The sequence below is a fragment of the Xiphophorus hellerii genome, chromosome 14 (assembly GCF_003331165.1).
Source record: "Xiphophorus hellerii strain 12219 chromosome 14, Xiphophorus_hellerii-4.1, whole genome shotgun sequence".
In the NCBI taxonomy this organism is placed as follows: domain Eukaryota; kingdom Metazoa; phylum Chordata; class Actinopteri; order Cyprinodontiformes; family Poeciliidae; genus Xiphophorus; species Xiphophorus hellerii.
In genome coordinates this window covers 10,622,362-10,675,576 of record NC_045685.1, presented here as the reverse complement: position 1 = coordinate 10,675,576, position 53,215 = coordinate 10,622,362, and the positions used below count along the sequence as shown (strand labels likewise).

Here is a 53,215-nt window from a genome sequence, read left to right as displayed (position 1 = left end):
GCAAGGTTTTTTTCTTGCAGGAAGCAATACATTTCTTTGTTGTCAGAAAATCAAGACTCACTGAGCTGGGAATGCATTCAAGGTGAATTGATAGAAGCTAATTAGATACTCAGGGACTCTGGTGTTGAGCCTGTTATTCAGGATTCGAGGACATTAATGTGTTTTTGAAAATAACTCGGGTAATGTACAATCTGCGGTGAAAATGCCACAGTTATTTTCAAGGAAAGCGCGGCACGACGACAAGAAACCAGAATCTACTCGAGACAAACTTGTTAGAGAGTGTTTTTTTTTATGTTTGCGTCTTGCTGTCAGGCAGCGTCTCATTGAAAGCTTGAGGATACTGATTTAACGTTAATGCAGCTTAATGACCGTATTAGTGCTCCATTACAATCTCTCGATGTTTTCTTCTCTTTTTGTAACATTTCAGTAAGATTTCTAGTGCTCTGAAAAAATAAAACTCCTTTATGATTTTTGGGAGTTTTCTTCTTTTTTTTCAATTTAAATGTTTCAGATTGAATAGATTTTAAAACTATTACAAAATCAGCCTGAGCAGATATGTTTAGATGTACAAGGGGAAAAAATAGCAATATTTTGGCATGTTTTGTGATGCGTTTTTATAAAAGGTCTAATGTTTTTTTCCTCATTTTGTATCCTTTTTGGCTTGTTGTACTAATTTGGCTGACACGTCAAGCTAGCTTTAGGCTAAACTGGTAGAAAGCAGAATTTGTCATTTTGTCAATAACAATGCAACTATTAAATAAAACGAAATAACCACCACCATGCTTGACATCAACCAAATCAAGGCAGTTGTCTTCTGTAAACTGCCAAATTACATAAATGTGAAAAGATGTTTCATAATATTTAATCTTGAGAAATCAGTTATTTATTCATATTTTAACATTCAGTTTTGTCTGTACATTTTGCCACAAACGACCCTTTGAAGATACTCATGAACTTTCTGTGACCCAAAATGAAAATGAGTTTGATCTAAAACAATCAGGTGTGACAGAAAATCAGAATTAGACAAAATCTAAAATCAATCTGAAAGATTTAACAGCGCTGCAGCCACATTATTATGAGGTCATATGTTTCTGTATACTGTAATATTAAATAAAATGATTTTTTTTTACGTTAGCTCATGAAAATGAATGAGTTCATGTTCTTTAGGATTTGAGTCGGTCAATATGGTTTCTGTTGTGCGTTGGTTGAATTTTTATGTTTTGCCATCGTAATCCTGGTGTTTCTCTAGTGTTTGGTTTACAGTCACGTTAAATATTATAGTAATAACATAATCTACTCTGACTTTGTTCCCTATGTTTCACTGTGCTTTTATTTTGTCATTTCTATTTCCTCTCAGTACTTATGACCTTGCTCTCCTTTGTTGCTCCTCATTGTTCCTTGTAACCTGTTCCCTGTGTATTTATAGTTCTTCAGTCTTTTTCCAGATCCTCCATCATCAATGTGTCACCAGTTTGCTCCTTGTCATTTATCCTCGTGCCACCTGCTGTGTCATGCACGTCCTCTTTAATAAATATTGCACAGCGCCCCGATGGGTGGGATACTGCCTACCTCCTGCCTGCTTGTGGATCCAACAGCACAAAAAAAGTAGAATATAATCACTATTTCTTATATGCTGCCTGTGAAACGGTTAAAAACCAAGCCGGTTATTTACCACTTACGATTGTCGGATGAAGTTTGAAAGATCAACCTGATAACTTCGGGTCCTTCTCTGGTAATTGCTGAAACATCATCTGAGTTTGATCTCAGTCAGAATTAGAGATAAACACAAACTCAGCGGATTACCAGAAAACATTTGTATATATTTTGTTCTGAATGAAATGAGCAAACCTGCCAGATTTCCTCAGATTTTAAATGTGTAAATTGAAGGGCTTAAATTCACCTGAAAAGTCTAACTTTACAAAATCTGAATTAATTTCTAGCTTGGATAATCAATATTGGTGCATTTGAAAAGTCTTTTAATGCCATTTTAAATGAATTAGTTTTGACCTACTACTTTCTCTTGTTAATGGTCATTAATTAAGCTCTTCCTAACCTCAACTATTCTGATTATTCACTTTTAAGATTAAGAGAAGTGACACCACACGACAATCGAGAAGTTTGCTACTTTAGTGACATAAAATCAGAAACATCCGATGGTAACATCTTTAAAGTTGTTTTTGATAACTTTAGCCCAGCTAGCGCAGTTAGCATGGCCCATTGTAACAGCTGTCTTTCTCTAAATGTATCAAACTTCATTGTAAATGTTCCTGCTTCATGTTAAAGTTCTCCAGCAGGCCGGTCTCATTTCCAAATCCTTTGTTTTTCCCAGCAAGCTCTAGAACGCCATAAGACAAAAAATAAAGCAACTTTCTCTAATCTGGTTGTCCTTCCAGTTGCTGCAGATACCCCCTTGTCACTCCTCTGCTAAAGCACCAAATGCTCCTGCATATAGTTTTTCCTCCAGTTGCTAATATTGTGATAACACAACACAACCTCCAGTGATTTACGGGCTGGCTCTTGTTCACCACAAATATAAAAATCTAGTGCGGAGCAGACAATACGTCTCGTATCTTGTTATAAAAATGTCTAACTTTTTCACGAAAGTAAATATTTCCAAATACATATTTTTGTATAAAGGGAACATTTTGAGGAAAGCTCCTCACTTGGCTGACACATGCATCTGACCAGCTGCATGCAGGATGGGGATGAGATGAACTGCTGTCTGTACTCTGAAAAACACCAACCGGAGCAAACCCTGTATTTTCTCTGCCTATCCTTATAAAAACAACTTTGATTGCAGGAATTGAAAGACTGTCAATTTTAGTCACGTTGAACTCATAACTTTATGAAACTGTATTACAGTTTTTAACTTGGCGAAGCCTCATCCAGGGTAATGTAGTCAGCCAAGACAGGTGGAAACCAGCAGTTTATATGACAAGGTAGGAAATTTTCAGGTAACCATTTATTGCAAAACCCATTTTAGTGTTGTTTTTTGTTTTTGTTGTTGTTTCGCGACGAGTTAACCTAACCTGTACTGTCTTCTTGCAGCTTTCCTGTTTGTCTGAAACATTAACGGAAGCCGTAAGCAGTAGAAACAAACACTGCATGGAGAAATCAATCCTATTACCTCGTGCCTCCTACTATTTGAGAATTGTGGAGTTTAAAGGATTTTAGACTTTATACATATGCCACTTTTTCCAAATGTCAACTTGTGTTTCCCTTTCCTCTCCGTGACTTAATTTGAACCCTGAGATTTATGCATTCAGCGCCGCAAAGGTGCCGATCGATTTTCCATCAGCCTTGTTGCGCCGAAGCGGCCGGATAATTTCAGGCGCCTCCAGATAATGAGGTGCGAAGAGCTCGCAGGTATTTCACACATTCCTGAATGACCGGGTCGAATATGCCAATTTGACCTCATTGGATTTCCTTTATTTTCACTTATTCTATTAAGTAGACTTGCTTGCTTTTGCCATTGTGTGGCTGAGTCCCAACTTCTCTTTGGCTGCTGTTCACAGACAGACGCTGCTCTGGTAAAATTACATTCTTCAAATTTCACATAAGAAGCCACTGTTGAATTAGGGACATGTTTGGGTTGTCTGATCCAAGAAACGTCTTACCCTCATTAACATGGAGTAGAAAGCAAAACAAGCAGGTGGAAGCCGTTCAGATAACTGGAGAAAACGCACATTCTTGGAAAAAAGAAACATTTGTTAACACAAAGTCTGCTCTCTTCTTCCTCAGAAGGAAGCAAGATGATGAAAATGAAAAGCAGTAGAAGAGTAATAAAAAATGACAAATTGTACTAAAGAACACTAGTTAACTCTTGGAGTGACAATCCCAGTAAATTTCCACCACTGTTTACAGTTAAGAAAAGAGATTAAGCGTCATATTTAATCATGAAATTATTTTTGAACTCACTTCTCTGTAGAAGAAGTAATAAAAGCTTTTCATGAAAACAACTTGAAGTTTGCAGTTTATTTCTGTCTTTATTGATATTGATAAATCAATCCTACAAAAGATCTTAAAGACTAAATAAATTACAATTTAAAATCTTATGACGCAATTTACAACCAGGACAAAAAAAAAAAACTTTATTAGAAATGAAATGACCCCATTACAGAACTTTATCTTTTTATTTTTGTCTTTCTGTGGGTAAAGAACGTGACTCATGTTTATCAGCTAACTTGTTGAATGGACTTTTATTAAAATATATGCGTACTGGTGACTCAGTTGAGTAACTCAGCAATAATATTGATTATTTCCTTGACAAATGTCAGTGATGTTGTGAAGATTTGTGTTTTTCTTAGGAGTCTTCCCTTTTTGTTTCCAGTTCTCATACAGCATTTACTGATGAAGATGTAAAAAAAAGCCAAAGGACAAACATGGTCTCTTTCTCAATATTTAAAATTTTCCATAAAAAATGTAGAAAACTGCAGACTTTAAGCACTTTGTATAAACAGGAGAAAAAGAAATTCCCAAACAAACCTAGCCCACGCTCACTGATTGGTACTCCTTCTAATTAACGTGAAACAAACATAAACTTTTCAGAAATGATTAAAAATCTACACTTTTCATGCTGTCAGGGATATCTAATTGGGAATTTCTATAAATACGAGAGGACAAAATGCCCTGAGAACAGACCGGGTGATACAGACTTAATCAGTTCCATGAATTAATTATAGGGGCGAAAATTAAAATGGCCGCAGTCACATCTGATCTGAACAAAGACTGAAAAGTTGAAAACAACCAGGACTGTAAGAGACAAGGTTACTTCACACAGTGAGCATGATGGATGGGAAGGTGAAAAAAAAAACCCCGTCCTTGAGCAAAAAGTGTAATCTTGACGTCCTCATAGCAACCATTTGCTCTGCATTAGCAGCACCGCCAGTAATCATGGAGGACATTGTGTTGCAGAATCAGAAATCCTGGGCTGACATGCTGAGCTGATGACTGTCTTGGCTAGCAAGCTAAGCTTGGTTTTTATTGGTCGTTGCTCAGTATTTCATGCTGAACATCCAGCACTGAACATGAAATAAGTTTCATCTGAATGTCTCCTGAGCCATAAAACAGGATTATAAGACGTGACTCTGTCAGATACGCAAATTAGGAGTATTAGGAGTCTGAAAAAGTCAGCGTTTCCATTGACAATATATTTGCACAAACTGGAATTATAAAAATACATTTGTGTAGTGAAATCATGCCATTTGTTTTTAAGTCATGCTTTTCACTAAAAAGTTTTTGCACCAGGAAGAGGTGATTTTTCAGTTGTATTAAAATTAGCCTACACTTTTCCTCCAGGTCATGTGATCAACAACCGGATGTCACTAGAAGACGACAGAAAGTGGTAGGACTGTTTTTTAATAGCTTATCTGGAGAACAAACATTCATTTCTTGCGTCATCATTTCTTATTTAACAGAAACAAAAAAATATATATATTTTTTTTACATTGGCCTAACATCAACAAAATATGTTGCCCCATAAACCGCCATGTTGGCGAACCAGGAGCGTCCCATTTAGCTGCTTTGTGTGCACTGGCGGTGTGGACCTCAATAATCCCTTAAACTAAGTTCTCATTTGATTTTATTTAGAGCAGGTGGTTTCACCCTTCAAGTGGCCCCTGCATCGTTCTTAAACTAATTCCAGCCCTTCAATTGGATCATCCGAACGGGCCTTTCTTCGTCCTCTGGCTCTCCAGGGTCACGGCGGCTTGCCCTCATTAGGAACAGAGGGTCTCGACCCAGTCCATCACCTTATTTGTGTTCTCCCTATTAAAGCCAACGCGACCACACATGAGTCAAAGTTCCTACCCGGATCGTAACCTATAACCTCGGGAACTTCATTTCGCTCTTTGTCTGCGTTCACGCCTCATTCACACAAGCCACAGAAATCCGTTTAGTTTGGGAAAAGGTGGGGGGGGAAAGGACCGGAGGGGAGACACGAGACATCACTTCCTCATCCTGTCTCTGCGACAAAAAAAAACTCTCGCGAGCACGCGCAGGGGAGGATCTGAGGCGCGACACGATCACGCGCCGCTTTTTGAAAACAGAGGGGAAGAGCTGGAAAGAGGCCAGGTTTATTTGGAAAGGAGGAAGAGGGGAGGAGGAGGAGGGAGCTGCTTTTCAACGGACGTGTGAACAAAAGCTTGGTCAAACTGTCGGGTCTGCAGCCCAGGGTGTTTACTGCTCTCGTATCTATGACCAACAAATCAAGGATGCCCCCCACCCGCTTCCCCTCACCTCCACTAACGCTGCAGCTCTCCACCACCCCTTTCCCCCCCGCCCCGCCCTGCTGCCCCTTTTCCCTTGAGCTGCCCGCCCGGCATTATTGGGAACAGCAAATTAAGGAACCATCCATCTGGGTGTGATCACCAATTACGGAGGGAAACTGTCAGCACGCATTAGGGCCTGCAGGGAAGGCGGGCATGCTGGGGCGGCTTTAAAAAAAGAAAAGAAAAACCCGAAAGGGAGTTACTGAGTGATAAATTGATTTAATTTGATCAAGGAATGATTCAATCAATCTCGTGTTATATAATATTTCCCTGCTTTTCCTCTTCAGTTGTTTACAGAAGAGAAAGTCGATGCATGCATTCAAAATGGCTGAAATGTTCCTGAAGTCCTTCGGAATGAAATAAATATCGCCTTTGAATAATTTTTAAAGAGAAAACTTGACGCGGCTCAGGGTCGGCCCCCTTTTGTTGCTGCTCACTGGTACAGGCGGTGATTCCCTGTAACACTTCTCCTCCGGCCAGCTTTCCCCAACACAATGGAGCCGTCATTAACTTTTTGCTCCATCGGAATGCTGAAAGACCTTGACGACCGAACACCCATTTTTCCTCCCCTCCCGCCTCCGTGCATCCCGATTTCTCCCCTCGCTTGCTGTGTTTGCAGGGCCCTCATTTGTGAAGGCCAAGTGTGTGCAAACTCACAGCGCCGGGGAAGAGGTGGGAGAGGGGGGGGCTGGCAGCATACAAAGGGAATACACAGCAAACTAAGGCCTTGGGATGATGCTGGGAATTTTTGTGTTGTAGCCTGAATTCATATATCCAGGCTACGGTTCCCAAACCGGGGGTCGAGACCTTCAGATGGGCCCGAAGGCAACATGATAGACGGTGACAAGAGCATTGTCGTCTAATCTAAGAGTTTAGTGCTTTCCTCTTTTATTTTGTCGTTGGTTATCTGCTACAAATTTCCAAAAGCATTTTATGATGCTCTGTGAAAAAGCAAAAAGTATAAACAACCATCCTTCTCTGCGAAGAGAGAAGTGCTGGACAGCGCGGACTGAACTTCTTCGTTCACTTCCTCTGCTGCCATTGCTAAAACTACAGGCAGACTACATTTCTAAAACGGTGCAGCAGATACTCGCTCACAACTTCTTGTTCTGTTCGCTGATTGGCCCAGTTGAAAATATAAAGGAGGAATCCATGTCAATGGGAGAAACCCCAGTGAAGGGAGATGAGAATCAAGTGGAGCTACTTAGGAAGCCAATGACCAGGCTAGAGTTTTGCAGACTTCACAAACATCTACAAGATCTTTGCAGACTGTGTGAAATTTTTTTGTTGTTGCCCTGACTGACTCTTATATGCTTTTAAGAACTTCCTGCTTTACATTTAACATTTCACGTTTTGTAAGCACTGCAGCGCAGAGCAAATGAAAACCTCCCTGCGAGTGTCAGAACAGGACTTGTGGGAGTTTGTGTGCAGAAAACCAGACGGTTTCTGTGCGATGTGTCACTTTGAATATGTGCTCTGGTGGTGCATCTGAGTATGAATGTGTGAATGAGTCATTGTGTGCATGTGTGGGTGTGTGTGAGAGGATAATTGGAGGACGAGGGGCAGGGGGCTGCGGGGACGAAGGCGTCTGAAGGGGAAGACTGCAATGTGACCCAAAGTTGCTCACCAGCCAGAGTGCCAGGTTGTTTCTTGAAGGCTCAGAGTTTCATTTTTTTTTTTTTTTGGAGCATCACAGCAGGGTAAAGGGTTAGGTGGCAAAGAAGGGAAGAGGAGGAGGTGTGGCTTGTAGCCGTGGAGAATAGGGGGGACCAGGACTAATTGCCACTAATTGAATGGGATGTGCTGATCAGATGGGAGGCTGTGGAAGTAATCGGAGTTGTCACAGTAGATAACGCTGCGCGGTCCAAGAGTGTCCGCCTCATGTGACAGCCTGTAACCTAGCCTGTGAGAGGGCACCGGACCCCTTTGTCCCGACCACAAAAGGGGGGAAAGAAGACAAAGTCGCCGGTTACAGTGGGGACCGACGGACCCAGAGCGGCGGGGAGGATGGAAACGGAGGGAGGAGAGGAGGAGTACACCAGGGTTTTGAAAGTGAAAACGTTAAAACGGTTTGAAAACGGCATGCTGGTGCTTCGAATGAATGTTTCTGTGAGTTGTGTGCCGGTTTACGTTTCATTTCAGAGCGCATTATTTGCCTGTTTCAATTGTTCGAAGTTGCAGGAAAGTGAAATTACTCTTAGAAACAAACACAAAGTCCTATTTAGCTCTTTCAACGTTACAGAAAAGGTTCAGATCACGCACCGAAAGAAACTCACCTAGAGAAACCACTCATTACCTTAGATCAACATTTAAGACCCTCTACTTTATAGAATCAAACATGGAGAACCAACATTTAGTTTTATCAAGTCATGCTTCCAGAGAAACCCCTACTAGTTAATAAACTCTTATTCTTATTTAACAGGGGGAACCAATATATAGTTCTATACTTTTACCTTTTTGTAAACTTTATATACTTTTATTTTTCTCTTGCTTTCCTTTTATCTTCTTTGCATTTCCTCTAAGTCACGTAAAGCACTTTGAATTGCCTTGTTGGTGAAAATGTGCTACATAAATAAAATTACCGTGCCTTACCGAGGGGAAGAAGAAGCCAAACATGAGCAAACACAAATCACATCCGAAGAAATTCAGACCAAATCTGTGCAATCTGGGGTGCAAACACCTCAACTGAATTCCAACTTCACAGCCCCATTCCCACAGCATGCTGCTGCCAGCACTATGCTTCTCTAAGGAGGTGATGTGCTCAGAGGCATGTAGGACCAGTTTGTCTCCAGGCACAGGATTTCCTTTAAAGGCCAAACAAATCAGTTCTGGTTTCATCTGACTCAAGGAAAACTTTAAACGAGACTTCATAGGATTTCATTTTGTTGTTGCTCTTTCTAAAGCTGACCTGTAAACAGGTCCTCCCACCTGAGCTGTGGATCTCTGCAGCTCCTCCACTGGACTCAGTCGAGTCATACTTTCCATTTCCATTTGCAACCCGTTTGAATTTGAAAAGATGAACTCCGTCACATCACGTTGCTGAGAAGCTGCATCTTAGCTCTGGTGCTTTCAGAGTCAAAACTCTGATCAACATGAGAAAAGCAAACAAAACAAAACAAAAAACAAGTTGAGCCAATTAAACAGATGAAATAAAGCATTTCAGGTTGCAGGACGCGACAATAAGTCAGCAAAAATCAAATGCCAAGCCGGTTCTATGGATGGTGGCACAATTTAAAGCAACTGGTGTTATTTATGGAAAAGAATCAGAAAGAATAAGAAATGTGTAGTTTTCTTTACATTTGTTAAAAACCAGATTCAGAGAAAACAGCTGAACGTTGAAGCGGTGCTTTAAAACGCGATTCAGTTACACGTAAAGGAGCATTCAGCTGACATTCGAAGTCAGATCCAAATATATTGAAATGTTAAAAATGTGGCTTTAATGTCATCAAAAACTTCCAGAACAAAAAAGTTAGGATGTATCTCTAGCTGTGTTTGTACAAATAAAACTTATTGTTGTTACTGCAATGCTGTTGCACTCAAACGGAGTTTATGCTCGTTTTTTAAAAACACATTTAAAGAACCAATTATGTTCCCACCACATCCAACTGATGCTGTGGTCCTGAAAGTCCAAACACCTTCACACCCGTTGACTGTGTCCGACCCATCATGGCCGCCGACGCAGGAAAACAGGTAAGGAAGACGACGACTGGAGCCGATGAAGAAGAGAAACAGGGAACGAGGTAAAGAGGCGGCTGTAGGTCTTTCCCAAGACCACAGCAGCCCAATTAATCAGGGTTTCTCCTTCTGCACATCTGACTTTCTTTCACACACACACACACACCCACGCACCCACACACACACCACACAGAGCTGCTGTGAACTCAGTTGGTGCTACCGAAGGAGGGGTTAAGTCTTGTCAGTATTGATGAGAGTGGGGCAGCGTTGTGTGTGTTCATCTAACGGTGTGTGTGTGTGTGGGTTTGTTTCTTTGCAGTTTTGTGGTCATGTGTGTGTGGGCGTGTGTGGGTGTGTGTGTGTGTGTTGTGGAAAGGGCATGTAATAGGCAACCCAGGGCACGCAGATGTGCAAGAGTGTCGCGCTAAGCCCTGGCGCAGCCTACTGCGAGAGGTCACGACCTTTACAGAATCAGTGCCTCTGCATGTCAGGACTAAAGGAAGGGCCCCACCAGCTGCACCGAAGAGGAAGAGGAGGAAGAGGAGAGGTGGGCGAAGTAAGGAGAAGTGAACAAACACTGCGATGGGGCGGCGGGGAGGGGAAGAAGAAACGGGACGGGAAGTTTTGGGAGGGATGGTGGGAGGAGAAATGGCACTGAAGAAGAGAAGAAGAAGTTTGAGGTGTGAGAGGGTGGGAGGGAGGTGGAAACGGGGGGGAGGAAGAGTTTTAAGAGGGAAGTTTGAGGGGAGAACTGAGTGTTTAAAGAAAAATGTTGGAGAAAGGGGAAGGAGGAGAAGAAGAAGAGGGGAAGCATTGCAAACATGGATACTGAGTGGAAAAAGAACATTTCTAAAAGAAAATTCAAGGTAAGGAATAAAAAAACCAACAGCATGATGTAGATGAAAATGTGTTTGGGTAATCGTAAAGGAGGGAGGAGAGATAGAGGGATGAAGAGATGGAAGGAAACAGAGACATGGGTGTGGTCTTAGAGATACTTTGGTTCTGGTTCTGGACCGTCCCGTCCTTTAATCTCCTGTCAGCAGCTCTACTGGAACCATCGCTGCCATGTAGAAAAAAAAACTGAGGCTTCTGCACACACAATCTGACGCCAACGTTTAATTAAACAAACATTCTAGTTGAAACGTGCAGTTTAAAAATAAAACAAAGATATTTCAGATTACTGAAGTCTGACGTTTGTTCAATACAATATTAATTAATGTGTCAATGAAGAGTTGACATCAAACTTTTTCTGTCTCACCACAGATGTAAATATACTATAAATTTACTGGTTGTAGTTCATAAGTTTTATTTTAATTTATGCCATAAACTCCCAACAAAAAAAAAAATAAAATAATTTTCTTCAAATGAAAAATTCTATATACCAAATGATGAAAATTTGTCACTTTTTAATTTCAAATACTTAAAAAAAAATGCATTTACCTTCAGATAATTAAATGCTGTAAGGTATCTTTGCGTTGCTCTACATTCTCTCGTTTACTTTTTTAGATGTCGTTATTAAATAAAGTTTAGTGTAATACCACTGTAAAACAAAACGTGTTCATTCTTTGAACATTAAGAAACTCAATTTGTATAAAATTTGTAGGAACATTTCTGTTTAGGAGAAACTATTTATTCCCATTACATTTACGGCTTCCAGTTAATATTTGGAACAACACAGCATACAATCTAAAGAAAAAGAAAAAGAGTTTAAAGTTTGTTTTCAGTCATTTTTAGCAGCTTGTGCAGTTTTTATTTCATTTGAACATATGGATGTGGCGTAAAAACCAAAACATTAGAAAAAGAAAAAAGTTGAGCAAGCAACATAGATTTGTTTTTGCATTTCTTATGTAAACAAATCTAATAATTTTTAGATGTTTTGGTATATTTTTAATGCACATAAATAAAGTGCTAATAAAGTGGATAAATATTTAAATTCTTGTCACTTAAGAAAAGAAACAAAAACACTTTCACTCATCGGCCTATTTATTTAGAGTTGCTCATCTTTACTGATGTTGCAGATTCAAAGGTTTTTCTACCTGTTTAATAAACCCTGCAATCAAGTAATTAGAAATCTGTAAATTAAGAAAAAAAAAAGATTTCATAATTTATAGTTAGAATATAGTCTCTCTAGCGTTTTAGCAAAAAACAAAAAAAAAAAACTTATCTTTATTCAGGGGAAAATAGGAATATATCAACTCCTTTTCCGGGTGTTTTTTTATGTTACAGAGGATGCAAATATCATCTCCTTTATATTTGATTATTCTGTCTCTATTTTCAGACCTGATTTTGTACTTATTCCAGTCCATTTCGTGCTACTCGGCAATCAATCCGACACATTTTCTCCGTTTGAAAAGAAACAATAACAGCAAACGAAGAACACGATCCGGCGTTAAAGACGCAGAAATGATTTGGATGCCAAACGCTGCGCCAGCTCTCAGCGTTTGTTCACTGTTTGAGCTGCAGACGGTGTATCACCATCAGACACCGGGCTTCCTCCTCTGCAACAACCCAGAGATGGTGCCACTTTGTGCCGGGTCCAGCAGACGGTTCCACCCCCCCCCCATCTGAACTCATCCCTGTGAGGCGGTGATGGTTTTATAAAAACCCAGTGAGGGACGGCTCTGACGGCACGTCTGGGCCGCTGACAGGCGCCATTGTTTCCGGAGTCACGCGTGACGTGGAGCTGTGAAGATACATGCAGAGGTGTGGAAGTCATATGGAGTAATAAAAACAAAATGCGGCGCGGAAGGAGTGAAGAGGATGCTGGAAGGCAGCACCTTCCTCTTTGTTTTACAGGAAGAAAATGTGAATTTGTGAAGCGATTCGGCTCTGCAGCTCAGAGGAACCTGTTGAAGAAAGAGCAGAGCAACAAGTGGCAGACGGCAGAGCCAGAGCGCCACCTAGAGGGCAGGAAGGGAACAGACACACACAGAGAGAAACCTTCAGAAAGACGGTTCGGTTGTGACTATTAAAGCCAAATACTATTAAACATACAGCATGCACATATTATTTTATGATTTAATAAAATAGCATTTATTACAAGGCTTCCAAGAAAAATTAAGTGAAAAAAAAAATGTTCTGGATATGCAAGAAATAAAACATCTTCAATATTTTTTTCTAATATTTAGACTACCTCTTATTGGATGGTTTATGTTTCAAATTTGTTTTTACGTTTTGCCTGATTTGATTTCTTGAATTGATTTTTATTTTACACAAATTAACTAAAAAGATAATAATAAGTAAAAGGAAAAAAAAAAAGAGAACGTATTGAGATATTCACGTATTTGGTTTGCTCTTCAGTGATAAAGCAAGCAAACAAAAAAAAAAAAAAACATTTTAAAAGCATAAAAAAATTACAAACAAAAATGATCCAAAATTTAAAAATTACCTGCAAAATCAGCCATTTATTTCATATTCTTTTACAGTGACGTTCATAAACATGGCAGAAACAGAGAAACAATAACAAAAGGTTTGAGAAAATCCTTTATTCATTCATAGCAAGTCCCTGGGAAATCTATTAGATTCTAAATTATGTTCTTTCCACCAATATTGTTTGTTTCTGATAGAATTATGAGAAAACATAGTCGGGTTATCCTGCTGCTGCATAAGTCAGAAATCTTCCAGGAGCCATTGTAATTTGGATACATTTGTGGTAAAAATCTGCATCCAAGATACGGTGAGGAAGAAGCTACCTCTCTGTTTAAGGCAGACGGACTATTTCACCATTGATTATTGATTAGACGTCATACGGAATACCCAGCCAGACGAGAGTCTTTCAGCGTGAACGATGCCGGTTTGCACGTTTCGTCCTTGAGAAGCCCGAAATCCCGCTTTTTTTGGACGCTCTCCTCTGGGCTTTACCAATCACAGAGCTGTGTGCTGCTATGCTGAGACCAATCCCAGAGGGGGAATATCGTCACTTACTCTCTCCAATAGACTCGGACATCATCCCCTGGTCTAAACCAGATGCATGCGGAGACAAATCCGCTGCCCCACCTCCAACCCCCCACGGGAGGAGTGAATAATCAGGCTGCTATTCTCAGTGACAACAGCCCGGACTCGTTCATTTACACCTGCAGTCTCGGATGTTTGCGTGAGGATTATGGAATAGCTGCCATTGGAAGCTGTGACTTCATGATATGATGTCAAATGGGAACCGTATTCAAAATCCCATTAGGAGGATGCATAAATAGAGACTGGCTCTAAAAAACACAACAACTAAATTATTACTACAAAGAAATAGGAGATGGTTCATGTTTGGACCAAACGAAATAGCTTTTGTGAAAGGAGGGATGTGTGAGGGAGTAGATATTTGGTGGAGGCTGTAGTAGCAGCAGCAGCAGAGGTTGGCTTGTTTGTTTGTGTTTCCAGCGTACAGTGGAGTCACCAGGAGGCCAGCAGTATCTGCGAGGCTCTTCTGTCACAACACATCCCGTCTCCCTCCTCGAGCACTCTCCATCTTTCCCGCTCCCCCTGTTAAATTCAAACATCCTCCTCCGTGAATTTCCAGAAATCAAACCTGTCACCACCGAGCTAGGATGAAAAAAGCAAAAGAAACCAACAAAGAAAAACCTCTCCCTCCCCTCCTCTTGTGATTTGTCTCTTAAAATCTTTCATTCCCCTTCCTGTTGCGCAGCGCCGCCGAAGGCTCCGTCTTCCGCAGAAAGAAAGGAAGAAAGAAAGAGAGAAAGAAAGAAAGTTAAAAAAAAAGGTCACGGCCCCCACTGGCCTCTCGTTGACCCCGGCCCCGACCTGAGAACGGAGAGCCCGCTCCGTCAGCTGCAGCTGTGGTGCTGCTAAAAGCCGGCATAATCCAATCACACAGTTATTAGAGCTGAGTAGGTCGCGGCCCCGAAACAGGTGAGTGTGACTTTTTTTTAATTTTATTTTTTTTCCCCCCTTCTGCCTCCTAATCTCGCTGCCTGACTCAGATTTGGCTAATTTCACACGCTGGATGCAAAACCCCAGGCCGTAATCACGTCCTTCAGCCCTCCCCTCTGCTCTCCCTCAAAAATCATATCAGTGGTGATGAAATCCAACGATCTGTCACCTCGGCCCATTGTGCTGCGAGTATTAAACGAACTGATGCCGCAGCCGCGTCACTTTCCCTCAGCTTCATTAGGCAGCTGTTTGTTTTTTTTAAGCAGAGTAAGCTGAGTTCATGCAGATGACGACGGGCGTAAAGGGTTGCCAGGGTTTAGTTTTTTAACTTGAGAGGCACGATTGGTATCTCCTAATACCAATCATGATATTAGGAAGTGAGGAAACAGGGAGGTAGGAAAAGCTATAAACAACAATTAAGATGCTTTAGTAAGATTATGTCCTTTAATTGACTCCCTTCTTTTTGTTGCTTGGCGACCCTTGAAGCAACTAATAAAATATTAAGAGACCCGTTTTGAAACCTGGAGCTTATTTATGCTTTGCTCACCTTTAATCCTCCTCTAGGACATCTTTTTCTGGGGTTTTGATTAGATTTTAAAATTTTTTGACATAACTTTGGCTGTGGGAATACAGATGCAATAAAATGTCATCTTTTATTATTAGTTTTTTCCCTTCATTTCTTTAAATAAATTAATCTGTGCTTCTCTGGCAGTGTTTTGTCTCCCATTCAAAATTCAAGATAACATGTTGAAATTAGATTTTTTGATTCCCCAGTATTCACATTTTTTCAACATTTCATGTTTTATTCTTCACAGATGTACGTGAAAATTGTATTGTATGTGCTGCAAGTCAACTTATTGCATACCTTAAAGTAAAAAAATATATTAAAAAATGCAGTAAAATAAAAACAAATATTAAATAAAACAAATGATATATATTTTTTACAAACTCAGATAATGAGTTTATGGTCACCAAAAACTAAATGGGTAAATATTAAACATTATTGTATTCTTTTAAAAAAAAGAGAGAGATTTTTAATCAATAATACTGAGATTTAAAGGGTTGAATATTTTCAGAAAAATCATTTATCTTTGCCAGATGATGAGGACTGTAATTAATGATAGCATTCTTTAATTTAAAATTGAAACACATGTTGAGACATTTCTATAGCATTTTTTTTTGTGTGTCTCCAAGGGACCCTGATGGAGCACTTTATTGTCAAATAACTTTCCACGAAATATAAAAATTGATCAAAATCAATCAATGTGGCAGTCAGTCGTTGATTCAGGCAATAGATAAAAACCTCCTCTCTGTAATTTACAAGTTAAGTAAACGGGACAAATAAAAACTTTTGTTTTCTGAAGAAAAAAGACAAGAGAGAGGAACTTTATACACTTAAATCAGAAATTAAGGGATTAAAATGTCAGAAAATGCATTGTTTTTAGATTGCAAACCATAAATTAAAGTCATATTTTTACGGCAAAGTTAGAAAAACCTTTTAAAAAATGTTTAAGGCTTAGGTTTTAGAGTATAGCTTCTCTGAAAAGTGGAAAGTTATCCTCATTAAGGAAGTTATTCTGTCCTAATACTAACCCCAAGATATATGTATGATTGGCTCGGCTTGTTTAAAGGCAGTGATGAGAGGTAACAATCAGTGAAACGCTGAGGGCAGCCCAGGATTTAACAGAACTCATTCTGTAAATGTTCCTCCTACAAATCACAAAAGATGCAACCTCCACATCAAAACGCAGGATGGATCCTTTTTTTCTTCTTCTATTTTTTTCTGGGGTCAGATTACTTCATTTTGTGTAAACATCACATGGCGTCAAATAAAAGTTGAGCGCACATACACTATTTATGTCCCTCAATAGGAAACGGCAGAGCGAACGTCAGGGCCACAGTTCAGAGGCAGATTAGTGGGTTGCACGTGTTTCGTGTCCTCAGATGACCGCGAACTTGAACTTTTAACATCGGCTTTTTTCTTTCTTTTATGAAGCGCAGCGATGTCAGATTAAGAAAAATGTAGCCGGGCTGAAATTTATCTATGGTGATGTCCAAATCTGAAATGAAATGAAATGCCTGTTGTGACTGATGTCAAACACGGACAGGTCAGGTCGCCGCTCTTCGGGGGGGCAGCCGGTTCATTTTTTGAACTGCGTTGTTTCATCGGCTCGTCTGCGTTGTTGGTGTGCCATCGACTTATAGTCCGAGGACAACACTCGCTCAGCCCCTCTCTGCCCTCGCCTGCCAGCCTGTACTGAGCTCGGTCGTCAATGTGCAGCAGCACATGCAGGCTGCGGCTCACAGCTGAAAACACATTAGCTACTTCACGCTGCGTGACTTCATGGAGTCTCGGATCGTCCGAGGAAAGAACTGAAGACGGGGCTGATCTCAGCACAAACGTGTGAAGAAATCCTCAACTTGCAAAATGCCTTCAAAAAGTATTCACATCCTTAGGAGTTTTAAGGAGGCTGTCACTTTGCAACAACCTTCGATTGGGTTGTTTATTGGGGATAAATGTGACGTAAGCACGGCGTAAATGTAACGTGGGAAGAAAATGAAATTGTTTTTAAAATCTGAATAGTGTGCTCTTTATTTGCATTCTTAAACCTGGATTTTCGGTCATTGCTCAACCCAATATACTTTGGACTTCATCCCACTGTATACCCAGATGTTGGTCGGATTTGTCCAACTAGCATGCCTGAAGATTCTGTTCCCTCTAACTGCTTGCTGCTCTGGATTTAGATTTATTACATCTGACCAGTTTTTCTGTCAGCAAATAATTTTTCATGAAGCCAATAAAAAGTTACATTTTGGTCTCAGCTGACCAGAACTACTTCTTCTATGTGTTTCTGCGTCCTCCTTACGACCTGTGGCAAACTGCACACACTTGATTTTCTTATTTCAGGTCAAAATATTGGTTTCCCGTTGAGCTACTGCTTGTCCAAATTGCCACGGGACTCCTGGTTGGTTCTCTGGTTACTGCTCCCATGTGCGTTTGTTGTTACGCCCCATTGGCTTTTGATCTATAACCTTAACTTTACTTTAAACTTCTCCACAACCTTCCCTCTGCTGTGTCCCTTATCCTCCATGATGTTGTTTGTTCCCTAATGTTCACTTGAGGCCTTCACAGAACTGCTGCATTCATTCTCAAACTATGCACAGGTTTAGGGAAGGTAACCCTCTTTTGACCAATCAGGTAAATTCACAAGATAATTGGTTGAAATTAATTTTATTAAGGGTTTTTCAAAGGCAGGCTACACTTTTTTTTATTGCATTGCATTTTTAATTGTTAAAACGTTTGATCACATTATATTATTTACATTTAAGTGCTACTTTCTGTTCATGCCTCCCAAGGAACAATAAAGTACAATGAAATTTGTGGCTGTAACCTGAATCTGAAAGATTTATTAAAGGCGTGTTTACTTTTTCAAGGCTTTCTAGGTGAACATAAGATGATCATAAAAGAAGGGTCTGTACTTCTAATATTTAATGACACTGTTTTCTGTAAAAGGTAATTATATAAATTTTATACATTTCATACATTTTTATTGTTTCATGTGTTTTGGACCGTGGAGCCAAGTTTTCAACATCTCTGATATTTTTGTCCAAAATTTGATTGAGGTCTTTAAGAAAAATGTCTTTTCGTCTGCAATTTATCTCAAATGTTAATATTATTTTCTATCTTGACTATCCATAGAAGTGTAATTTAATTTTGAAAATCCATTAAAACACTTAAATTTGTAATTAAATCTCTTATTGGACGTTCCCGTTGTGCTAAATAAGTTCTGGTGTCAGTATAATTTGCAGAGATTTTTTGAATTCTCACTAACTTGATTATTATTATTTTTTTTTAATGATCAGATCGTAATTACTGTAATCATTGTATCAGATTATTAAAAAGTTGATGGGACATTATGTTACTGTCTTCATTAGTAATAACTTTATCATTTCACATTAAAAGAAATCAGACTTACGAGTGAAATAAATATGAATTAACCTAATTAGACAAAAAAAAGTGCAGAAGGCTGAATGGACGGAAACTTATGCTTTCATTGATCCATCTAATTCACAAAGAAACGTTTTCCATCGAACCAGAATGAATAAAAACGCACAGAAAAAAAATAAAATAAAAAGAATCAACTTCCTAAATGATGTCCAGCTGTTCCAGACAGCCGCTGATGCTAATGCGACCCGTTATGGTGAGGCTTTCTGAAGACGCTAAAGGGTCACGAGTGAAGGTCACGGTGCTGGGCTGCAGGAGGCTCTGGTGCTCAGGTGGAACCCAAAACGGCCACATGCAGCACAGGAGGGAAGAAAAGAGCCATTAAATCACAAGGACGAAGCATCACGAACACGCTTTTCATCCCTCCACCGTGCAGGAAGTTTCCTTGAATCCCGTGGGTGGAAGAAAAGAATAAAATTTCAATGAGGTCTTGTGATTATTTTAAATATTTCTAAAAATAAAGGGGCAGCGTGTCTGCAGGAATTTAAACGAGGACATTTTGTTTTTATTGAAGCTTTATCTGTGGTGAGTGAAGTAACATGTCAGTTCTTTCCTTGGCTGTTAAAAGACAGTAAAAACTTCACAATATAGAATATAAACATATAAAAATACTGTTGCATATGGTTCTGATATGTAACAAAACATATATCTGATTGTTTTTGACCTTCTCTGTAGGAAGTGTGTTAAATGACTTTTTTCATTGCCGTGCAAAGATTCTTTTCTGTGGTGTCACAGGTCGGTTGGGTCAAACGTTAGTTAAAGTTTTGTAATTGTACACAAAAGTATCTGTTTCCTTCTCCTTCAGCCTCTCTAAACATTTAGCTAGCAAGCTAGCATGCTATGATGACGTTAGCCAAGTAGTTTGCTTGTATTAACTTAGGACTAATGGCACCAGGTAAGCAGAATTAAAATGACAAAAATCAGTATTACTCACAAGAAGCTGAAAATTGGAGATGTTTTCAGCTTCTTCGGTCTGAAAAAGCAACAACTGCTTATTAGGAACGTGCTAGCATCATGTCAACAGGTTAGCTTTAGAGGGAAAAAACATTAAAAAAAGAGCTGATTAGATTTAAGATGTAAAACAGCTGTTTAAAGTTGGAAGAAAAACTACCCAATTTGCACTCATTACCTGGTTTTCTTGTGAAATACTCCAATATGAGGTGTTTCATTTAACTCTTAATAATCTATTTAGCCATTTTAAGATATTGTTTGTTTTCATTTGTGTTGTCATGTTAGAGATTTGCTGCGTTCTCTTTAATTAAGTGTAAAACATTTTGTAAAAAGAGGAAGATATTCTACCAGTTGTTTCAATTACAGTAGTAAGAGGTGGAAAATTAAATTCTCAATTTATTACAGTACACTTACAACAAAATAAAAATGTTATATGCTTTATGGTGTTTCAGAAAAGTTTTAAAATTATTTAATTTTCTAACCTCCATCCAGCACTTCAAATCCATCTGCAGAAATGAGTGAAAACACACCAAGTGCAGTAAATTTACAGTACTTAACCTGGACTGTTGGCAACCTACTAGAAATCAACTCCTGGAAGGCAGGTGGATGAATAAAACAGGAGTGAGGGATCAGGAATTTGAAGCTCGTAAATTATTCACGGCGGAGAAATGTGTCATCAGCATCATCGTGCCACCAGCCCTCGGTCATCTGCCAACTTCTCACCCAGAAATATGGTTCCTACGGTGGGCTGCGGATGCTTCACAGGTCATGAACTCCAGCACAGATGCTACTAGAGAGGCGAAAGCAGCTCTTGCTTTGCTCCGGCTGCTTGAGTGACATTGAGTCTGCTGCAGAGAGACAGAGTCTCCTCTTAAGAAGCCACATACACAAAGCAGAGCTTTTTTTCTTTTTACTGCATGGAACTTGCTGATCACTAAATACCTCTGATATAAGACAAAAACTGACTTTATTCTAATAAGAAAAACTTCTTGTGACTAACACTGCGTTTTTAAGTGAGGCGTAAGTTCCTCATTTTTGTATTTGGCAGTGGGGGTGAGGTTTAGGCAGAAATACCATTTGTTAGTTTCAATATAAACTGGCTGCTTTTCAGAGAAATCACAGCGTATTCGTTGTGCTGGATTGAGCAGCTTTTTAAAGAAAATATAACATCTGAAATCTTACGGAAAGATGTGGATACAAGATGAGGAGAGCACAGTTGCAGGTATGGATACATAAAATGAATAAAATCTTGCTAAATTAATTTCAGATTTTGATTTTTTTTTTAATAGGTGGTGATTAACTTGGTTAAAATAATGAATCATAAAAGGATTCTCCTAGTGAGCAGAAAATATTTCACTTTTGGCAATTGGCCAGTAGACACATTATTTTATTCTCTGAAAAAAACTTTATTTCTTTCACATTTGCCTTTTTAAAGCTTCGCTTCATGCGTTTCTTGATTGAATTTTTGTGGCTAGTCTGACTTAATCTGGTCTAACAGGCATCAAAGCAGCCTTCAAGACTTTTAAACTGTAAAAACAAATGTTGCTTGGTGGCACATTTTAAAACATCGTGTCTGTACAGCATTGTATAAAAAAGACATGAAACAAGTTGACCTTGTTTCACATTATTAAACTTTTAAAAGGAATTAAGACTGCAAAAATGACGATGAGTCTGTCCTTCGCACATAAGATTGTATTCATGAACTGTGGGATTTAACTTAGATTTTTTTTTATCCATCAGGACAAAATGAGGCTTATTTGCAATAAAGCCTCAAACTTTATTGCATTATAATTCTATATGTCTGACTGATGGGATGTAGAAACAGGCGTTTTGGCTGATTTCTTTATGGTTTAACACAATGTCAGGGCGGACAGACACCAGCAATGACGTTAGAAAAGCAACTGTGGCTAACAATCAATCTGGGAATAGTTATAAGGCAAATTCAAAACTATATGAAGTCCATTATTTTACACTGGTAAGAGTTATTTAAGAATTAAGGATATTTGAGACCATATTCTAGAAGTTAACCTGTAAAAAAATCACCTCAAGAGCAGATCAATGCTCAAAGAAATGCTAGAAAAAAGACACAAGAGCTCCATATTAAAATTCAGAAATGATTGGTAAGAAAATAATTGAAGTGCTTAGAAGGTTTTTCATGAGAAAGCAAATTTTCTCTAAGAAGAACAGGGAATCAAAAAATACATCTGGTGGAACCGCAAGACGTCTGAACCGATGAGAAACGTTGAGACCAAAAGAGAGATTTTTAGGATGCAACTGTTTACCTTCTTGATACATTAATTAACAAAAGTACATAACTTGATTATCTAAAGTATCTCATCTAAGCGAACCAAGTAGCCAGCAGCGGTATTTAAAGTCTCATCACCAGATCAGTGAAAACAACGCGTCGGACTGTTGAGCAAGCTGCGGCGAGTGACTCACTTTCCTGTAACTCGAGTCCAGTGTGACAGAAACCGAAACATGTTTATTGGGTTCTTTCTGCAGTTTCACATCCTTTTATCTGTGCGAGCGAAACGCACGGAGGACTTCCTTTTCCAGTCACGCTGGGATGCGAGGATTTTCACTTGTCTGTTTTGTCTTTTCCAAATTAGTTTCCCAATCTGTCCGCTGTGTGTGAATGAAAAAAATGATTTGTTTCTCCTTGCAGACTCTGATGAGGACAGCTGCTTATCTTCTGAAGATTGGGAAGATATTCAGGTACTGCTGTTACAGTGTGCATTAGAGACAATCAGCAGCACATGAGGAAAAAGATGAATCCTGCTCAGATGTGTTGACATCTGATTTTTTTTTTTTCTTGCACTGCTTCTATTTGGATGTTTTCGTAGCAAATGTCCCAGTGTAATTTAAAATGACATCTGCAAGAAAGGTGAAAAATGAGCCAAAATTGCGGACTCAAAGCACAATGCAGAGTCCACGTTTGCAGCCTTGATTACATTAATAATGGCAAAATCATATTTGTGCCTCAGGTGGAGGCTGACGACGGCTCAGAATGCGAATAAAAATGAGCGGCGTCGAATTTGATGCGAGCGAATTGATGTGTTTTCTTCTGCTCACTTGCGCTGATTTTGATTGTTAGTGCGAGATCCTGGAGAAGCAGCGAGACGAAGCCAATCAGAGGCTGATGGAGCTGGAGGAAGGTGAGAATTTGCAGCAGTTTGTGATCGTCGCAGGTTTGTTTCAGCAAAAAAACACAAACAGAGCGACGCAAAGCAGAAACGCGATCATTGATACGTTTTTAACATTTCTGCTGAGCTTCGACTGAGTTCATGTGCAGAATCATTTTCTTCTTCTGGAAGGAGGGAATCAAAAACATGCAGCACCCTGCAAATGTCTTTACATCTGTCAAACTTTTTGGTTTGAAACTCTCAAACTTTATTGTATTTTATGATAATACTCAGGGGTGGAAATTAAAATTTTCTCTACCAGCCACAGTGGCTGGTAAAGAGATTTTTTACCGGCCACTCAGACATTTCACCAGCCACTGTTTTTTTTATTTTGATTACAAACCCCACAAGTACAAGCAAATTATAGAAAATGTATGATTTATTCTTAACTCTATGAAAACCAATTTACTGACAATAAGTTTACCATACAGATGTACACAGAATAATTTAACATGAAGCATGGACACCTTAACAGGGTTGCAATAAGTTAATTTTGAAGTAATTACTAACGGCAAACTTTAACTATACAACCCTAACATTCTTGCAATCATATGTTGAATATTTCCAAAGTTTGGCAACAACTCTCCCTGATAATATTTATTAAAGTCTAGTCATTTAAAAACTATCTTTAAATTGTATCAATAACTGTTTTCTGTTTTGTTTTCCCTTACTTATTACGTTTTCTACTGAAATTAACAATTATTACTAAAATATCTCAGAAGTGTTCATTATTAACTCCACGGGCGCCATCATCATCATCATCATCATCATTCTTGTGTTACTCCAGAGTTTTTCTGACTACCTGGAGCTTAGTGTTAGCTTCCCCCTCACACACACCTGCCTGCATGAAACTTTTTCTTTATGAACATTTTCACTCCTTCTTACCGGGCAGCAGCAGCAAACCTGAACTCTTCCTCAGTCTATCCCTGGTCACGTGTCTCTCTCATCATCCTCTTCGCCCCTGACACGCTAATTTCGTCTCCTTGTCCGATATTGAATCTCCTCCAACGGTCAAAGTTAGTGTAGTAATTAACATATCGGTTAGTTTGACACATTTTTCTGAATGGGCTTATGCGCTTTTTAGCTTTTCTCCTAGTTTTTCTAACCCGCCCGGTCTCGTATCCGCTCATTTTCTCGGACTCCAGTTAGCAGCAACCGTTAGCTGGAATGGCGCCATTTATAACCTTAGAGGGGAGGGTCGGGCCAAGAGGACTGAGGGATTTTATTGGATAAGCCCAATGTCCGTCAATAAAATCAACCAATGGGCTGTCACGGGAGATAAAAATTAGATTTAATATAATTTTTTTGTTAAATTTTATCAGCGTAGGGCCTCTAGATATGGACATTATGTACATCAGTCTGGACTCCAGAAGGCCAGTCCTCCCCTGGACAGAAGTTCAAGCTGAATGCAGCTTTTTTCCCCGCTTTTTTTCTGTTCAAATTGTTAACCCGCCACAGTGACGGGTGCGTTGCTCCAATTTACACGCCACATCATACTCGGGTGCTAATTTCCACTCCTGAGACTGGCTAACATAGAAGTGTTCAATGGTGTCACTTCTACGAATGAATGGATCATTATTACAGATGTAATAATGTTTCAACGTGTTTCATAGTTCACAAACAAACAAACTGAGACATGCGTTTCTATTGAGACCTCTTGAGTCAATACTTTGTAGAAACTTCTCTGGTGAAGGGATTTTTCTCCTTTCTACTTTTCCGCTTGGACACAAAAAAGATTTATTTCAACCATTTATTAAGTTTTGCCTCCAATTTTCTAGTAGATTTGGGGAAGTACAACATTAATATGCTTTAATCTAAACTATTCCATTATTAAAACCATTTCATCATTTAAGGGTATTAAAATAAAGAGGGCTAAATAAGGAAATTGAACACCAAATATTGTTCCACTTTCATCTATTTATCTCTTTTTTTCCTGTAAAGTATTTTAAATTCTCCTGTGCATGAAGGGGAGCATGCAAGCAAACAAAGAAACAAACAAACAAACAAACTTGAAAATTCTTACCCATTCCCCAAAGGATGATGTCCTGCATGACTTACATATTTTTCCTGATTCAACACATCAGTACGAGATGAATGGATCATTAACAGAACTAGCTGACATGCTTTGAATGTGCTGGAGCAGGAACACATTTAAGACATTGGTCCTTAAGGAATGGAGTTTGTCTATAACTCAACTTTACACGATGTAAAAACTTAAAAATAGTAAATAATAATAGTAAAAAAAATAGTAGGAACACTTTTAAGGCAATGTCGATTTTTTCAATGTCACACAAAAATGTTTCATATGTCCAAATTTACAATAATAAAGATCATTTTTGCTCCTTTGTGCTATAAATTGTGCCTGAAAAGAAAAAAAAAAGAAAAACCTCTCCTTTCTGTGATCAGCTTCCAATCAGCTGCTGAAGGAGATGAATATGTTGGAGATCCAGTTCCAGGTGGAACGCTCCTGCAGGGAGAGCGCGGAGGCTCTGGCTCTCAAAGTAACTCTTTATGTCAAGAAATTAATTTAAGCTAACAAATAAAGTAACGGCGCTGCGTCGTTCTCCACATCTAACCGTCGTCTCCTCTGTTGCACAGGTCAGCAAAGAAAACACAGCCCTGAAAAGAAAGAGCCAGATGCTGCTGCCACTGATCTCCAGCCTCCCAGAAGACCTGGCGACTGTGACCCTTGACCCAGAGGCTGACCTGGCGGTTGATGTCGATGCGGTTGATTGCGATGTGGTTGATGGCCTTGTGGTTAATTTTAGGGAAAGTAACAGTGAAGAGAACTTGCTGCTTGAAAGTCAAGCCAAGATCACAGGTTAGTTGCTCAGAACTTAATTTCGCTGAAAACATTTTTTCCTGTTTCTCTTAAAAAAAAACTTCAGATCTTACCTGCATATCATCCAACAACAGAGTTAGCCAAAGAGAAAAGTCCTGGGCAACCTTATTGCTATCTACAAATTAAAGCAATTTGCAGCATCAATATTCAACAAAACTGAAACTATTTCTGCTTTTGCCTTGCTTGTGAATATAAATGCAGAGGTTTTGCTCACGAAAGATCATGAAAAAACTCTTAAGAAAGGTAAATGACTAAGGAGAACCAACAGTATTGGGTTTGGGGGACCCTGTAACCGAGAACCGCTTTAGTCATGCTCAAGTTGTTCTTGTGCCTTAGGAAGCTGTCAATGTCAGCGCCTCCTATTGGCACAGAATACGCATTGCATCATTTTTGACTGTATTTCCAAAGAGCGTGAAGATGAAGATATAAAAAAATGGCACTTAAAAGCAGTTAAACTTGGGTTTAAAGCCTAATGATGAGTGTGGGTCTGTCTGTCTGTTTGTGCTAGCGATGCAGGCGTCATTGGACGGGCTGCTGGCTGAGAAGCTACAGCTGGAGCATCAGGTGGAGGAACTGACCAGAGAGCAGGACCAGCTCAGAGAGCAGGTATTAAATACCACTCTGTGTGTGTGGGTGTGTGCGTGTGTGTGTGTGTGTGTTTGTTTTTTGGGATCTGTAGTCCGATAGGATGGCTACTGTTTTGGACTCTGTGCATGTGGAGACTGCGATTGCACACCTGCAGGTAGATTCTGGATTTTCAATTTCAGGATCAGAGGAAGTGACATAGTTGCATGTTTAAAGAATAAGGCAGGTGGTTGTAAAGGTAATGGTTAGAAAAAAAAACATAAAAATGTTTCTCTGAGATGAAAGAGTTGGAGTGGAGGTCAGTGAGAGAATCTCACCTCGATGTTTTTCAGCTTGTTGCAGAGGCGGAGGAGAAGGAAGCCATTCTGAGGAAAATGAGCAAGCAGACCAAGACCATGACCAAAATCAAAAGAGGTAAAGTCTCCTTAAAATCTTAATTTCTGTTATTACCTAGCATGTTGTTACTGGAATATTTTAATTACTTAATTGTAAGCGTTCTCACCAGTCATTAACAAAACACAGAGTTCTGACATAGAGTTGTCTTAGAAAGTAATCTGTTTTATGAAAGGAAGGTTAGAGTCTTAAACCTCACACTCTGTCCCTACTAAATACAATTATTTAAAGCCTCATCTAAAACCTTTAAACTTATAGTGTGCTCATTTTGTTGCTATAAACAATTATCTTTAGAGCAACTAAAACGGGGGAGCAAAGTCAGGAAGATGTCCGTCACTTGCTATTATGTGTAGCTTAGAGAAAATGGGGCTTGGTTGTTTTTGCAAATTACTTTTTGAACAAGTCTCGTTAAAGACAGTCTCCAAATCTCACTCAATATTGTGGCGGCAGCTCAAAATGTGAAATTGTTGAGAATTTACGTTATTTTATGACCCTTCAAATGAGCTCGAGGTAATTCTGGATGTAAAGGTTCATCACTGCTCCAGGCTTTCTCCATTGATAACGACTCTCACTGTAACTCACTGGAGTCCTAAAGCTTTAAAACCCCTTTCCAGACTGATGGGTGTCACGATGTGCTGCTTTTTAAAAATCCTTCTAGCCTCGTTCAAGTCGCCACGTTGGTTCTATTGAAGTAACTCCACAGGTCTGATAGCCACCAGGCCACAACAATTGGTTTGTCACAGTTATTCCACAGTTTTACAAGCGTTTATATTTCCACACCCAGTCAGGCTTTTTCCTTCTTGTCTTTTCATCTTTGTCTCATATTAAAATTTGCTAGCTGGTTTGAAACACTGGCAAAAAAAAAAAAAAGTGACAAAAGAAGAAATCCGTAAGAGGCAAACATCTTTTTCACAGCACTGCATATGTATTTTCTTTTTGCACTTTTGAATATTGGGAAAAGTTTATTTGCAAGGAAGAGACTTTTTATGTCTAAATAATGCCATTTGAATGACATTAAGTCTGTTTGCCTGGTTGTGGGAATCGATTCACTTAAAGATTTGAACATTTGGGTAGCAGCTGCAATAATAGCGGCTTCTGTTTATCACCTGGTGGTCAAGATCATTTCAGTCAAGAGTTCCAAACTTTGTAAAATATCTGCCCACTTTCACCTCTGTGGTCAGGAACCAACTATAACAAGGTGGATTTGCTAACTTGAGTTTGAAGAATAGTTTCTCATCATTAGCACACAGGTGCGTAAAGAAACTGCAGCATCATTTTAATGTCTCTATAAGTCAAGTCAAGTTTATTTGTCTGGCGCATTTTCATCCACGAGGCAGTTCAAAGTGCTTTACATCATAAAAACATCATGCGGCCACCAATTATGAAACAAGCAACAATCGTAACATTTTGTCAAATATCATCATGAAAGTCATCAAGCAAATACGCGTCGAATATGTTCATCAATGTTCCACTTGCTAACCAAAAGCAGCTCTAAACAGTCGGATTGTAAGCTGTGTCATAGGTCATCCCGGGCCGTATTGCACTCAGTCGTCAAAGTCGTTGACGGCTGACGGACTTGGAAGTGTAAAATGATTTCGTCCTGGTGCCCTGGTCTCACCACATGTCTGCATACTTGCAAACACAAGCAAGCGCAGAATCTGAGGTGCCGAAAGAACCGAGGCAGAAAATGAGAAGTGAACCGGGCAGCATAAGGTCATAAGAACGGATATGAATAGTCAACATGCTACTTTTATATTGATATTTGAAAGTAAAATTCAGCTGGTTTCCCTCGGCCTAACTAATATGTTAATTCCCCCGAGGGAATGCGTTACCATAATGAATCTGTAGCTCTCTGTTTTTCCTCTTTTTTTTTTCCCTGTGTTTGCCCAGTCTCCCAGCTTGTCACCGAGGAGTTCACAGAAATGTCTCAGCAGCTGGAGCTGGAGCAGGGCCTGCGGCAACACGCCGAAGTCTTCGCCCATCAGGTGTGTGTGCGTCGGGGTGTGTGTGTGTGTTTTCATCTTCCCTCAGAAATATTTTTATCACACATTTGCACCTGCGGACGTTGAGGGTGACAGGTCGTGCCACAGGAAGGTAGAAGGGGTGTTGGCGCTGACCCCTTCGGGTGGCCGTGGTGAGAGAAAGGACAGGGACACACACACACACACACCCACACGCACACACGCGCGCGCGAGCGCGGTCTTGGTGTCGGGGTACAACAGAGGTGGCAGGTCAACTGAAAGGGGGGCGCTCCGTTTTCACACCGCCCGACAGATTTGGGCCCTCTCAACGAGGCTTGGCATTCACGCACACACTAGCAAAAACACACACAGACAGAGAAAACGTCAATTCATTTGAGATCCCCACACCCAAACACACCCACGCACGCGCACCCACCCCAACACACACCGAGCCACAGTTTTTCTTGTCCCAGCTGCTCCTTAAATAAAGGCAGTTTTTTTTTTTCTTTCAAAACATCTCTCCCCCTCCTGCGTCGCCCCTCCTCTCCCCATAATTAGCGGTCATCATTGCTGCTGCGGGAGAATAGCGGCCTTCAAGCAAAACCTGCCTTCGCCTGACACCTTTATGTTTTGCCGAGCATATAGCAATTGTCGCCTTTGTGCGCCGCGTCCTCCATTTACCGGACAGGCGCACAATGGGCCGCCTTGCAGGGGTCCTTACCTGTGAAAGGGACCCCCAACTCCTCACACAATTCCACCCCTTTACTCTCAGTTCAGGGTAAAAGAAACCCACCCACCCCCCGGCGTCCGGCCCCCCGTGCGCTGAATGCCTCTTGTATGCGCTGCTATTTGTCTGTTTTCATGTGTTTTGAAAACAACAACCATTCACACCTCTTCCTCGCCATGCGTGGTGGTATAATGATGTGGATCCTCAAACAGGAAACAATTTAGAGCTTTTTTTTTGTGTGTGTGTGTGCGGATGTGTCTTTTGTCTCTTTGCGCTGCTGTGTGTGTGTGTGTGAACTAACTGTGCTAATTGCTGTGTGAAAACGGCTCTCCTCTCTGAAGGGGAACCAAAGATCAGAGTGGTGTAATTTGCAGCGTAAAGACTCGTGGTGCATGTCGCCGATGGAGACCGAACCGAATCTGAAGCCGCCGTGTGTTCTCAGGCTAAAAACGCAGAAATGAAAACTCTCTTTCTGCTCGCACTTCCTGTTTTCCAGTCATGTACTTAATCGTAAAAATGCCCACTTAACTGATTTGAGGGACGGCAAGTGGATGTCCTCAGGATTCTCATCATAATTGAGCTACAGTATGTGGCTTTAAACAAACTTTAACCCGTCACACACTGCAGTTTGTTAAATTTTAGGAAGAGTTCCGCGTACTAAGAAGGCAAAATAGAAGAAAGAAAGATAACAACAGAGAACTTAAAAGAACGTTCTCAAAAGTGAATACTTTTGAATACTTTTATGTCCTCACAGAACATAAGGACCCAGTGACTGTTTAAAGTGAAAGGATGCTTATGGATGTTTGTTTGAATGTTTTATTTTCTGATTTTAAACTGGACAGAAACTCAAAAAAAAATGCATTTTTAAAACTCCTCTTGAGGTTTAAGAGTGTTATAAGCTAGCCAACAGTGTTTTAAAATTTAGCTTAAAGGCAAAAATAGTTGTTTTTAAACTCCGCTGGAGGTCAAAACTTTTTGTGGCGCCAGCTGGAAGTTCGAAATTCAGGTGAATGTAGAGAACGAACTTTACAAATTTATCTGAAAGAGGAAAATTGTGCTTATAAACTCAGCTGAAAGCTCTAAACAGCATTTCCAAATTCAACTTTAAGCTGAAAGTCAATAATTTTGCTCATGACTTCAAATACATTTGCTCAGTCAGACGTTGGTGTGTATATAAACATCCCTTAAAAAATGTTAAATAACATTTAAAAATCCAGCAGAATCCCAAATAGTGTGTTTATAAATTCTGCTCCGAGTTAAAATAGAGTATGAAAATTAAGCTGAAAGTCAAGAATATCATTTATAATCTCATCTGAATGTTGAAATTGTATTTATGTATTCAGTGGAAAATTAAAATTCCCTAGAATAAAACCAAAGAATTAGTTTCTGGGAAAAAAGCAGTCATTGTTTACGTGTCAAAATCAGGGCGGATGAGAAAACCCCAGGGAGCATCGACATGTTCTCAGGCAAGTTTTAATGTCACTAACACTTGGTCAATTTGGGCATGCATCACTAAAGTACTTAAGATCACCAAAGTATTAGAAAATAAGTGCATAGCTCACTTTCAGAAAACACATTTCAAAAATTCCTGCTTAAGAAAATTGCCCTGAAAATCTTTACGGACTTAAAAACCTGGAAGTGGCCGATGTCAGAGGGCATGGAGCGTTCCTGGACGGCATCACACCTGCAGGCATTTTATAAATTTGTGACTTTTGTTAGATTTTTGTTCTGTTTTTGCTTGCAGGTTTTTGCTTTTAAACCAGTTCGACGACAACGTTGCAGAAACATGAGCTGCAACATTCGAACTCTTGACAGAATTTGGGTTTAAGAACAAAGGTTTATTTGGAACTTGATTCTCTAGTTAATAGCTACAACTGGTGCATTCATCTGTCACAATGAAAAGATGGGGTAAAATAAAAAGAAAAGAAAAAAGAAACACAATTTCACAGTGAATTGAGGCAAAGCCAGAATTGTTTCTTCATAATGGAAGAGTAATGACGCTTTGTCTCACAGAAAAACCATCCTGTTTACACAGTTCCTGCTCTACAGTGAAGCCGATGAGTAATGACGGCTCCCGAGTCATTGTTCAGTCAAACACATGGTTTGAAAACATTTTCCCCCCGCATTGTGACAGCCTCCTGGGGAGAGACGTTTTGTACAACTAGCAATTCAGCTCCCTTCATTTTCCTCTAATGGCGGTTCATTGTAGTCGATGTATTTCTTTTCTATTTCCTTCAAAGCAGATGATTACAAGGATGGGTTGAAAATGTTAGAGGTGAAGCCAGATTTGGTTTGTCTCATCAGATGTTGGCGGAGCAGAAGGCGGCTGAGAGACCGAGCACGATGGAGGCGTGCGCCTCCGAGGCCGACGTGCGGCTTCGGCTGCAGCGGGCGCTGACGCAAATATGTGGCATCAACACGGCCCTGTGCAACATTCAGCGCTACTACCAGGACCAGGTCCGCGCCGCAGCGACAGAAACGTGGATTCATGACTTACGAAGCGATGTTTCATCAGTCTCTCTTGTGTTTGTGGTCAGATCAAACCGAGTACAGGTGCTGAGGAGGAGCTGCGGGACCTGAGAGAACAGCTGAGGAAGAGTGAAGAGGAGAGGAAGATGTTGGAGGGTCAATTGTCTCAGGTCAACGCACCAGTCACAGAGCTGAGGGAACAGCTGAGGAAGAGTGAAGAGGGGAGGAAGACGTTGGAGGGTCAATTGTCTCAGGTCAACGCACCAGTCACAGAGCTGAGGGAACAGCTGAGGAAGAGTGAAGACGGGAGGAAGATGTTGGAGGGTCAACTGTCTCAGGTCAACGCACCAGTCACAGAGCTGAGGGAACAGCTGAGGAAGAGTGAAGAGGAGAGGAAGATCTTGGAGGGTCAACTGTCTCAGGTCAACGCACCAGTCACAGAGCTGAGGGAACAGCTGAGGAAGAGTGAAGAGGGGAGGAAGACGTTGGAGGGTCAACTGTCTCAGGTCAACGCACCAGTCACAGAGCTGAGGGAACAGCTGAGGAAGACTGAAGAGGAGAGGAAGATGTTGGAGGGTCAACTGTCTCAGGTCGAAGCCTCAGTGACAGAGCTGAGGGAGGAAGGTAACAGCTTGTATCATCATTAGCAACAACAGCGAACGCTATCCACAGACAACTGGAGATGCACCAATCTGAATCTTGGGGTTTTGTAAAGGTTTGGCCTGGTGAAACATAATTTAGCTAATTCTGGATTCTGTTTAATTCCCCGAGCCCCGCTGAGCCAGTCGGTGGTGTTACTGCCTTTTGTTTCATTGACATTGGAAGACGTGAATATCGCTTCCACATCAATGGATCACCACATACGCCAGCCTGACAAATGTAGAAAAATGCCATCACATGAGCACTGCACTCACTCACACACCCACACACCCACACCCCCACGCACACCCACACACACACACACCCACACACACACACCCACACACCCACCAACACACCCCCCCACACACACACACACCCACACACACACACACACACACTTATGTTGTAGCTGATTTAGAGAGAACCGACCCCACTGCAGCACAGATTACGCACCAATGACAACGTGACTTAATCTAATGCAGCTTTATGCAAATGCTGTAGTCATGATGGCATGGTGAATGCTTGAACTGACAGCATCACACAGCATCGAAATGCCATTCCCAGACTTTTTATCCTTCAGTATTTCACAGAACAGCAGCACACTCAGTTAGCACACTGAAGATTTAAGGGATTTCCACAGCACTGATCCTGATTTACACACACCGTTCAGAAACCGACATGGATTCTTCAAAGACAGCAGAGGTCGTCACATTTAGACCCACGTGTTTATCAATTCGCCAGCACTCAAGGCACAGCAGGATAGAGAGTAGCAGCAGCATTAAAAAGGTTTTTGCAGCCCTTTTTGTTTGTTTTTTGTGCTAATGTGCTTTTTTCCAGTCATCACTTTCAAGATTTGAGTTATTTAGCAGTAACTAAGAATCGATTTCCTGCCACGTCGTACCTGGACTATATTTTTATGCAGATATAAATATGAACTAAGGTCATATAAAACTTGGACAAGCTCTACGTAGTTCATTTGTCTGGTAGCACTTTAGTTGAAGGGTGTGCATAAGACTGGCATAATACTGTCATAAACATGATAAGACACCTGTTATGAACATGAATGAGTCCTCATGAATGCTTATGACTGTTGTCATGAAGTGTCATTCGATAAATAACGACACTTTTAGTGCAAATTTGGCACTTTTAATGCACTTTTAATGGAAGTTTTAGTACAATTTTGCATAAAGGTGCCATTATTTACCAAATGACACTTCATGACAACAGCCATAAACATTCATGAAGACTCCTTCCTGTTCAGGACAGTATTATGCCACTTCAGATAAAGTGTTTGTCTTTCTTTATAGTGAAACATTTACAGGAAAGGATGAACACAGAGGAGAAAAATGAAGATCTGGAGGAAGTAACTGCTCCTCCTCTTCCTCCTCCTCCTCCTCCACCTCCACCTCCTCTTCCTTCACCCACTCCTGTTATCAAGTATGTCAATCAAAATTCAGACTGCTCTCTTCCGTTGGATGGCATGGAGGTTGAACTACTGTTTTCGTTTTTTCTTTTTAAAACCAACAAACAGTCCTAAGCATAAATATCACTATATATGCAGAGCACTCCAAATACTTGAATACAGATGTTTCGATCACTATGGCCACAGCAGGTGTAAAGAATCCACTCTGCAAACAGAACCAGCATTATAGCTTGTCATCTGTGTATTAGCGCCAGTCATGAAATTTCTTCCTTTATTTCGTGGTCAACGATCAGTGGCATCATTACAAACTGGAATGGCAACATTAGCATATATAGGCCATGTAAAATGATAGATACTCTGGAAATTATTATTACTTTTTAATGAGTCAACAGCTGCAGACCTCCAAACATCATCACTGCAAAAACACAAAAACTTACTGTTTACTACTATTACTTACTATTTTTGGTGTAGTTTCTAAATATCTTAGTGAACTTGAAATAAGATACAAATAACTTACAAGTAACTTTTCAGAAAAATATAGGAACTTATTTTAAGTCAATAATTCTTCAATATTGATAGAAAAAAGTATTAGTTCCATTGGCAGGTTATTATAACAAGACATTTTCTCCGTGTTAAAAGTGAAATGATCTGCCAATCATACTAGTATTTTTCATCAATATTAAGGAATTACTGACTTAAAACAAGCTCCTGTACCTTGCTTATAAGTTAGTTTTGTCTTATTTCAAGTGAACTAAAATATTTAAACCAGAAACTACACCAAAAATACTTGGTGAGACTTTGTGTTTTTGCATGTAAAGGTTGCATGCAACCCTTACATGCAACCTTCATGTAAGGGTTGCAGTGGTTGAACATCTACATCCAGGCCCAGTTGAATGCAAAGCATCAGACGCAGTGCCCTTCTTGGAGAACGGTCAGAAAAATTCCCATAAACACAATCTATCAAGCAACACTGAAGGTGTTACAGATTCAAAAGGTCGGCTGACATCATTTTAAAACCGTTTGGATGAGGAATAAACTTCCTCTGGACCAATGATCTTCAAATTCAGGCATCTACAGGTCAAGTGTCCTGCAGCTTTCAGATGTGCCTCTGAATCAAACAGCTGAATCACATCCTCGTTATCCAGTCAGGGTCTCCAGACTCCTGCTAATTATTTAACCTGTTTGACTCAGGTATGTTAAAGCAGTGAAACATCTAAAACCAGCAGGACATTGACCCTCTAGGACTGATGTACAAAAGGCAAAAGATGAATACTTTTACCTCATTGTGTATTTATGCGTTGTTTTTAGTAAGGGGACCATTAGAGTTGAAACTAAACTGTCTTTCTACCCGCATGCAGCTTGCAGGATTTCCTCAGGAGCAGGAAGCATCGAGTCAACGGAGGCGATAACAACAGTGAGTTTTCTTTTTGCTTTTTCTGCTCCCTGATAAAAGCTGAACTCGGTTCATTGTTTTGGAGCTCATAAAGTAATCCGTGTTACTTTGTTTGAAAACGGAGTTTTTTTAAAAACAGTTATTCTGCTGCCTCCTTCCCATGATGCAATGCGTGTGACTTGACTTTCTTTAAGAGCCAGCGCCATTGAAGGACATTAAGGCAAAGGCAGTGGATGAAATGATGGAGAGAATAAAGAGAGGCATTGTACTGAGGCCCATACAAAACATCCAGGTAAGTAATGCACACTGATAGTGTAACGAATAACGCTAATCTAAAGATAAAACTGATAAACTGTCTTGAGTATCTGCATCTTCTCTGCTTGCAGGAAGAAGACAGCTCATGGAGGGTCAGCTATAGATTAGTTTTTTCTCTTTCACTTTATAAGAAGAATCATATGATTTTTAATAAAACATTTATTTTTCGAATACCGTATTCTCCTACAGGACCAGAGGAGTGACAACAGGAAGTCAGCCGTCCTGGAATTAAAGGGAATGCTGGTAATAAACTATGAGCTTTCATAACTTCGCCGAGACTAACAGCTGCTGACTTTTATTTTTTTATTTCCTTGTGTTGTTTTGCTGCCCGCTGTAATAGGACAACATTAAACGGCAGCACCTCCGCAGGGTGCCCTCCAGGAGGGGGATCGGCAGGAACGTCGGGGAGGCAGAGCTGCAGCTGGTCCTCCAGAGGAGAAGAAGAGCGATGGGAGAAAATCAGGACCGACAGTCCTCAGCTCCAACCTGTGGTACAGACACTTTTACTGTCCTCTGTGCTCATAGTGACGCCAGGCAGAAGATTTCACGTCCCTTTAAATTTTTCACATTTTGCAGTAACACCACCTTCTCCTGTTGTACAGTGGATCCCTCCCTATTCTTGGCTCAGTGTTCGTGGAATCACCTATTGGCAGATTTCTGTTTTGTTTTGTGCAGCGTAACTCCTAATGATTTGCAGAAATTCACCTTGCTGATTTTTTTTGCAGAGTACATCTAAAATATTTGAATGAAAATGCAGCTTGGGAAGTTAAAACGTTTATCTGCAGTGTTACTTAACACACTATATGCTGGCTTTCACTATTTTTGCTCTCTTCTTAGTTACAGCTGCTTCTTTGCCAGCAGATAAAACCCTGTCAGTCGTCTCACCTCCTTGTCAGATTATTCTGTTGGTTTGTGTGACCACCAATTTCTATCTTCTACTGTTTCTGTGCTGCATGTTTTTTTTCCTCTGAGTTTCACTGTCTGTTACTTTCTGTAAGGTGTTTTTCTGAATAAACTCGTGGCTACCTCTGTCTTGCTTAACACGTGGGTCCAACTCCACCACAACAACTTTTGATTGTCGGATGCTATTTGGAGAAGATTAATGAACATCCAGCGTCGTGAAGGCAAAGTAACATCAGACAGTTAAAGGGAGAAAGTTGTAGAGAAGTTTAAACCATGATCAGCTTGAAAAAAACTGCAGACTCATTCGATATATTAGAAAATGATTAAAAAGTTAATTTATTTGAGTTCCTAAGTGGAACACACTGTGTTCATTAATTACACGCAATTTGATGTTTTCGAGCTTTTATTCCTGTTAATTATGAAGATTTTCTTCTTACCAGCTGATGAAAAAACACAACATTTATCTAATTACATTGAGATAATTACAAACCCATAAAAAAAAAAGAAATATTTTAACACGGAAATGTGGTCTTAACGTGGAGCGTATTTACTATCTGCTTCACGATTATTACCAAAAAGTACTTTTGAATTCCCAAACAAGCCCCATCAAATTCTAATTTATTGACTGTACATAAGGCAGAACTCTGTTCAATTATGTTGAACCTCAAATGGAAAGAAGATGAGCGCAGCGAGGAGGGGTCGCTGCAAAGTCAGGGATTCGTTATCGGCTAGATATTGTCAGGAAACATTTCACCCTTTAGAATAATAAACTGAATTTACCTGCATTGTTTCATAACTAAGATTGTTAGAATACATTTACTTTGAAAGTGCACGTCTGAGTGAATTGACAGCATATTTGTGCAAAAACGCTCTGAGACGACATCAGTACTGAATCCGTGCTGCTAACTGTAAACCTACAAGGAGAAATGTTCGGCGGTCTGCCACCAGGAAAACTATGAGTTGTTCACGCAACAAGTCTGGCTTTTATGAAACGGTGGCAAAAAGGAAGTTTGTTTGCAAACATGGGAAAGCTGTAATATTTTGGTCTACATGCAAAATGATATTTGGGGTGGAAAACCAACACACACACTAACACACCATTCTACTGCGAAACATGGGGGTGGTAGCATAATGCTGCGGGATTACGTTTCTTCACTGGTGGAATAAAAGCTGGTCAAAGTTGATGGAAGGACAGGTGGAGTTAAAGACCAGGAGATAATAGTCAAATACCAATAAATAACAAAATCAGTCTCTTGAATCTGTAACATCTATGGAATGTAGTTTTAGAAAGCACCGGTTATGGAGAGCAGCCACATTTTTCAGATCTGCTTTTGCAAAAAAAAAAAAAACTCTGAAAAGCATTTGTCTCTTTCCCTTCTCTTAGTCTTGTGTTACTTTGTGTTGTTTTGTCTCATAAAATCACAAAAGGGCTCTTTGAAAGTTGTGTTTGTTTGCATTACTGCGTTGTAAAAACGATTTTATCCACGCAAAAGTGAAAGAATTTGATCTTTAGAATAAGATATTGCTGCACGGTGTCCGGCTGTAGGAGGACGGAGACCGAGAGCTCCATGTACATCCGAAACAAACCTCTTTGTCCGGGCGGATGTGTTCCAGTGCGTCCTGTAGTTCTCATTCTTTGGCTTCGTGCCTAACCTGAATATGTGCTGATCTCTCGGTCAGATCTCCAACCGGGGCAGCAGCGTGTCCCAGCAGCAGGTGACTGTCCCTGGGCCGGTGAGAGCGGCAGTGCACCTGTGCTCCGGAGGCTGAAGCAAAACAGGGAGAAGAGAGATTCCCGCATCAGAGCGTCAGCGCTCATCCTCAGCCACGGAGGCGTACAGCAGCCTCTCCAGCAAAATGTGTCATGATAAGGCCTTACGTAAAGACGCACTCCAGTAGCTATAGCGATTACTGCCTGATTTTTGGTTAATGTTCAAATAAAACACATATTAAATGAACTATTCTGTTCTTCTTTTTGTCATTTTTACTCTATGGAAATCAAAGGATATCACTATAGAGTGATGTTTGACCTTAGCTGGAAAAAAGCCGGTCGTTGTTGTGACATGTACCTGAGCTTTCTCAGCTCTACTTAATGTCCAGCAGCCTTTCCCCCCCCTCATGTTTCACCAGATGTAGGTTAAAGGACTCTTTTTTTTCCTCAACAGAAACTAGATAAAAGATGACCAGAGCCATTAAAACCCTTCTATGAATACCCTCGCCCACTTCCCTCCCTGGGTGTCTCTTTCTTTCCCGAAGCGTGATCCGGCAGCAGAATACAGGCTGCCTCTTGTTTTGGCACATTAAGGCTGTCACACCCCGAGCCTGGAGGCGTCGCTGGAATAAGAGCCACGGCTTCCCCTCCTGAAAGTTTTTAAATAAATGCAGCAGACCCCCCACCCCCATCCCCACACACTCCCTTTAGTTTTCTCACCTCTCCTCAGATATATATGCGTGCATGGATGAATGGATGCACACACCTTTGCTCCTCGCTGCCCCTCTATACGCCTCAGCTGAAAGCATTTGAAGGAAAGAGGACATTCCTCTCACCTTTCACTCTGACACCGTTTTAGTGTCTTCACACTGTTTCGCATTATATATTTACCTTATTTAACACTCGCCTTTTCACGCCCAAGTATACATTTTTTATTGTTTTGAACCTCAGTCTTAAAAGCTGCACCTTTTAAGGTGTAGAAATGCATGGCACCTGCTTTTTTTTGTCATTGAATCTATACGTGTGTGTGTGTGTGTGTGTGTCCTTGACGTGGGAGTAAATGACGCGAATACAGAGGGAAGAATAGCGTAAATTCCTATTTATTTTTCTTTTAACATGTTCTATGGAGACAACATTTCTAGTCATTTAAATATCATTTAAATAAGTATGACGTTCATAATCTAGATGTCATAATTTATGAAATATACATCCCGTCTTGAACCATTTCAGTATTCTTGGAATAAGCCGCTTTAAAGCAGACGTCCTGTTCCATTTTAAGGTTAAAGTCCTCACAGGTTATTTAGTTTTCCTGTTATGTTCAAGCCTACAGCTCTTGATACGTTTCCATGTACAAACTTGAGAAATTTGTATAACAAAAAGACATGGAAAAAGCTAATTGAACACCAGGCAGCTAAATATTGAATAATGGGAAATCATTCAATAAAACACACATTGATGGTCTTCAAGGCTTTTGGAAAAAAGCATTCTGTGGGCTGGAGAGACAAAAGTGGATTTTTTGGGGGTGGGGGAAGAATGTTCCTGTTACATTTGAGCTAAAACTAACTCAGAATTTCGAGAACAAAAAACTGTCAAACCAACCATCAAACATGATGAAAATAACTTATTTTTAATGGATACATGAGTTCTATTGTTTATCAGAAAATCCTTATGGAGAATGTCTGACTGTCAGGTCTGAATCAAACAAGGCTACGCAGTACGACAATGACGCCAACATTTCCAACTCTGAATTCCTCAAAAAACAAAACGAAGCCTTTGGAGCGGCCTAGTTAAAGTCTGTACTTGAATTTGACTGAGATGCCATGGTGTGGCCTTTACGTGCAGCGCATGGCTGAAAACATGCCAGTGTGAGTAAATTAAAAGTAGTTCTGCTAAGAAGAGTCAAACAAAATTCATCCACATTGATGTAAAACAAATATTGACGGCAAATGTTTGATGGCCACTGTTGCCAAATACACTAAGTTATTACAGTCAGAGGACAAATAATTAGCTTAGTTAACTAACTGGTGGGTTTGGATAGCTTCTTTCTTTAATAAATGAAATCATGATTTATTTATTTGTGTTTACTTACTCATGCTGCCTTTGTGATATCAAAATTAGTTTAGTGATTTCAAACTCTTCAGTGTATCAACAATGGAAGAAATTTGTAAAGAGGCTGATCTGGGAGACTACCAATCAGAGACGAGTGATGCCAGAACCATTCTTGTTGTTACTGTTGGAGAAATCTTAATTTAATTGTCTCATCTGGCTAAGTTTCCTTTAATCCGTTCATTTATTAGTTTTAACTACGTCTTTTGAAAGTTATAGCTTTAATCGTGTGAAAACTAGTTCAACATTTCTAATTAAAACAACTTACGATTAAAATTTTTGACAAAATTGCATTCCTGCTCCTACCACGGGTGGCGCTGTAGCGACAGCGTCGCAACACTCTTGTCAAAAAAAAACAACAACATTCCCTTCTTTCCTGCACTTGTCGACTCGGGCTGAAAACACAGCGGAAAGAGCTCTGAACAACGCTAGCAGGCAGCTAGCTTATTTTAGTCTTTATTCACTTTATTGTGTGTGTTGTAGCTTATGCAGAGACATGTGGTTTATTTATTTACTGAGCTGGCTGTCGCTGATCGTCCAAGTGTCCTTCGTCACTCTAGCGATAGGTGAGTTGAAGCTGAGAATGCCCGCAGATTATAACGTAGCGGCTCAAATTAGCTTGGTAATGCTAACGCCGTGAACAGGTGAATCAGCTCAAGTGAAAGTCAGCGGAGCTTCGAAAAACAAAGTTAATGTCGCAGTTTTCACTTTACTGGGGTGATTTCCACACAGGAGATGCAATTTATATGTAAATTTGTTGGAAAGTAGCTAGCTAGCTGCAGTCTAATTCCCAGCTTCTTTAGTTCCTTGTGGGTGTACTGTAAAACTAATCTTATAATCTAGAACAAACTCTGACATTACTTGATTAAACGAAGATCAGAGTTACAGCAGCAAACTGAAACTTGACGACAAAAATGCTATCAGTTTCACAAAGTCAGTGGGAAATTGATTATGTGTGGAAACAAAGTACAAATGTTTACTGATTAATAAATTATTGCCCAGAACAAACAAACCAACAAAGAAGCACAGAATCAGTTTAGCTGGCTGGTGTCAGGCAGGCCTCTTTATTTTCTAATGTGAAACAGAAAACGTGTAACACACAATATGAGAGAAAAAAATATACTTTAATATTGTTTTTTATTTAGGACTGAGGAAACAATCCAGAGATGACTTATTCATTTGTTTTTAGAAAAAAATGGCTTCAGTAGGAGACATTTGCACACGTGTAAGTTTTGTTGATGCTGCAGTCTGTTTTTGTTTTCTTCGGGGGCTCATTAAATTTGTTATTCACTAATGAAATGATATTATGTTGAAAAGTATTTCCTAAAGAGAAGCTGGTTTGAAAAGAGAAAAAACTTTAACGAAAACAAAAAAATGCAATTAAATCAAATTGTTTTAGTGAAACTACAAGCTAAACCAGAGTGTGATAGCCAGATCGTTCCTACATTTTTTATTGGTTGTGCCTCAGAGGGTATTTGAGGATTTTAACTCCAACTAAATTAAATTAGACGAAAGTCTTGACAAAATCTACTAAGCGACACATGCATGTGTCACATTCAAGAAATGATGAGAAACAGGTTTAGCTATTTAGTGTTCACTAAGTTTTCTTTATAATTTGAATAGCTGTTGTTTCTCAAATAATAGTTTGAAACCCTGACTGTGTGGATAACACACAGCAGGGATTTAAGTAGCTTAATGTCACAAACTTCTTTTTTTCTACTTTGTTTTTCCTTTGCTGATGGGGGGGAAAAAAGGCCTATCTTAAACTAAACAGATAGTGGTTTAGAGACAAAATATCACCTACTACTCTGACCTACATTTCCCCAATACGCTACTGTGGATTATTTTAAATTGTGCAAAAAACTAATACTAAACAGTACCAACAAATATTGAACAGTTCGTAAAGATAAGATTGAATGTGTGCTCTTTAGCCTAATCTAACTGGTGGAGAGTTTAGCATGGTTAATAATGATCACGTTTTAGTTTTAGAGAAATATTTGTTTGTAAGTCTATGATTGTATCTATGCTGGTAATGCTGTCTAATACATCTATAAGTGTTTCGACTGACTCCATTCTTGCTCCAGTCATGAAGCAACGATACCATTTATACCCTCTGACGCCTGTGTTAGCTCCTTGCTAAGCAATCTTTCATCAGAGATGTTTTGCCGCCTGCGTAATCCCAGTTATTTACCTTTCGTCTTCCACCAGCGGCTGGCCTATACTACTTGGCAGAACTAATAGAGGAGTACACAGTAGCCACAAGCCGAATAATAAAATACATGATCCTGGTGAGTATGCTGGTGCAGAACGATGCACTTTTTAATCTGTACGGCTCACTTGTACCGGAGTCTCACTGCGTGTGAATACATGTCCAGTTCTCGACAGGTGTGCTGCTGTGTCTCTACGTCTTTGAAGGTTTCCCTCTGTTCATGGTGGGCGTCGGCCTCTTCACAAACCTGGTGTATTTTGGCCTCCTGCAAACCTTTCCCTACATTCTGCTCAGCTCTCCCAACTTCATCCTCTCCTGTGGTGAGCACGGCTTGGATCAGATTTCATTATATTCTGTTACAGGACTCACCAATACTGAAGAATATGTTAACATAATAAAGCAACACACTAACTGTTGAGGCTTGATTAGTCGCTTCTGGTCACGTGTTACTGTTTTCAATATGAATTATGTTCTTTTGTTTTTACACTGCAGTGTTAGTGGTGGTGAACCATTACATGGCCTTCCAGTACTTTGCACAAGAGTATTACCCGTTCTCAGAGGTATTGCATTTCATTACAGCTCTGGAAGCATGGAAATGTGTTTCTCGTCCAGTTTTTTACCGACTCTTTCTGACTGGTATCAGGTGCTGTCCTACTTCACCATCTGCCTGTGGGTCATCCCGTTTGCCTTCTTCGTGTCGCTGTCAGCGGGAGAAAATGTACTTCCATCCACCATGCAGCAAGGAGGTGAGAATCTGGTTATGGCTGATAATAGTTTAGCACAATGGAGGTTGAAAGTATAACCTGACAGGCCTTCATCTGACATGTAACCTAGAGACATGTAACCTTTTCTTTACTGTTTTTTTTGGATATTGACTTCTACTCAGAAACATCCCAACATTTTTGGGACTGATAAGAGGAATACATTTTTAAGGCCTTTTAATCCATCGATCAGACGTGGGTAAAAATCTCTGTCTGGTTGTCAAAATGTGGATATATGTCATTTAAAGCTAGCTGTGAGAGGAAATATTTGAAACATAGAGTGCTTGCGCATCCTTAAAAAGTCTTAAATTCATGTAGCTAAAATTAAGGCCTTCAATTGTCTTAAATTTTTTGCAAAAAAAATTGCATTGGTCTCAAATTTGATTGTCATGTCTTAAATTTTGTTGTGGCAGTACTGTTTAATGTCACACATGTAATTTTTTTTCTCACAGGACTTTTTTGTCAGGGAAAAATTTATGCAAAGACATCTTCATTGCATTCTGTGACTCAGTTGATGCTAGGGTTACTAGCTACTAACTGCTAATATACTTTTAGGGTTTTTTTTTTGCTAATAGGTGGATGAGACTCATTTGCACCACAATTATTTTCTTGTCTGTACCAGATTTCTTTCTTTTGACCTTTCCGTTTATTGAACTGTTTACTTCAGCTCAGTTGAAGCCCTTCCTTTGACGTTTTATTTTCGTCTTTGTTGCTCTTTTTCAGACGATGTTGTGTCAAATTATTTCACCAAGGGCAAACGGGGCAAGAGGTCTGGGATCCTCCTCATATTCTCCTTCCTCAAGGAGGCGGTACTGCCCAGCCGACAGAAAATGTACTGAAGGGCTCGGATTCGGGGCGCCGGGGATGTGTAGGTGTGTGGAGAAGTTGGACAACAAGCAGTAGAGCGAGAAGGACGTTGGAAGTCCTTTGTGGATTGGACTGAAGCAAATCAGTGGCCAAAACATGGAAGGAAGCGCACAAAAAGGATGGACCAATAAACAGACTGGATGATTAATTGAGTTTGCAAAGGCCATGTTCATCTTTCGGGTTTGTTCCGACTGCCAAGAGCACCTCTTTGAGACCTTTTTTTAGGGATCATGACTGTAGCGCAGTAATTTTTGTATCATCGACATATTTTTTAAGCTTTAGTATCAAAGCAATTCTGAGAGAGGGGTTTAAAATACTAAATGACAAACTGACAAACTTGTTGCGGATGGATAAATCGTAATTGGATTTCCTTTTTGAAGATTTATTCTTGTCATTTTTGTGTTTGTCTGATTAAGTCTTCAAGGTAGCACCAAAGTCACAAAGAGGGGTGAAATATTTTCCACTAAATGAGTAAAATAGATGAGAGAGAGAGTAATGGTATGAAAAGCGATAATCTTAGAAAGCACAGCAAAAAACATGTAAAACGACTCAGCTGCTGAAACTAACAAGAAATCCAGCAATCACTTTTAAGGGTTACTTGAGAGTCTGCGAGGGAGTTCTCAAATAAATATTATGACTTTCATTCCAGTGATCAGGTGTAACCTAAGAAAAATATACTTTGTAACTTTACTTCCTATAAAATCGGTCACATAAATGCATATTGTAGGTCTTAATCTTAAGTTTCAATGCATCACTTTTCTCTGGATCAATTAAACTGGGTGTTTGTTAATTTGTCATTTCGCAGTTTTGGTTTTGTACCGTAGAAGGAGGGGTGTAAATGAACTGTTTTCTGGACGACACAAATGTTTCATTCATTTGTGCCCGTAATGGGAACGGTTCGAATCGACAACGCTGAAACGCGGGTTGTTGAGGCTTGAATCCGTCGTACTGTAAAAACAGTACGACGGATTCAGGAGTCTTTCCACCACATGTTGTGTGACGCCAGAAGCTTCACCTTAACCGTACCGTTGGCCAATGAAACCTACAACCTGCAAGGCGCACCAGGAGTAGTGTGTTCTGAAAACAGACAAAGTCACGTACCGAACCGCACCACTCGTTACAAACGAGGCGCGCATTCTTACCTGACTGTTTGTCCCTACAGTAATCACTTCCTAAGACTCATGCATCCATTCAGAGCTGCTTTGGGGATGTTTCATACCAACAGTGTGTCAGGTTGTACCTCCAGTACTGTTATTGTACATGTTGGAGGACGTTTCTTCACATTCTGGGATGTTTTGGACAGATTGTGTGGCAATTTGCACCTGTTTTAGAGACATTTGTTAGGTAACAAACCCATTCCTACCTAACTACCAATTCAATTCATACCAACTTTGGACGTTTCATACCTACCATAAGTCATCTTGATGGTGCAAGGTTTTTTAGTCTGTACCAGATTTGACAGCCAAAGCCTTAAAGCAATTTCATAAAATCTATTTAAGAAAATGCAGTGATGAGATTCTAATAAGCCTGATATGCAGGCAGAAGGTTACTTAGTTATTATGCATTAATCAGGGATTGTAAAATCCAATGTCAGAAGAGTCAACTGACCCAAACCCGGGTCAGAACCTCAATCAATGACAAGTAGATAAAACCTCTTTAATTATTTTTCCATATAAACTTTTTTTTTAAACATTTTTGCGTAGTTCATGAATATAAAAGTTTCTAAAGGCACAAAATTGAGGTTGCTTCAAACAAAATTAGCTTGATTATAAACCAGCCCTTTGTTCTACGTTTTGTTTCATACACAATCTGGATCCTCGGCTATTGATAAACGATTGCTTTGTGGAGAACTCTGTTGTAAGTTTTGAACAACTGGATCTGATTTTACCCAATCGCTAATATTTGGTTGTGACATATGTAAACTGCAAGCTCAATGAAACCAGAAACTGCGTTCACTGACCCAGTCATCTACATCTGGTCACATTGCTTGCAGTTAAACCCGATCACGACTCAGCAGCACTGACGACTGGCTATTTGTCCTAATGTTGGAGTTTAAAGTAATAAAGCTGGGGTTTTTTTTTGTTGTTCTAAATGTTTTTAAGACTAAATCTGACATGAAAGCTTCCTACATGTTAAATCAAACCTGTGAAATGATTTTGTTTTGCAGGATTATTGATACCGAAGGACAGAAGCTGCACAAACTAATTTTATTAAAGAAACGCTAAAGCAGCTGAAACCATTTTTACAAAATTCATCATAGGTCGGTATGTACACAGATGTGAAATAAATAATTTTATGAAACAAATTTGTGGAATTAACTTGATGCTTAAAGGAGACAAAGTGTTGCGGTCATAATTTCCAGTTCAATAAGGTCAGTGTATCCAGTCGACCACAGACGGTTGATCTTCACCGTTCGCAGAACGCGTTTCTGTGCGTGAGCCTGTCAAACTGAATGGGATGATGTTATTCCAGTCTCAAGTGACTTGGTCACAGGGGGAGCACCAGGTTCATAGTGGTGTGGACTCTGACCCCGACCGAGGTGTGAAGTGCTCCGTCAAGTAAAGGAAAAAGACAAAACCACACACACACACACACTCCAGACCACCAAACGCCTTCAGCTGACAGACTGTGACTTGTGGTTCAAACTCGCATGCTTGTTCAGAACCCCTCACCTGGATCCTGGTTCATTTCCCCAGGGCAGATCAGTGAAAGTGCATACATCTGTGACAGGCGACCCAGTTCACTGAGGTTTTCTCACCTTTCACTCACCCTGCGCCAGCCCTGCTTTCACTGGGGTAGCATCTGGAGAGCATAACATGTTTGGCTTTGTCACTTTGGCTACGTATTGTCAAACCCTGGGATATGCAGCGGCTCTCAAAAGTCTGCACGTTCCTTATACAATTCCAACTTTTCAAGACCATGACAAATCACTTGAAACGTTTTTAGCCAGCCTAATTGTTGGGGTTTTAAATTTCATGCTGTTTTGCTAATGTTTGCCCAAGATTTGCATGCAATGCCCCAGTCTGATACTATGAAGTTTACTGGAAATTGCTTGTGCTGTAACCAACCATTCTCCACCGTGAACAGAAAAGCGATGGAGCTGAACGAGGCAGCTAATTCCATATGTGGAAGCTTGGTCAACATAGACTGAATGGCTTTATTCACTTTCTCCGCTGCCATTACTGAAACTACAGGATGACTTCAATTCTAAAGCACAGCAGAGAATCAACGTCATTCTCAACTTCTTCTGTTCGCTCATAGACCCAGTTGAAAATGGAGGAATCCAGTTCAATGGGAGAAAGCCCAGGCAGAGCACTCGAGGGAGATGAGAGTCAAGCGGGATTAAACAGAATGCCTACGGCCAAGCTAATTTTCCTCAGTTGGTGGTGGTCTGTGCTGTAACTGCACTTCCTCCATATTTCAGACATATGATGAATACAGGAGAGTGTTTTCATGAGTAGAATATAACTTGTACTGGCTGGAAATGACTTTACAGACATGTTGGGCTCTGACCAGTTTCGCTCTAGTGTCTAAATTAGTTTTGGAAAGGCTTCTGGTTTTGGTTCCTGTCATTGAGCAATGAGTATATTTATTCTTACACTTCTCATAACTGACTCCTTTATGCAATAAGATTTCAATGCTCTGTAACCTCGCATTGGCCTAAAGGATGGAAATGTCAAGGAAATCGATCACGAACAGCTGAACTCTATTTCAGGTTTATCACATTCATTAAAGCCCAAAAAATGTCATGTGTGCTCTTGTGCAACCAGGATATTGGACTATTTTTAGTTTTTAAAAATATTTTTCCTCTAACATTTTTGTTGAAATGTACGCAAAATGGGAAAGTTTGGAAATTATTCTTCATGGCTGGAATTTTTTTATGGGGGAAAAAACTTCAATTTAACAGTGTGTGTCCACTATAGGGACCTTCTTCAGCTGTAAGATAAAGCAGAAATTTGTTATTTTCTGGAGCTCAGGATTATTGTTCGTATAACACATTTACACCCCAGCATTTGCACATTATGACACGATGCTATTGCTAGCAAAAATAAAATCTGACAAAATAAGTTTACTGCTTTTTTACTGTGCATCGTCGGCCTACTTAATGTGGAACAAACACTTTGTCTGATCTTATTTTTTATATCAATTGGGAGCAAATCATCTCTTTGGGGGTTTAATGGAAGAAACTTGTGCAAACTGTGTAATCTGATAGATATTTGATCAAAGCTGTTTTACTCAGGAAGACTGTTGACACTAAAGTAGAGAGATATTTGTTCTAACAGCATCTACATCCACGTGCGAAGCCTCAAAGTTTTTCCTCCATGATGTTATAAAGGATTTTATACTTAATTTTATTGCCTGGACATGAGGAAGACTAGTAGTGTCCCAGCTCCAGGACCTCAACCAGGTGCATGACCACCTCTGTCCAGGGAGAGGTGCTCCTTCCCTGAGGGAAACCTTTGTGCTGGACTTTCTTGATGTCCCGCGGCTCAAAGTCCCGTGACGTGTTGAGCCGAGAAGAAAACGCTCTGGGAAACAACAATCTCTGAATCTTGTCCAGAGGCAGGTCGGGAGCGAGGTGAGGCGCTGTGTCCCACTTGGTCATGTAGTGAAGCCTCTGGTTGATGCTGTTCTTCAACAACATGACATCTTTCCTGAGGTCTGGGTCTGTGCAGGGTTTCTCTGGGTGGAGGCCAAAGACAGTCCAGGGACTGTCGGGTAAGAGGGGCTGCTGTGCTTTGGAGACGTCCTTCTTTTCTTGAATGCGTTTGGACTCTCCCTTGGTAGGTTTTGGTTGCCTCTTGTTCTTCTCTGGTGAGCTGCACTTATTGTGGTATTTGGACGCCTTGGATCTGGGCGTGAGCGTCTTCAACGGAGACAAGCCTCTCTTCTTTGCCCACTCTTCAACCTTCTCTTCAATAAGGGACTGTTGAAGCAAAAATGGAGAAACAGCGTCTGAAACAGTTTGACTGTGGAATTAAAGTCATGTCCAAACATTTAACAATTCAAACTACTAAATGGTTTATGCTAAATATGGGAAATTATCTTGATATATCATATTATTATATCATTATTGACATCAATATTGTTATTAATACAACTAAGAGAACTATTAATAATACTCGTACCTAAAGGAGTATTGTAAGCACATCTTTGAATTTCCTGCATTAATAAGTAACCTGAGAGTAGAATGAAGATATTTTGCTACAATACTCATAAATAGGACGATATCATAATTGTGATGTATTGGAGAAGGATTGGGTTTTACTACTACCAAATTCTTTAAATGTTTTTTTTTTTTACTAATGTCATTTTATTTGTGATATATAACATTCAGTAAAGAACAGAAACAGCCTTACAAAGGAAATCCCATGAACGTCGTTACATTTGATCAAGTTACACGTAAAACTTAAATGTATTTGAAATTTTCTCTTGATTCTCCGTTGTAGAAAATCATCCCCACAGCATAACGCTGCCGTCACCTAAAAATTCTGCTTTCATTTTTGGCCTTGTTCGAGCAGAGCGACCTCTTCCATATGTTTGTGGGGTCCTCGTACATGGCTTGTGGTAAACTGCAAGTAGAACATTGTTGAGTTTCACTCTTCCATAATGTGAAGAGCATTCAAGGTTGCCCTGGCAACAGGCTCTCCCACCCTGAGCTGTGAATTTCTGCATCTTAGGTTTGTACTTAAGCGACCAAAATGTGCAAAAGTTCAAGGGATGTGAAAACCTTAGCAAGGGTTTGTAGAAATTTCAAGTACTGGAATCGAGAAACTGAAGCCAGTGTTTTTGCCTTAATGGAGACTTTGTAGTTAATTCTACGTTAATGTTTTGCGGTGTATATGCTACGTATCACGAGCTCACCTTTTCATTCAGATTTTTCTGCTTGACCAGATCTATGAGCTCTCTGTATAACATCTGAGTCAACTGTGTCTCCTCCATTTCGTCCTGCTTCTCGCAATACCACAAGCAGTGCTTCAAGTACCTGGAAACACAGAAGGGCTCAGTGTGAATCAATCCGACTTAAGGTTGTTTTGAGGTGCTTTCGTTTCGCCGTCGTCTTTAGCTGCGTACCGTGCTGTCTTCCTGTGGTTCCAGATGTGCGCCATGTCCAGAGGCGTCAGTCCCATTTTGTCCCTTGCCAAAATATCCGCTCCGGCGTTCACGAGCATTTCTGTGCAGCTGAGGAGGCCCCTGCTGGCGGCAGTGTGCAGCGGGGTTTCCCCTGAATTTGTTGCACTAGCATGGGACAAAAAAACCACAACAAAAAACAAACAAAAAAAAACCCGTTACTTTTTAAAATCCATACTTTGCTTTTTTAAATTCATTCATTCATTCATTAATTAGTTTTACAGACAATGGTTCTTCTTAAATCCAGTTGGATATAAGAAAAATGCAGCTGAATTAAATATCAATATTCATAAAGAGAATATTTCTGTAAGAAGGGGCCCTACGCGTTGATATCAGCTCCTTGCTCCATCAGGTATTTGAAAATGGTGTACGTGTCGGAGAACCGCTGTGAGGACAGAACGATGTGCAGGGGCCGGCGACCTTTAGAATCACCGAGGTTGACCCACAACGGCCTGGCCTTTATTATGAGCCGGATAGTATGCAGTTCACCATACAGGCAAGCTATATGGAGGGCTGAGAGTTTCTCCTGGACAAAGTGAAAAAGCATTTTTATAATCCAGCTCTAAACAGACACAATAGACAGTGATCCCTGTTATTTCTGTTTAATGGCACTCAGTAAAACACTAAAAACTATTTTTATTTGATTGCGCTGATAGTTCATTTCAGGGTTCCGGCACATTGTTGCGTCAAAAATGTTTTCTAAAGTCAGTGTTCAGTTTCTTAGGCAAGTTTTAAAGCACTAAAACAAAAATGTTGTCCTTATGGCTGTAAATATAAGCCCTGCTAAAAAAACAAACAAAAAAACACCGACTGAGATGAACTAATAGACAGTTGGACGGAGGAACATCATAACGGATAGATGTATGGATGCATTGACTCTTGGTTAAAATGGTCAAAAAATACATGAATGAATGAATAAAAAATGGATGTTAGAAAAATCTGACTTATGAATGGAGGCGTAATTGGATAAAAATGGATGGATGGATAGAGAGATAATAAATAAATTCTAAACAAAATCATCTAATGGGACTTTCCATCTTTATACAAACATGTAAAATATTTAAATGAAATTTCAAATCTTTTTTCCCCACTTTACTCACATGTAGGAATAGAGGAAGACGTTTTGCACGACACCTTTCGACTGCATGCCCGATATTCTCTTGTTAAATAATAAAAACCCTATGCGATTTTGTGCAATAATAACCATCATCTATACATGTTTGTTTATTGAAACGAACCAAACATGGCGTCAGCACAATTATTCAGCAGCTTCTGATTTCTCCAGTCTGACCTCACCTCCGCCAGCAGCTCAGTGCTGTCAGGATCAACATCTGGCAGTACCGGCTCACCAGATGAAGCTTTACGGGAACTCTTCCTGCGAGGCAAAACCACAATGACAGAGCTGCAGAACCTTAGAAGTGAAGCTACTAGGGAGGACTTTATTTCATTTGCCAACATAACCAAATATCACTTTTCATGCGTAACGTAATATGGTTTAGTACGCAACTGCTAGCGTTCAGAGATTACGCATGTGGAAAAAATTCAGACCTAAGGCTTCAGCAGAAGCTAAAAACGTCAAAAGTTTCAGTGGTTTTTAAAAAAAGTTGTTTACCTGCTCTTACCTCGTCCGCGGCCTCGCTTCCTGCTTGTGTTAGAGCGCTCCATGGTTGCCACGGAAACGTGTCACCAAGACACACGAACGCTTGTCGTAAGCTGCTGAAAGCTGCGTACGGAAGCTGTCCTTCAGGTAAAAGGAAAACAGGGTTACACCGCGTTGTAACTGTGTCGTTCTCACGTTTGAACAATATAATTGTCATGTTCCGTGTTTTTCTGTGTGTTTATTTTGAGTTTCCTGTGTATCTGTGTCTCAGTGTTGTCCTGTCCTCCCCTTGATTGTTCCCAGGTGTGTCTCGTTCTGTCGTTTCCGTTGTCCATTCCTTTTTACGGTTGCTACCGGCGTCGAGCCGTGCTGCCCGTTATTTTGGACTGTGTTTTGCTGGACATTCCCCATTAAAATCATTCATTTATCACATCCTGGGTCTACAGCGCCAGCCTCACCACCTCAACACGCCGCTTCATGACAATAAAATGGCGTTATTGCGGTATTGTGACGTTTTATTTATTTTTTAAAAACAATTTCTTGTTTGTAAAAACGTGTCAAAATATGTTTTCTTCACAAACTATAGAAAATACAGTAGCTATTGAAAATAGTTTGTCAATTTAGGTACAAATTCTACCTAAAGGGATAAAAAAATATAAAAGACAGCTAAGCTGATGTCTGATTTTAATTTAAACAACATAAACATCCTTTTTTTATTACCAGTAAATTGAATCCACATGTCTATTCAGGAACCACATACAGCTTAAGGCTTTGTGTGAAGGATAACAGAGAGATGGATACATTCTGTCTTCATCGCCTGTGTCCCACATACAGGCTACATCCTGATGTGCTCATATCGATGGTGCATCAGCAGTTGCCCACTTGCTCTGGGCCTTTGGTAACACAGATCAATCCTGTCAAAGCCGTGGAGACGTCAGAAGGATCCCAAAGGCTGCATGTGAATCTGATGTGCTGTGGGACAGTTGTATTCTCCCCTGGGCGAGGCGCATCGATTCTCACAGCAGACAGGAGGCCACCTTGTTTGCAGCTATTGACCATTTGACCTGTCGGCGAACTAGACGTGGCGGACGGCACCTATGTCGAGAAAAACAATGTCGAGATTGTAACACTGTAGTTTAAATTTCAGAACTGTTCTCTCGCTGCTCTCCATAATACGCAGCATCTGAAATGCTGATTTGATTACTGTAAATT

At 40.1% G+C, this 53,215-nt stretch overlaps 3 protein-coding genes across 5 annotated transcripts; 2 read left to right on the top strand and 1 right to left on the bottom strand.

The window, feature by feature from the left end:
- Positions 1-10,687: 10,687 nt before the first annotated feature.
- shtn2 (shootin 2) lies at positions 10,688-38,575 on the top strand. 2 transcript variants are annotated; one of them, XM_032584091.1, is made up of 17 exons: positions 10,688-10,810; positions 22,448-22,497; positions 22,877-22,937; positions 25,371-25,465; positions 25,563-25,785; positions 26,315-26,412; positions 26,724-26,805; positions 28,675-28,769; positions 31,777-31,929; positions 32,010-32,565; positions 33,891-34,020; positions 35,365-35,420; positions 35,594-35,691; positions 35,786-35,806; positions 35,904-35,957; positions 36,055-36,205; positions 38,298-38,575. In XM_032584091.1, the coding sequence occupies exons 3-17, from the start codon at positions 22,922-22,924 to the stop codon at positions 38,483-38,485; spliced, it is 2,016 nt and encodes a 671-aa protein (XP_032439982.1). In that variant the 5' UTR covers positions 10,688-10,810; positions 22,448-22,497; positions 22,877-22,921; the 3' UTR covers positions 38,486-38,575. The 2 variants fall into 2 exon arrangements, with proteins under 2 accessions (XP_032439982.1, XP_032439981.1); XM_032584090.1 differs by lacking the exon at positions 10,688-10,810 and adding an exon at positions 20,848-21,004.
- A 2,228-nt stretch (positions 38,576-40,803) lies between these two features.
- On the top strand, positions 40,804-45,066 carry tex261 (testis expressed 261). The gene is made up of 6 exons (XM_032583610.1): positions 40,804-41,000; positions 42,643-42,722; positions 42,810-42,963; positions 43,136-43,203; positions 43,287-43,389; positions 44,128-45,066. Exons 1-6 carry the CDS (start codon positions 40,931-40,933, stop codon positions 44,241-44,243), a joined length of 591 nt encoding a protein of 196 aa, XP_032439501.1. The 5' UTR covers positions 40,804-40,930; the 3' UTR covers positions 44,244-45,066.
- Positions 45,067-46,459: 1,393 nt separating this feature from the next.
- Positions 46,460-52,778, bottom strand: ankrd53 (ankyrin repeat domain 53). 2 transcript variants are annotated; one of them, XM_032583609.1, is made up of 6 exons: positions 52,016-52,778; positions 51,700-51,778; positions 50,727-50,929; positions 50,347-50,511; positions 50,137-50,257; positions 46,460-49,198 (listed from the first exon to the last, which is right to left on the bottom strand). In XM_032583609.1, the coding sequence occupies exons 1-6, from the start codon at positions 52,066-52,068 to the stop codon at positions 48,647-48,649; spliced, it is 1,173 nt and encodes a 390-aa protein (XP_032439500.1). In that variant the 5' UTR covers positions 52,069-52,778; the 3' UTR covers positions 46,460-48,646. The 2 variants fall into 2 exon arrangements, with proteins under 2 accessions (XP_032439500.1, XP_032439499.1); XM_032583608.1 differs by having other exon boundaries at positions 51,700-52,778.
- Between the last annotated feature and the right edge of the window lie 437 nt (positions 52,779-53,215).

What these genes read in the sequence shown, in the direction of transcription:
- shtn2 (XM_032584090.1), top strand. Translation starts at nt 20,971, where the DNA reads ATGTGGATACAAGATGAGGAGAGCACAGTTGCAG. An exon ending in AGGACCAGCTCAGAGAGCAG is followed by an intron (nt 26,413 to 26,723) that starts GTATTAAATACC and finishes GATGTTTTTCAG; the next exon opens with CTTGTTGCAGAGGCGGAGGA. An exon ending in CAACGGAGGCGATAACAACA is followed by an intron (nt 35,421 to 35,593) that starts GTGAGTTTTCTT and finishes ACTTTCTTTAAG; the next exon opens with AGCCAGCGCCATTGAAGGAC.
- tex261 (XM_032583610.1), top strand. Translation starts at nt 40,931, where the DNA reads ATGTGGTTTATTTATTTACTGAGCTGGCTGTCGCTGATCGTCCAAGTG. An exon ending in CAACTTCATCCTCTCCTGTG is followed by an intron (nt 42,964 to 43,135) that starts GTGAGCACGGCT and finishes TTTACACTGCAG; the next exon opens with TGTTAGTGGTGGTGAACCAT. An exon ending in AGTATTACCCGTTCTCAGAG is followed by an intron (nt 43,204 to 43,286) that starts GTATTGCATTTC and finishes GACTGGTATCAG; the next exon opens with GTGCTGTCCTACTTCACCAT.
- ankrd53 (XM_032583608.1), bottom strand. Translation starts at nt 51,861, where the DNA reads ATGTTGGCAAATGAAATAAAGTCCTCCCTAGTAGCTTCACTTCTAAGG. An exon ending in CAAGGAGCTGATATCAACGC is followed by an intron (nt 50,512 to 50,726) that starts GTAGGGCCCCTT and finishes GTCCCATGCTAG; the next exon opens with TGCAACAAATTCAGGGGAAA. An exon ending in AGAAAAATCTGAATGAAAAG is followed by an intron (nt 49,199 to 50,136) that starts GTGAGCTCGTGA and finishes TTGCTTCAACAG; the next exon opens with TCCCTTATTGAAGAGAAGGT.